General features: G+C 28.8%; 1 protein-coding gene across 4 annotated transcripts; it reads left to right on the top strand.

Moving 5' to 3' along the window:
* Positions 1-13,282: 13,282 nt before the first annotated feature.
* Positions 13,283-63,752, top strand: LOC132926206 (protein tweety). 4 transcript variants are annotated; one of them, XR_009661390.1, is made up of 4 exons: positions 16,058-16,234; positions 35,969-38,616; positions 47,582-47,686; positions 63,657-63,752. XR_009661390.1 is itself a non-coding variant. In XM_060990547.1 (3 exons), the coding sequence occupies exon 2, from the start codon at positions 36,908-36,910 to the stop codon at positions 38,573-38,575; it is 1,668 nt and encodes a 555-aa protein (XP_060846530.1). In that variant the 5' UTR covers positions 13,283-13,368; positions 35,969-36,907; the 3' UTR covers positions 38,576-38,616; positions 47,582-50,371. The 4 variants fall into 4 exon arrangements, 3 of the variants coding, with proteins under 3 accessions (XP_060846530.1, XP_060846529.1, XP_060846528.1); XM_060990547.1 differs by lacking the exons at positions 16,058-16,234; positions 63,657-63,752 and adding an exon at positions 13,283-13,368 and having other exon boundaries at positions 47,582-50,371; XM_060990546.1 differs by lacking the exons at positions 16,058-16,234; positions 63,657-63,752 and adding an exon at positions 13,383-13,509 and having other exon boundaries at positions 47,582-50,371.
* The last annotated feature ends 8,337 nt before the right edge of the window (positions 63,753-72,089 follow it).

Genomic DNA, 72,089 nt, shown 5'->3' with positions numbered 1-72,089 from the left:
TATAATAATAAAAATACACGAATATTGTTACCAGCGTCGTTCGTTTATGATGCGTACGATGTGCGATGGAAAATATATTATATATAGTCGTCATCGTGACTTCGTTACAAAATCGATGTAAATACTGAACATGTAATTTTGTTACCGGAAATCTGGACTATAATAATATGCCTAATATATTAACACCTATATATACTATCTGGTATGGACGACGAACGGTGTTTCGGGATAGAAAATACGCGTTCGTTTGCAATGGTTCCGGTGACGATAATAAATGACACGACAGCATAACTCGCGTTATTATAAAAACCGCATAATAAATAATAACACATTTACGCGAGCGCAAAAGTCGTAGTGTTGCTGTGCGTGCTATAGCGATATGCGTATATCTATTATTTTTTTATTTTTTACCTTTAAAGTTGTACTTATACTGAAAAATACCATTGAAATTTATTTTCCATTAACAATATGCGCTTACGATTGAGTGATATTTTATCATACGATAAAAGTAAGTAATCCGGTACTCATCGCACTGTGCCTTTGTGGTCTTATCTCTCTGCATCTGATCGTGCTATTGTTACTGACATTGTTCTATTATAAAACTAATAACAATTGCTGTACTGCTGTAAAATTCTGGCCACGCCTGTGCACAATGCAGAGTTATAACTAGGGCTCGAGGCTTGAAGCACTTATATATATTTTATTATAGAACTTGAAATTACAGCAGAGTAAAATTAATTGAATTATGATAAGATATAATTTTAGATAAATGTTTTTGGTTTCATATTTGGTCAAAATAGCTATGTTAAAAAATTCGGTCTAGCTTACATTTAATATGGAAATATTAAATACTTGGAATATTGTTAAAACGGGGTAAAATCACACGCGGGTGTTAAATTCGTCACGGGAAACGTCGCGCGAGATCAACTAGTACTATACATTATATTATATTAAAATAATAAAATTCTCGAACGGAGCGACGTGATTTCGTTTAAACGTAAGGGAACTCGTGATGTACGGTGTTGGTAAATCGTTTCGGTTCGACTGTCGAAGGTTTTCTAACATAATATTATAGTACTACAGAATATATGAACTTTAGCAGGTGTTACAGTACATCCATTGACAATAATTTATTACTGACACGACAGAAACTCACAAACGCCTAACTCGAATGATTGTACTGTATTATAATATCATTATAGTAATTACGTTCACACACGTGGATTTTGTACCGGAATAGACGACTCAATTATTCAAATCATTATGATACACTGATATCTAATTTATTTAAACGTTTATTGACTCAAACGGTTTGACTCATTAATCCTTATTTAATGTAAATTACAAGTAAGTAAGTTATAAAGCAGACTTTATCATAATATAGGAGAGATCGGTTGTTTTTCGGTCGAGTGTATATATATTTACGTACGTTAATAATAATAATAATAATAATAATATAAGAATACCTACACGAACACAGTAAACAATTAAGTATATTTTACATTTTTTCGAGATTCTATTTTTTTATAGATATAAAGTCTAAATGTTTTAGAACAATTTTCCACACGTGTTTATAAGTTAATAATACATAATATTTTATCTATATTATGTTAATGCTACTCGATATAAATAAAATGAAAACCAACTAGTGTTGATAGAGTATTATAATAATTTTTGATTTTTTTGTGTCATTTCTATATTATATTATTTTGTAATTATTGGTAAGTTTTATAACTTTATCTTATGGTATTTATTTATAGTCAATGAATCGATAAACTAAACGCTTTAAAAAAAAAAAAAATACCAAAATTAAATGGTTATTTAATCATCTGTATAATTGAAGCGAGTAATCCTTGCTTAGTAATAATAGTAACACTTTTTAGTATCACTGCTAGTTGAAATGATGCATTGTTTGGATAGATATAATTTCAAATATTTTAATAGTAGCTGCTTACACATGCAGAACTATTCTGAATTTAATTCCTTAGAAATTAGATTCTACTTAGTGTTGTTGTATTAATATTGTTAGAGCTCTTATCCACAGAACATCTATTGAACTTCCAAACTCAACCATATAGCAATCTAATTTAAACAATCATATAATCATTATATTATAATTTAATACAATATTAGCCTAAAATGAACTAACTTGTTATAAATTATAATGCGAGGCAAGTAATTATATGTAAAGTAGCTTATGAGCATAGTTGACGCGGCTACTTTCATAATACAAAAAAAAAATGATATTCATAAAATATGCTAAAATTTAAACTATAATATAATATAATTTAATATTACATTTAAATTTTTATAATACGTATTGAAATAGCTATTTATTTTAACATTATACAAACAATACAATAGACATGTCCAACTTCACAAATAAAAAAGTTTCAATTTTAAACAAATATATCAACATTTTGAATATTATAAAATAATTACAAATGTTGGCTAGTTATATAAAAAAATTTTCATTAAATCAGTAAACATTTTTGAAATATTCAATATTTAGGTTTTTTTTTTATTGATATAATAGAAGTTTTATACAATTATTTTATTTCGGTTTTCAAATTATATTTTGATATGTAACGATCATTGTTTCTGATTTGTTAAATGTAAAAATAAAACAACGTATATTCTGAAATATACGTAAAAAACTCAAAAGTCAATAAATATTATTACTAATATCATTATTACTACTATCTATTATAGTTAGGTTATGCTGTAATAGCGGCAACAACAATTCGTGCTCTTTAAACGACAAATTAGTATTTTTTTAACATTTCATTAATTACAGAATTTGTATGATTCATTTTTTACTTTAAATCAAAGTTAATAGTTATAAGTCAAACTTTATTTTTTTTATTAATATTATTTTTTCTAATAAGTAATTTTTTAATGTCTCTTGATTATTGAATTTTCTTATAACTAGTTTTTATTGTTATGTACATTAAATATTTTAATTAAGATTTCTAATTTATCACAACATTGATATTTCTCTAAAAATGGAAAAGTCTATAAAATTTAGATTATTTATAGATATGGAAATATACAACGACATTTATGCTCCAAATTATCTCTTTTTTGTAAAACGTATATTATATTCTATAACATAATAATATATTAGGTATTACTAATTTTTTATAAGAATAAAATTCACTAGTTTTATTGATTTAAAAACTTGTTTAATGAAAGAATACAAATTAAGGGTAATGTTGATTTTTTATTGAAAATGAAAAATAACGTAGTAAAAAATACCATTAATCAAAAATAAATCGTTTTGGTTTTAAGATAAGATAAAATAATATATTAAAAATTAATAAAAAAAAAAATTACTTCTATTAAATTTTCAAACTACCGAGATATTTACAACTAAATACTTAACAATATTTTCTCTGTCATTCGGTCATAGTTTTGAAATTTACAGCTGAATAATAGCTTGGCGAATCTTAGCCCAGATATATATGTAGTGTCAAACATGAATAATGAAGATGTATGAGCTTGAATAAACAACTCCGATAATCTTTTAATCTAGTGTTAACACTTTTTACGTGGGTAGTTAAATAAATTACCCATGCTGAAATATTATAGGTATATTAGTGTTTTAGAAGTAACAATTTTAATTGATTGACATTTGACAGATTTATATGGATTCCGGTTGTCTAAAATTTCAAAGGAGAAAAATCGAATAGTCCGTTAAATGTTTGCTCTTGTGTGTGTGTGTGTGTGTGTGTGTGTGTGTGTGTGTGTGTGTGTGTGTGTGTGTGAGTGTGTGTTTTATTATAATTTAAGTTACTATAGTAATCTATGTATATAGTATATCTACTGCATTCAATACGATGACACCGTGACCCATAAACGCTGTGAAGGACTTCGTGTTGAACGTGATGAAAAATTATCCGTACACTTATTCTCAAAAGGGGGGCATGAAGTAGCTCTTCACAACAATTTGGTATCTGCTGTAACTTTATATTGTATAGCACTTCCCCAACGATTTGTCGAATGTATTAAATCATTTTCAGTATTTTCCTTCATTGATTATGTTACGTGATTAAAAATAATAATACATTATGCGTTGCAATCGTGACATTACCTAAATGAAAATCAATAGTCTACTTGATGAAAATAATTCACTATATTATATAGAACTATTATTTACCTATGTGATAATATTATATTATTTTTCCAGTAATCTGCTCTGTCATTATTATTTCGAAAAATATTTTCTAATATTTCATCAGAAAAATTACGAAATTAAAACCATACAGTTTTAAACATTTGAAAATGTTAGAGGTTTCGTGCCATTTACAATAAAATATAAATTATTTAGTATTCGATATCTGTAGTAGGTTAAATAACTTAATTATAAGATACCTCAGAATATTGCAAAAATAAATATATATATTATAAAAATGTCAATTATCACTGTTTAAAATAAAGTATTAATTTGCAACATTTCAGAGTTTCAGAGTTATTTATTTTCGCAATTATTTTGTCTGAAAATTGAAAATAATCTCATTAAAAATCAATTGAATACAATATTTTAATATTTGATTTTTGGAAATGAGTACACACGCGTGTAACGATTGGATCAAGACGTATATTGGTCAAAGGAATTGACCACATATAATTAAAAAATTAACATCACAGTAAAACCATGCAGTATCTCTGTGGCTGTACCCAAAATCTAAAAGTAAAGAACAAAAATACTATTAAGGAACCTGCGGTAGGTACGTATATATTATTCCTTAAAGCCTAAAATTATTAAAACGTATTATTCATTAAAATGGACATTAACCCCGATTCCCCCAAATACAGATACATTTGTGTACATTTTTGAAATTAATTAAAACCTTTTTATAAACTTACCGTAAATCAATATTATAAGAATTTTAATTAAGATTTATTTGATAGACATTTTTATTATATTGAATAAATTCTAAGTTATCATAAATCTGTTGTAATATTAAATATTTGTACATATTTTAATTGAAAACACTAAGGGTCAACCAACTGGATCATATTTGATTATTATTTATCTTAATATTATCATTTGATCATTATATTTTGCAATGGGAACATTTATGAATATAAGTACCTAATTATAAAAAATAGGTTAATTATGATTGAAAAAGAAAACCAATATTAATTAATATGATATTTTTTCATTAGTTTTAAACAAATATTTTTACAATAATTTTCCGCGCAAAAATATCATAAATATTCTATTATTAAATTGTTTTTTTTTTTTTTATGTTTATATAATATTATAATTAGTAAAATTTCTTTTTGATTATGTTTGAGGTTTATTTTTATTCTAAGAAAATCGTATTGATAAATCTATTTACCTATATCATAACTATTAGGATTATGATAATGTATACCTAATAAAATTAATTTAAATATTTGCGATCAAATATAATATATAATATGTATTATAAATCGAAATTAAAGAATAATATATTTATTTTTTACTCCATATAATATTATACTATTATACTATATTATATAGTCATATGCTCATATGTTTTACTAATTGGAGAAACTTTGACGTTTATATTGAGCTAAACTTCTGCAATATTCTTGGTTAGTGATTAGTAATTGGTATGATATAAATTGTTTCCGCTCACTTAACTACAAAATATTATTATACTATGTATTTAGCAATAATGTATTCCTCTGTTTCTCATTAGCTATACAAAATATAAGCGATATTCATAATATAACAATGAAATATATATAAGACTGATTAAAAGTAACTGAAAAAAAAAATTGTGAAAAATAGGAAACAAGTGAGATTTTAACTAGATATTGACAATAATAGATTAAATCTTGCTGAGTTTCAAACGTAACAACTATATTTATCGTTAATTTTAAGTTATATATTTGTACTAAGATGTGAATGTATACAATTAATAGTGCCGATTATGAAATATGAAATTCTACAATAGTCGTTAAAGAAAAATATATATCACAATACATAGAATCACATAGAATAAAAAAATCCCTAAATCCTAATTTTGTTGTTTAAATTATTAAAAATAAATATATATAGTTTTCGATTATAATATCCTCTCCTCATTTATAACCTAAATGATGCCCATACCTTATTTACTAGCCCAATTAATATAAAACTAGGAACTTGAAAACATCATTTTACCAAATATTTAAAGAATTTAGAGATGTATAGTGTATACATAGGTGTTATTAGATAACTTTTTTATTTATTGTACCCAAATCAGTTGAAATTATTATATTATTGCTCATAAATATAATAAAGTATATGATATGAATTTCTCAAACAGAAAACAGATAGTGGCGTTTAATTTTACAATATTATATTTTTATCAGATTCCAACAGTATAGTATTTTATTTACGTAATATAAATAAATGTATTTAAATCGAGAATAACATTAAATAGGTAACCATTATAAATTGCAATACATAATTTATATTCATAGCTACTTATAATAAAAATAAAATAAAAATTATTATTATTCAATGATATTTATATTTTAAATTATTTTTTTTATTGCATCAATCTAATTCGTTTTAAATACTCAAATGTCTCAAATCGCATTATTATATACGTTTGATATACTAAACTAACTATGATTTCAAACTTAATTTATCAGTTATATAAAATCGAAAATTATTACGTCAGTAAATCTATCAAATCAAGTACATAATATTATAGATAAATATAACGCAAAAAAGTAGCGCGTGTGTTAAAAATTTAAAAGTAAATATGTTTTTATTATCAAATATGATTCACATTCGATATCAAAAGACGAATTTTGTAGTTAAATATAGAGTCATGGGATAATCCGGTACACATTATGTAAGAGGTATAGTCTTGGTAGTGCGATTATGCCGTGTGTACCTATATATATAGCATGCAGTAAGACAAAGAGAAACATTAAATGTGTACTTGGGTACATGTGTATGTATTGCGAAGGTTCCTTCATAAAAACAATTGATTAGAGAACCAATTCGCGAAAAAAAAAAATCGTAGTGCATAGTTTGTATTACGTACAATGTTCATATTCTATCGATATCTATTTAAAAAAAAAAAAATAATAAAAACTGTATAATTAGGTACTAGGAATTGTTTTCCAATGCATCTAATACTTTGTGTTTAGATTTAATTTGTATGGTATATTATAAGGTCATTCAATAAACGGTGCGCACACACACACACACACACACACACACACACACACGTGCGCGCACAACATAGGTACTCGCATAAGCTATACAATATATTATATAAAGACTACGATGCGATAACTGTAGAGGTAGGTTATAAAGATTATAGGTACTATTAAATTTTACACTTAAGATTGAATTTTATTTCAAACGCTATAATAAACAAATTATTATTCGAATTGACATGTGCGGACGACTATATTATGTATAATACGATGATTTTTGCGCAAGTGCACTTATTGAATTCAAACTTTAGTGGCGTTCTCGGGATTTGTCCACGGAGTGAGATAAAAAAAATTGATTGAAAAGTTATCAGTGATGTCGCAGCTCTCTCCCGGTATTACATTATAGAATGTACATTAGATTTCAATAAATATTATGTTTAATATAATATGTCCAATATCAAAAATAATTGTAATTGTCATTAAAAAATTGTGTCAATTTTTCTTGATTTTTGAGTCATGACGTTAAGAACTTCTTCGGGGTCAATAACCACCATTATCAAGTCTGTATGGAATATGGATAGCCAACAATGTTAATCTATTTGCAAGGTGCTTAAACATGACGTTTGAAAATTCATTACATTATTCTTCTTAGTATGTATTGTTAACACTAAAAAAAATTAAAAAAAAAGTTGAATACCTATATAATATTTTTTTATGGACATTTGAAATTATTTTTACGCAAACCAGATTTCGACGAAATTGATAATGATTTTTGATGAAACTCAGAAATTAATATAATTAAAGAAATTCGAAATTTTCACTGAATATTCATATTAATATTTACTAAATATTAAATGTGATATTTATAGGTATTTTAATTTTTTTTTTATTTATGTATGATACGTTTTTTTAAATGTAAAAAACATTGTTCATATACTTATTAACAAATACTGACAATACTGAATCACAATTTGTTATAAATTATTAAGTTGAAATTTTAATGAAATTCATAAAATTTATAAATGTAATATAAGATCTCATATAAGTTGTTCTTATACTAATTATTTAAAAGTTTATAAAATATATAGGAATGACACGGAACAACCGCGTTATGAAAAATATTTGTCCATATTAACCGATAAATTATTCTTAGATTCCTAAGCTTATCACTCTTAGTAAAAAACATTAGAAATACTAGAAATTTCAAATTATTTTAAGTATTATTTGGTAGAATAGTTGAATAAAAATAAAAACTTAAATGACGTTGTTTGAAATTTACGTGTTTAACTTTCCAAAATATTGATTTTGAGAGATTTTTTTTAATTTAAAAAAATTTATAAATTTTCGATTAATTGCTGCGTATAGTTAATAGCACAATAAAATAGCTTAAAAAAAAACACAGAAATAAGTTGAACAATTTTTGAAGATGTATTAACAAACTTGTGGTAAGTTCGATCTATTTAGAAAATAGTTAAATTTCCCATAACTAAACAAATAAAAGTTTTACACCCCTAGGGTTTTTTTTTATAACTTATTGTATCATCATATGATACCAACCAAAACACTTCGTATTTATTACTTTCTTAATTTTTAATCAAGTAATTATGGTAATTGAAATGAAAAAAGTCTACATTTTTAAAACTTCAAGAATTTGTATTAAATAGGAAAATGATAAAAATGTAACTCAGTTGTAATGAGTAGGTAGATAATTAAGCTAGCTTTAACATAAAATATTAATGAGAGAGATCCGATATCACACCCAAGCGGTATAACGATTTGAATCCATAAAAATGTCGGCGTGAACAGTCCCAAAATTTCTATTTATTAACTTTTCTCCAAAACTATTACAGCTAAAAAGTTGGTTGATAGCTCATTAAAATAGGATTATCAATTAGATACAAAATTTAAGATTAAACATTTTCAAAAAAAAAAATTTAATTTTTCTCAGTTAAAAAAATTGTTATTTTTTGCTAGATTTTCATTTAGCGTGGTAGATTACCGAAACTGGAGAACTGATTTTGTTATTTGAGGTCTTGTTAGATTCACATTGGCTAAGATAAGTGCAGTGAAGATTTTTAGAACTTTATCTTCAATCGTTAACTCATTACAAAGCTATAATGCTGAAAACAAACGCACATTAAAATATGTTTTAATTTTTTTTTAAAGCTCTGTAGTGAATTAACTATAAAAGATAAAGTTCTGAAAATCTTCACTACACTCCTCTTAGTCAATGATGTGAATCTAACAAGACCCCAAACAACAAAGTCCGCTCTCCGGTTTCGAAGATCTATCTCACAAAATGAAAATAAAATACATTATATTACATACAATATTGAATACAATTAATACACTTCTAAAAATTAAAAACCAAGAAAGTTTACATGCTGATTTCTGACTTGGCAAGCGTTTTTTTTTTTATTAAACATATATTAATCAAGCCGCTGGAAAAACTTCATTTGGTCCATTCTTCAAGGCATACAATTATATTGTGTTCTCTGCCTTAAATACAATAGTATATAATACCTCCCTATACAGACATCGGAGGCTGCAGTGTCGCGATTTCTGTGGGGTTTGTCTCTAAATATGTATCAATGTACCTACGCATTTAAAAACCGATTCGATCGGGAACAGAAACACCGACAGTTTTATTTTTATTTTTATTTTTTTATTCTCGATCATCGACAACGTCACATTGCCACACACACAGGTACTACAGCACAGATGATTGTTGCGAAAATCACGACTCACACGTGTAGATATAATATTTTTATACATATATTATATATTATGTTTATAAAAACAGTACGCTGTATGAGTGATGCGCGTGTGTGGGATTCTGAGACGGAATGAAATGATAATCGTTGTGATATGAAAATAATTGTGATGGGACATAAAATACAGTGTAAAGCCGCGGCCATTATTATCTACATATTATTATCTCGGCGGAGACGGTTCGATTACGAAAACTATAGGAGAAAAAAAATTGTACAAAACCACACACACACACACACACACACACACACATAGGTATATATTAATAATAATAATAATAATATAATATATAATATTATATACTTTAACGCTCGCGTAGGTATAATATATATACATTGTGCGTTTGAAGAAAAAAAAAATGCGTAATCGCACGTTCGCGGGCGGCGTCCACCGCCGCCGCGATGTCAATGATGATGACGACGATACGATAATGATAATAATATTATATACATAAAAACGTAATAACCATATAATATTGTATTTTATTTACAATACAATATATAATAATACATAAAATACGAGATAATATTATTATGTGTGTTCGTAAAACGGCGTCGGTCGTCGCGGGGTAACCGCTGACGAGGTATTTCACAGGGCCCGACGAACCGCGTCGGTCGCACGACGCCGACACGTTAGAATACGACGTATAACACTATACGAGAACACATTATTATTATTATTATAATATTATCGCGGGATGAAAAACAACACGCTACATAATTCGAATATTACATATATATATATGTGTGCGTGTAGAAAAATAATATCACATTATTAAATATACGCGAGAGAGAGTCTTGCTGATTTCACAGAACCGGGGCCCAGTGGGAAGGCGAGTCACTGGCCGGCCGTGGGTAGACGACGTTTTGTTTTTTTTTTCTCGAATTTTTTATTATTATTATTATTATTAAAATTAAAAAAAAATTTCCCCGTACACGCACGCACCGTTCCCCACACCTATTTGTCAATTATTATTATTATTGTACAGTTGTTCCGACACGGTTGTTCCACCCCACCACTCGGCCCCGGGTCTAATTTTGTGGTGAATTTTTTCTTCTCGTCCGTCCCATATCGCAAAGACGTGTGAAATAATAATTTTTAATCGAATTAAAAACGGTATCGTTCCAACCGCGTCGAAAACTCCGGTGCGGCGCCGGCCGAACGACGATTCGAAGAATTGATTAGCCGCGAGACGAGATAAAACTGTTTTAGAGGAGAGCAACAGAAGCGTTCTGTGCGACTATTTAATATTATAATATAGCTGTGCATAGTATTGTTATTACAGCCGTGGACCACTTCGGCATTTCTCGGTAATAGTGATTCCAGGGAGAAATGTTTCGAAATATGACGGAAACGAATAACAAGACTTTCCTCTGGATTTATATTATCTATTTTTTTGATTATGAGCGGAAGCGACGTTACTTAATTTTAAATGTGATTTCATTTTTTAGACCAACAAAAAAGCTTCAATCTTCAACATTAAGTAGTGACTTCTGGATGGCAAATCGGATCTAGTTGGCACTTCGATGTGTCTAACTCTAAGCAAATAATAATTATATGATATTTTTATCATAATGTGGTATTTATACAATGATATAGTGCGGCGATTTAATGTACCAATCTACGATTTTTGTAGGATTTCTATACAATTTATTATTTAATGTGAGATTTACCAAGCTTGATTAACCATCCCACCATTATTTTAATAATACAGTTGTATTTACAAAATCAGTTTTTCAGAATATTTAAACAGATCTTAATTTTTGTATCATTTAAGGAGTATCCTGCAGTAATACAGACTTTAGTAATTCAAACAAATATCATACTTTCATACTTTTAATTATTCAGTAGATATATTTATTTTGAACATTTCCATGTATCCAAATCACAATTTGGAAGAGTAGTTGCCGACGTATTAACTTCTAGCTCTGCAGGATAAATAACTCGTAGATAGTAGATGCTTTACGTTACGTGTTATGCGTGGTGTAAGAATATTACAAATTATTCTTAGTACAGGATAATGTTTAATAGCTCAACTACTTAATCAAATTTTGATTTATTTACATCAAAACTTTTCAAAAACATTTTTTTCGAATAATTTAAAGTTAAATCTGCAGCGGCTTTAATTTAAAAAACAAAAGTTTTTATCGTCATATTGAACACTTTTTGAAGAAACAGAAAACTTTAAATTTCAAAAATTATATTTTGAATAACTCCAAAAAAAGGGGGAAGTATATATTTGGTAAAACGACTTGTACAAACATCTCCAGCTAACCTCATCTCTTATTAACTTCAATAAATTGGCCTTTTATAAATTGTAGTTTAATATCAATACAAGAGTCAAGCGATTCAATATTGTTGTAACACTAAACCGCGGGACAGTAATATATTTTAAAAATTAAATTATATAATATATTATTATCAAATAATATCACACGTTATAAGATATTTTCTAATGCCACATGTAGTATTGTCGTATGTACAATTTATCATATTAATGTTTCGATATATTTTTATGAGAAATCATTGTCGATAGTTTAATTGCCAAATGAGATGGAATAAAAAAAAAAAAATTCACAACCAGCGATTATAATAAATAATTTTACTAATCATAATTGCAATCAAATGTATACCATACACATCCAACTATTTAACGATCAAACCACCGAGTATTCCTTTACAATTTTACAGTTTAATAAACAATACTCAAAGTTCACATTCGCCGTACATGTACCTATTATAATAAAAACTAAGATAAGATTCGATATGCGAATTTATTAAATACAATTTTAATTCGATAAAAAAAAAAAATAATAATAATATAATATTATAATATGTATATTCTACACATCAGTGAAATGTCGTTTATAGAAAAATTAATAATTAGTCAATAAGCAAAATAAATTCAAAAAAATGTACGTGGTGTAAAACGTACCACAGAGTTAGTTTATTAGACAATTTTGTGACAAATCTGTGTAAATTGAAAATGTTCTAGATAAATTAGTTGAAACGTATCTCGTGTGAATTTGATTAAACTGTTAATGATAATATACAAACGCCCCGCTTATGTAATAGTATTAAGCAATTGTATATATATTATACATAATATAGTGGTTATCGGGACAGGCGTGTTCATACACATTTCAACCGTAATATAATAGAGCTGTGCGAATTTACGCACAAAACATTATATAGGTCAATATAATTTATATACTTCTATAAAAGCGAGTAAATTTCAATTATAAATTGATTTGTGTACATCATTTATATATATATATATATATATGTGTGTGTTTACATGCAAGTATAGTATCAGTGTATTATAAATACTTAAACTAAATATACAAACGCAGTCGATCATTTTTGCCTAACTCAATTCAACGTCATAATAATATCATAGTTTATATTGTGTTAAAATGTCTTACTTTATACTTCAACCACGTGAGTGATAAACCACTGTTTTATTATTTTAAATTTTTAATATCATATCATATATTCGTATATATATAATAAAATATTATACAAAGTGATAGTTAAAATTATTTGAAGATCTGCTTATGTGAAGTACCTACAATGGTATAGGTATGCTATTTTAATTTACAACTATTAAATCATAATAATAATCTATATATGTATTTATATTATACTGAGTGATTCTTTTATCGCACTTGTTATTTTAAAATATATTTAAAGTTTAGTTGAGCGGAGTGGTATGGGGATACCCCACAAAATGTTAATCTATTTCTCTGCTCACTAAAACTTTGAGTACTTGTCTTGTAACTCATAAACTACTCGTCTGAATTTCGATTTTTACATATCGAAATACTCTAAAAAATATTCAGCTTCAGAAAATATAAAATCAGAAATGTATATTATTATTTAAAAAACTAAAAACGAAAAATATAATGATAAAATAAACAAACATAATTGTTTTTTTTATTTTGACTGTAAGTTATGTAAGAAAAATATTTTCAAAAATATTAATAGATCTTAAATAATGAGTATTGTTCAATAAAATAGTCATCCTGTATAGTAACTATTATGTACATATACCATCATATCTAATAATTATTTATCAAGATTCAAAAGCTTAAGTTATTAACAAAAAAGCAAATACTTATGAATTTCTATAAAGGTGCTTTTTTACACAAACAGAAATCCTACTAACAGAATTTAAATACAACTCATTACTATTAAATTTAAGTGATAATCATTTTAGAACTATGTATTAGGTTGTCTAAATAGAGAATCCATCGACCTATTAGATGAAAAAAAGTATTTTGCTGTACGATTTCTATAGATTACCGAATTCGGCATTAAATCTAAATATGATAAAATATAGATGAATAATATATACATTTTAGTATAAATATTTTGCTTTTTAAAATTTCTTAGACAGTATAGCCATATAGGTAGTATAATATATAGATATGTAAAAATTAAAATTAAAAAAAATTCTATTTAATATAATTTACACATAGGTACCATTGTATTTCCATAATAGAATTATATGCAAATGTATGGGTTTCAATAGAACCTGTTCATATTATTTTGTACATAAAGACTAAAGGATGATTCATCAAGCATACTCACCCTTCACTTTTTCCTTTAATAATGGCTAGTTAATAATTAACCGTTTCACAATTTAGAGTAAAAATGGTTCATTCTCATTTGAACAAAATGTAATCGTCTTTCGATACTCCTTTGAATGGTGTAATAAATCTAAATAATTGAAAAAATTAAGTGTACTTAAAAATTACAAAGATCATTATTTGAATAAATCCATTGTTAAAGGAAAAAATGTTAATCAGCATGCTTAGAAAATCACTCTGTACATACAAATATATTAAAATGTGTTAAGGGATATTTACAACTAGCATTTGACTTATCTCGGTTTTGACCTCGAGACCTTTTTGCTCTGGTTTTTATCTATAGTGAGCTTGGAAATGAGTCATTAACCTATTATATTTTTATGTGTACTTACCTAGCCTAGCACTTACTACCATAGATCACTCTCGACTAAATTTAGTTAAAACTTTAACTTAGCAGTAGTGTTGTCACTGGGCACCTTCTTATAACACGTCGTACAGTTGTTTGTAATATCCTACATCAAATTTACTTATTGTTTTTCATTTTACAGATTGTATATCCATTTTCGTATTGATTTCTAATACAAGATTTTATACTTATACCGATATACCGTTTTAGTTGCGTAGGACACTTCGTTATTATTACAATTTACGTGTATAACAAATCGTATAGATCGACAATAATAATATGTATAAATATAATTCGATGCGAAATATAATCTGTAACACTCTCTAATAGATGCTATCTGTCGGTACTTCAACCCGATAATTCAAGAGCGCTATTAATTTTAGTATAGGTTGTTCACCCAACCGTTATTAATTAATATCGAGCCTACGAACTTTAATTTTTTTTTTATTTTAACTTTGTGGTTATATAGCCGTCTCCGGTTATTAGGTAAACCCAATTTTATGGTTAAAATAATAACCATCATTTAAACACGTAAAATAACACTAATAGCTACTGCTGTGGCGTGATCTACAATCAGTAAACACTAAAAACAATAACCACATCACCGCCGATATAGGTACCTACTTAATGTTCAATAATTTCAAACGGCGGTACATATACAAATTGAAAGCACCGATAGGTGCTATATACAAGGTGATGATAAGCCAACATACACCGCTGCTGCGGTATGTAAGCTGTACGTTCGTACAGGCTAAATTCGTTTGCGGCCAATTTATGGCAAGTCGGATTGATAAGGTTAGGCAACCATGCCAATTATTATACACATATACATTTATTAAATAGGCTTATTATTTATGGCAAAGAAACAATTTTCAAAACGAACTTCACTTCCGAAAAAATAAAAATAAAAATTATCAAGAAAAATGTTATCAATTACGTCATTAAAATATGCACGTTGCACGTGCCCGACCTTTATTGCACTCCGCATAGTAATTAGATGTTACATAGTTATCACACTGTGCGTTAGGTACGCCTTATCTGCCAAAATATTCTATGCGCTTATTTATTATATTAGCGCATATCTGCCGATTAGAAAAAAAAAAAACAAGAAAGAAAGAAAAAAAAGCGAATTGAGTCACTGTTATGAAACACTTCTAATACATACATTCGCGGATTATTGTGTACAAAGTGTGTTAATTCTGTGTATATATAATTATAATAGTGTGCTCCTAGAACGTATTTTATTGCAATGTTATTTCAATGGCAACTTGAAATGGCGAATTAACTAAGAAACTCCATTGAACTTATAGTAAGTAACTATAATAATATTTAAATAGTTTATTGTTGGAATGTATGAAAAAAATCGTAGTTGCATTTTTTTTTTTTCGTAATATTATCAGACATTAGGTAATTAAGCGACAGGTCTCCAAAAAAATGTATATTAGTCATTAATGTGACGGGGTCATTATCACTACACTGCAGTGCACACGGGTGGTTACATAACGCGGGTCTGTTTATTTCTTGGAGAGGGGGTATTCCCCTTCTCTTTTAATAAAAAAAAAGCGGCAACAACCAACAGTCGCTAACGTCTTCTAAAAATAATAACACCATAATGTTTGGTAAAAACAAATTATTTTATATTTTTAAATATGAAAGGTAACAATTTTCATTAATTTCACTTTAATAATTATTACTTTATAAAGGTTTATCATAAATACTATAAATATATAATAATATATATGTTTTACATATAATCAGAATACTATAGATTGAAGATAAATTCATTTTCATTTTTGATTATTTAAATATTGCATTAATACGTATATAATATTTTATTTTATTAAATATTATTTTTATCTGTTGAAAAACAAATAAATTATATATACCATATAAATATTGCAGAAAAGGTTATTTTTATTTATTTAATTTAATTAAAAATGTGTTTTGGGTAATTTGAGTTGTTGCTTAATTATTCAATTAGTTTAGGGAACTTTTAAAAATAATTTACAGAAAATAGTTTTTATTAAATTATATTAAATAATAATATATAAAGATAATAAATACATTTACACCCATTTATTTCGTTTTTTAAAATTTTATTTAAAATAATAATTTTAGTGTACCTATTAATATTGCTACTTTATAAGGATAAATTTCAAAATAAAGTAAATTCTATAATTGTCGAATTGTCTACTTTTTATACTCTGAATGGAACGATAATATTATTGATTTTACAATGAAAAAATAGTGTTATTTTTTTGAATTGTATTTACAATAGGTCAGTAGAGAAAAAAATGCTTAATATTTTTATTTTGACTTTCGAGGGTAGTTATTAATTAATTTATAAGAATTTAAACTTGAAATATTTTTAAAAAGATTTCTATTAAATTCTATTTTTAATATTTATAGATTTCTAGGTAAGAAAAGGTAAACATTTTAATTACTAATAAAAACGCAACATACATAAATCGAATAAAAACTAAAAAAAGTTATACATTTTAAATGCTTATAAATACTCGCATTTCAAAAAATTCAAAATATTTTAAAATTTTTGTTATTTCTAAAAAAATCAAATAAAAATATTTGGCGTAAGTTTTAAGTCATTACAATTATTTATTTTTTAATTATAATAAAAAATAAAAATTGATATTCGGTATAAAATTTCCCTAATTATAATACTTACAAAACACTACGAAATTTTTACTTTTACTTCTCTCTTCCACCAAAAATAATCCATACTAGTCATACTGTTGATTAAATTAAAAATGTTATCAAATACAAATCGAAAACAATTCGCTTTTCAATAAATTATTACATTAACTAAGGTTTGTTTAAACAATAATATCATGTTTATATAATAATCAATATGCCTAGACAACTTTAGTTAAAATCGATTAAAGTTTTTTAGTATATTATGAATAAGCATGAAGTAACAAAAACTAACCCGATCCTTAATGTACAGTTTGTTTGACCCAAATTAATATTAAAACCAAAACATTTTTTCTTAATTACCTATTAATAAATGTGATTTTTAAAATGTATTCCTGTACTTAATTTTTATATTTTAAGTCATAATGAAATTAGAAACCTTGTGGAATATAATAATTCCATTTTTAATTTATTGAAATCATACAGAACGAACTATCTAGTTTTTTTAATTATTCAGTTTAATTAATTTACTTATTTATATCTATAATATTAAAATATAGGTTTAAAAAAAATATTTGAAAATGGTTATTAACTGGGCCAAACAGTATTGGATATGCTATAGTATACACCCATGAACAACCTACCCCATACCTACGTACATAATTTAAATGAATTATTGCCATAACGAACGACCCGAGACGACACTGTCCAACACAGAAACCACTGTTCCAGTACTTTTTAATTTATAAAATAATGGATTCTTATAGGAATATAACAGACTCGGTTACTTTTTACAATTTTTTGAAAAAATCAAAATGTAATGGGATAATAATTGTTTTAAATTCTTTAACTATAATGGTATTAAAAAATATTTAATTTGATTTTTTTTTAAAGATTAGGTCATACGATGTTATCATAATAATTTGATGTTACCTTAAATTACTTTTGCAGTAATTAAAACTATTTGCTAGTTTTTGGTTCATAATGAATTATTGATTTTTAAATATTAAAATGCTGATAATAATAAATTATAAAAAATATTTTTTTTTTAAATGCATGATTAATTATGTAGTAAATATACAAGGTAAAATTTTATCAGTTAACAATGTACCGTAAATTTAAATGTTATCACTCAAAATGTGACCCTTTAAATCTAATTTCAATTGATCATGAATCGTATTATCATTTTTCGGCAGCTGTCACTATATTGTTTTTAGCTATCACTAAACACTTAACCACATACCTAATATACCTATATACTAAAGTACTTGTAATATTATTACTTTATGTTTAAATGGACGAATGGGTCTAGGTCAAAATTATCATTATCATAAATACATATAAATATTAATATTAACTAAGAAATATTTCAATAACAGTTTTTATTTTTTCTGTTTTAAATCAACTAAGAAAATAGTATAGGTTATCTTCATAACAAGTAACAGCTATTTTATTGTTTTTACAATTAACCTGTTAATTTAATATGTATAATAATTTTTTTTACATAAATTCTTCTTCTCCAACTATAATATTACACAATAGTATAATACATATAAATATATACAATATACAAATTTCTAAATTATGAAGTCGATTTCATATATTATAAATTAAAAATGTTATATCACATCTTGGGATAAAACTAAGTACGTTCTTCTAAAGTGTTTTCAATCGCGACATTTTAACGAAATTGTAATATTTTTTTCGTGTAAACTGCTTTAGACATTTACAACAATGACCCGTCTAAAGTACCAACTGCAGTGTATCTTACTTCCTGATCGATATTGGGTCTTTCAGAGTTCTTTAAATCACTACCTCAAAACGATTTTGTAGACAAAAAAACACACCGTTGTAAAATCATTTTAGTTTCCACACTAACACGCACGGAACATAAAAACTAAGTAAAAAATTATACATATATATGTTATAACTGATTTTGTTGAAAATAATTTAATTTATATTTGGTTTCGTTTAGTGATTTCGTTAGAACTTTTAACATAATATGTGGCTAGTAATTAAGGCTATGATGTTTATTTGTTATGTCTTTATCCACCATTTAACCAGCATATACCTAATATAAATCACTATGTTTAGTTTGTTCAATTAAAAAAAATATCAGGTAATTGGCAATAATTTAACTATTAAATAAAATAGCAATGGTTTGAAGTATAGTACATATTATATATTATTATTATCTTCATTAGGTATATGTAATGAAAAAAAATAATTAAAAATAATATTATTATTATTTTAATTTAATTTAAATTAATTAAGAAGAGTATAAGTAATATATAAATATAATTAATGTGTGTTCGTAAACATTATTAAAAGCTCATGCTTATTAAATACCTTGTAACATTTATCGAAATGTTGACAAATAAACATTTTTGTTAGTTATAGAGTATAACTGTATAATAAACATGTTACGAGTAATATTTTTTTTGTGACAATATGAGATAAACAGGGCAAACATAGAGGTCTTGAGGTCAATAAAATATTTTTATAGACGGGGACGTGTTTAATAATAACCCTCTTTCGTTTTCTGACGTCACACCAACCACTAACCTATATTATAACTAACTGATAGAATTATATTTCATTACAATACTTAAACATACAATATCATCGATATAATAAATATTATGCATATATAGGGTGATTCGCTAAGCATACCCCCCCCCATTTCTTTAATAATGCAATTATTCAAAATTTGATTTTTTTGAATTTTTAAATAAAGTTAAAGGCCATATTTTTAAATTTTTTGTATTTTAAATAAAGACTACTTTTTTTCTTTAAATTGTTGAATGAAACATTTTGATTATCAGAATCAACATTTGAAAAAGTAGTTTTTGAGTTATTTATTATGTGCTAGTGTGCTACCAAAAATAATAGGTCCATGACAATTTATTTGAATATTTTACCAATTAATACGAATATTAACATTTTTTATTTGTAAAAATGTTTCGAATATTATACTAAATATACTAATTCAATATATAATATATATTTTAATGTTTGTATAAAATTATTTATAAGGACTAAATTTAACATTTTAATAACTGAAAAACTACTCATTTAAATTTTGAATATGTTCAACATTTTTAAAAAAATTATCTACAAACAATTTTTAATAACTAATAAAAGTTAGCTCTTATTTAAAAACACGAGTTCACTACAGGATCTCCGTCGATAGTACAAAAAATCCATCCCAAGAATTAGAAATTATGATCTTTAAGTATATTTAAAAATTCCAATAATTAATATTTGAGTAATTTTTTTACTAACAGAAAATAATAATGAACATTTTTAGTTAAGCGTTCTGCATATTGGATGATTTTTTAATCCGTAAGAATTGAATATTGTTAAGTTGTACATATTAGTTAAAAAAGGTTTTAAATTTTTTTTTTTTATAATTTGTTATTATTACTATATTAAAAATAAACATATACCTTATTATCAGTACTTTTAAAACATAATTGTATTTTTTAAAGGAACAATAAATTTGATATACCCACTCGATAAGATAACTTAAGTTCCTTATTTCTTCCGAGACTTCGTTGTTAATTGTCAAAAAAATACACATATATATATATCTATTTATATATGATTACATATTAGTTTTTACTAAATACTAAATACTAAATTGTATCATGAATATAACAATAAACTATTAAATCGACCTGGAAATAATTTTATTAATTACGCATCAAATTGAAACATATCACTAAATCAGGTTTTTACTCGGTCATATTTATATCCGTTCGCCCATATTATTTAGTCGATTTTTTATCTGAGCTGTTGTATTATAGACATAAGCTCTCCGCCATTACGGTGACATGATTGCATATTTGGACTTATCCCTTCTTATCATAAGAAAAACAACCAGACGGTATTTTTTTATTTTATTTTATATATATTATACGACTTTATCCCCTCGCTTTACCCTCGATGTGCGCAACGACGGGTATGGAGAGTTTTTTTTTTTTCGGAATGCCTTACAAGTAAAAGCCGATATAGTCTCACGCGACCGTTTTCCGGGTGTGCGTACTTGGACACATTGGCGAGGAATATTACGCCGTGTCCAGGCGTGTACGTCAGTGTGTGAAAAATTATACTAGAAAGTGTGTGCTTAACGCGATTTACGAACAAGGCTTCAGCACCTCGTCGTACGGCTTCGCGGGCCCACGCGCTCGACGACCCTTTTTCCCATCCCGATACATTTCCGCACTGTTTAATTATTAACAAACTAGTCAGACCGTATTGTATTGTACGAGTACGGGCAAAAATCAAATCGACCCCTTCGCAAATAAGAAGGACTTTCAAAAAATTTACGAAGAAAACACTAAACACTAATAAATACGTCTCGTAAATGACAGTTAAAATAATCCAACTGACATAATTAAATCAAACAGACATTGTTAAATGTTAATATACATTCATAATTATTAGAGTTAGATAATTACTGCTGAAATACTTTGTAGGCTTAAAGTTTTAATTTTAAATTAACGATTTACTTTAAATTTCTAGAATTATATTAAAAAATAATATACGAGTGTCGGGGGTTCCCTATAATTTGATATTTTGATATTTATATATTTACAGGCATATATTTAAACGTGTATACTCAAACTCGACAATTACAACACATAGGTGTACCTACTTATGCTCTCATAAAAAAGAATCGGGTTTCTTCGTGTAATACAAATCTACTTGAATGACAAAAATATAATTCAGTTTAAGCACTTTAATACTTGCAGATTATCTCTAAAAATAAACATTTGGTATAATTGCATTAAATATACAAAATATACGAATAGAATACTCAATTAATGCATTTTATATACCTCGGTATAGGTACCTATAATGAGTATACTCGACTGAGGGATACACGACAAGGCGAATTCAGTATTTTTTACCACACACGTTACTGCAGCAGCTAACGTGTTTACTCGTATATAACACGGACAATGAGTTGTTATATGATTTATTATACATACAAAAAAAAAAGTATAAAAAATAACCGGAACGATACAGTTCAAATAATCGAAAACGATCGAAAAAATGTGTGGTCGATATTGTAAATATTTAGTCAACGCAGACAACAGAAAATTCACATATACAATGTTGTAGACCATCGTCATTATCGTTATTTATGCATTCGCTCTGACGTCGTCGGGTAAAAGAACGCGTGCGAACAATTACGTTCCGTTGTCCGACACCATATAGTATTATTATCATAATATACTGTACTCGGGTTCGTATAATAGTGATAATTGTACGGGTAAAGACGACCTAATACACATAAATAAAGGGAAACGACCAATAAAAACGAATCGTACAATGGCACAGCCCGTCGCGTGCCGGTGTCAAAATATTATAATATGTAATAATACGCATTATACGTTTCGTGTATACATACAGTATCGTTACACAAGCGAAACAGCCATGGGGTCTAGCGCATCCGTCGTCGTCGTCACCGACGATGAATAATATTATAAAACCAGAACGTTATTATAGTTTTCTTTTATCGGCGCAGAAAGGGTCGTGGACTGTGTGGAGATCTGAGTGCAGCATAGACGCAAATGATACGCGACGGTGGTACGCGCGCGCGTTATTATAAAAGTATATGTACATAAGATGTATAATGTGCATGTAAATGATATGAGACGACGTCGCTCGTCGGGAAGAGCAGGAAATTCAATCGGTAATTTCAATTTGGAAATCGCGCCAGTTTAATAATTAATCATAATATACGCATAATAATGTTATGATATTGTCGAGTAAATGCGGTGTGTCGCCGCGTTAGTAGTTGCAGTTTTATTTTCCGAACAAAAACCGTTTTTCAATCAATCGGAATACTGCAGTTATAATATACGCTCACGTAATCTATCGGAAGTTATTGTACTTCTCGTCTGGCTAAACTTACATATTTATATAGAAGATCCGGTTACTCCGCTCAACGTTATATAAGCGCACGTGTAAGACCACGGGCAGAGATTTCGAAGAATAGAAATCGCAAAATCGAAAACCGTTTAGTTTAATAATAATAACAATAATAATAACTTTACACTGAAGTCAAATTATTATCTTCCGTAAATACAACAAAAAGCAAAAAACAAATGTACAAAAACCATTCGGTCCCCGCGAGGAGCCATATTATCTAAATTTATCTCGTACAGTCGTATACATATAGTTTATATCATGTTAATCTCAAATAGTCGAATGGGTGTCGATAGAACTGTAGAAGCCATATAATATATAAATACCTATAGTGTTAATGTATACGCACGTAATATAAACGATATAGTGGTGTGGTGTGGTATAACACTTTATAACACGTGTAATCCCTCCTTTTACAAAAAAACAACATGTTTTTTACATCAATTATTTGCTTCAGTTATTCACTAAATATGCATAAATATAATGTGTTTTTTAAAGGATTTAAACCAATAATTTTCCGAGAGATTAAAAAATAAACAAAATACACGTGTTGTTGAATTTATCGTAGTACATCGCATACCTGTATAATATAATTTATCGTTAAACTGTTTTTTTTTTTTAACATTGAGTTATGAACTTTGAAAAAACTGACGTTATATGTTTTAATGAGGCCATTATAGCACTTAATTATTGGCCCACTAATCCTCAAAAATAAATCGGTTTTCAGTCATAATAAATCTATTCGGCTATCTACAAATTTGTTTCACAGTTGGTATATAATGATTTATAATATCCACCTAATTTTTATTTAGTTTTTATTACCTACATTTTTGTATTATTGACACTTCACGTTGTAGTCAACTTTTGTAAAAAAAAAATGTATGATTAAATTTTTATAGATTTTTTTCGTTATTTTCTTTTAAGTATTAGCTATTTATATTGTTTTAATAGTTCTATAAATGTGCCTATTGAATTGTTTCTTCTTCAAAAATGATTACTTGTAGTTTGTACAACGGGTATTAATTTGTATTTCCAATAATTAAATACAGTTTAAATATTGTTTATTTTTAAAATCAATAGCTCATTTCTATCTAGTTTCTCAAAAAAAAATATTATTAAAAATCTATAGTTGTAAAAATAATTCAATTTTTAGATAATGTTTAAACTTTATTTTCATAATTATAAATTGTCGGCCATATGATGGATTATTTAATATATATCATATTAAAACTGTAAGTAATTGTAGAAAGATTTAATTGTAGTATAATTATGTTTTGCAAAATGTTAAAAAAAAAATGTTTATTTTAATTGGCAGATTACATAACCAACAATACAGTACTACCCGGTATGTAATACCTGTACATGAATATGATACTTACGAGTTACGATCTACCTTTATTTTGGTATTGATATATAGAAATTCTGTTAGACATGATTTAATAATTGTGTTCATCTATTATATAACACGAATTGGCTTTTAAAGATTTAAGTGTTAACCATAAAGTTAAGTCACTTAAAAAAAATTAATGTAAATGGAAATATTTTACTTGTATATAATTTGAAGTCTTTATAAAATAAAGTTTTTGAAACATTTTTGGTCGTTATAAGTTTCTTACTTTTTGAATAATTGTGTACATTTTTAATTTCCTATTTTAAGTAGGATATTTTTCTGAGAATTTTTATCTGACATTATCACATTTTACAAATTTTAATAAAACGAGTAATACCAAGTTAATAAGTTTTTTATCAGTTTGTGGAGCAACACAGGGGGTAACTAACTCACTGCTTTGCTCATATAAACGTTTAATAGATACCTATAACTGATTAATAACATACTTATTTATAATTCAATTTTTATACATCGATATTTTTAGTATAATATTTTGCTTTGTAATAGGAAATTTAAAATGTTTACTTTTATTAAAAAAAAAGTATTAAGCTTTAAAAATTATTACGATACAAATATAAAAACCATAGATTTTTTTACAAAATGCTGTTTTATAATGACTTCCAATGATGCAAAACAATATATTCTTTAAAAACATTAATGATTTTAAATATAATGAGTGCTAATTGTTATAAAAGAATCGCCCTGCAATGTATGACCTGTATCTATATCTATGGATTTATTACATGATAATAATGTGTATAGTATTGGTATACATTTCATCGCGTGTGTATCATATTATCGTATATAATTGAATATTTAGTATTTTAATTTTGAACAGTATCAAATTGCGATGAAATAATCACGGTTAATAGCAGGATATAGTAATATTACAAGAATTATAACCTAAATCTGCAAATGTAAAATGTTATAATAATAATATACCTGTAGTACACTCCGATTATGATATTGCCATATAACAAATTGTAACAACTATTCATATTATATATTATTATTTGACGTTTGCTTATTTGTTATGACTATATACACGAAAAATATTCCCATAAAAAAACGTAGGCGATAAAATCGTTTAGAAAATCGACCGGTAATTATTACAAGAAAAAAATATAATTTTTTATTGAAAAAAATATTTTTTTCCGGTCTCTCTTTTCATGCCTTTTCCGCCGTATACTGGGCACATTGTAGTGTGAGTATCTTTCTCTCTTTATCTCTCTCTCTCTCTCTCTCTCGATATATATCGATGTATATATATATATATATTTATATTATGCTAATAATGTCTGTATATTATATACACACACTTAATATTACAGACGTCCGACTGTACATCTATATAATAATATACAATATGTATGCGGACGTTCACATTAACAGTCAGCAAAATACGATTTTCGAGACGTTCGTTTATTGGACACGCATCGATGTTGTCATTTCCTGTAGTGTTGCGGCCGACCATTGTACAATAGGCCCGTCGAACGGACAGCGCCAAGAAAATGAGTTCTTTATTTTTATTATAATAATAATGCATAACATGTAACGTTAAACCCGCCGTGCAGAACGCCCATAATGCAACTTTGACTACTCGACAAACGATTCGTCAGCGAATTTACAATGTCTGGGGTTTGTTTTTTTGTTGTTTTTTTTCTCCTTTACGAAATCAATGATTAAAAAATAATAAAAAAATTGTTTTCCCTCAGACACACCGCGCGTAATTCCTCGGGCGGTGAAAATAACTGCCGCTTTACATTATAATAATATTATATACGTGTGTTATTCTTTGAACTACTCGGCGAGACAATATTATATACATACACACACACACACACACACACACACACACACACACACACACACACACGTACATAATTCACACATTATTGTACATACAATAATAAACAATATAATAATAATAATATATATATTTATAATATAATATACTCATAATACTCATCACAGCCGAGTGATGTACATTGTGATAATGATATTCGCACACATCTCTGCACCGTATGTATACGATTGAAATTAATAATTTCGTACGTCTAAATATATATGTAATATATTTACACATATCATTATAATTGCGCACTATATCGTTATTTACGCACGTATACCTATACATTTATGTTATTATAAATTACATTTAATGTCATTTTTCTATCGCTTCGTCCGATTACACGCGATATTATTACGGATTCGAAACGAGCTAGTTATATTATATTATAGGTAATATATACGTAAGTGCGCTATAGCTTTCATCACATAAACAAGCCCCGCGAAGTTCGGCCGGTTCGGGTAATAAATATCCATTTAATTTACAAAAGTCATTAATAAATTACGGTTAATTAAAAACTGATATCAAAGAACATTAATATTTTATCAATTTATAAAGCGTAATAATAATAACCAACTAGCTGCAAAATAATAATTGAGAAATAATATAATAATATGATTAATTGGAAATTGTATTCGTATACGCGAAATTACTATTTTAAAGTTTAATTTTAATATAGTATTTTACTTTTTTAAATTAATATTTAAAGTAAAATAAGTCAATTTTTTTATTTTGGTCTTTGGATAAGAGAGCTTTGGAAGTTAAGATCAGGTACTTTTATTTATATACAGTTGGACAACCAGTTTTATGATATATGAGCGAACAAGACAATTGTCAGTACACTTTTTGAAAAAAATATAAAACTACTACGCCGATAATTATACAATGCATTCTCGAATCAATTGTAAAATTATTTTAGGATTTATATTTTTGGTAATTCAACAAAATAATAACCTCCTAGTGAGTAAACTGTGGAGTAAAGTAATTTTGAGTTTATTTTTTAATAACAAAAAGACTGGATTGATATTATTTATATAATATACATTTTTTTTTTATAAGTAATTTAACTTATAAATTTATAACTATTATACTATAATATGTACATTTTGTATTTTTACAGATTTTTTTTTTACTAGATAAATCATAAATATAGACTCTGTTACATTAAACTGTAATTTTATATCAAAATGTTATCAGATTTAATATATAATTAAAAAAAAAATTAATTATTAAAATTAAAATTTCTAAACAAATAATCGGCGTTATTCATGTATCATTAAATTATTCTTAAATCTAAAATCATTACACAATTATTATATAATTTAAACTAGACCCCATAAGGCCGCATTCCATTGTATGAAATCGAAGCGTTAGAAATTGCTAATGAGGATGATTTATTATGGTTCTAGAAAAAATTAAATTAAAAAACTAACACAAAAAATTAAATAATTATTATTTAAATTACTTTTTAATCAGTAAAAAAAAATAAACTTAATCTAATTTGACCTAAACTCTAACATCTACAACATTCTAATTTTACGTTATTATCAAAAAATATTGATTTGTTTAGTCATATGTATTGAGATTTAAAATTGTTCAATAAAACTGCGTTGCTTAATAATTTATCAATTTGTTTACTTAAACTATAAAAAATGTCAAAATATTTGTATTTTATTAAAATGTTCTAATTTTGTACAGTTTACACTTCCCATATAATAAATATAGGTATATAATAAATAATATATAATAAATATAATAAATCAAAACACGTTTATGCGTTTATCAATGATAAATTACTGTAGTTAAAATTGATATCAAGATCGAAAATAAAATAATAAGGAAGAAAATTAAATAGATTTTTTATTTACCCCGACCGTAATAATATCCGTCTATTTAGTTATATTAATATATTTTTATTTTTACCAAATAGTTAATTTTTATATTATACCTATTAGGTATAAGGTATATGAGTACCTATACTGTATACCTCAGCTAGAATTATGTCTATGAAAAATAAAGAATACAAAATATGTATATTGGGTTTTGTCAAACATGTTTTATGAATACCAATATATATGTTATTTTATAATAATCTAGACCTTTTTTTGTTAAAATTTATCCATTTCTTTTTTATTGTACGTTCCTTTAATTTATATTTATTGTATCTATTATTGTTTTATAACCTCAAAGTTGTGTATATTGTGTTTAAATTTAAACTTCTTTGAAATCAACAAAATAAAAATTGTTATAACCATTTTCAACTTCTTTAGATGATAATAAAAATAAGTCAAAAGTTACTTTAACATTTGTCATATTTTGAAATCTGTATTTAAAATTTATTTTAAAGTTCCATTTTTATTTTTATCGTACTTGAAAAAATGAAAACTTCATCCCTCTAGTTGATCTTAGAGATCGACATACTTCTGTTTCTTGCACATGGTACGTTCAAAGTCCATGTAAATTTATCTCACTTCAAATCGTAGTATGTGAATTGATTCCCAAGACCTACTTTATGTATTAAGTTGATTCCCGGGTCATTAAAAGATATGTACGAGTTGATTCCCGGACCATTAAGAGGTATATACTATATGTGAGTTGATTTCCTATTGTTATATACCAATAGATTGAACTGTTAAAGTGCAGTCGAAAACATATATTAAATGTAGGAGCAATGATACTAGAAAATCCATAAAAAACCGAGAAAAGCAAAGTATTTTGAGAGAAGTGATGTCACGGTATATTGGTTATCTTATTACTAGATACCAGTTTTTAAAAACAATGTGTTTTACATTTTTATTTTTTACCTAAGTATTAATTTTTTTTGACTAATAATTTTTTTAATAAACAATAAATTATATAATAATACAATAAATAATTGATAAATAAAAATTGAATGATTTTCAAAATATGAAAAAACTAAAAAGAACAAAATTTTTGAGAAACTTGTCAGCCAATCTCCTCGTGGTGTCTCTTGGATTACACTAATAGGCTGAATATTTGATTAAATATTGAAAAAATATATAATGACCCGGGGATCAAATCAACGGTATCGATGTAGGTAAATAGGTACCCGGGAATCAATTCGTACGCAGCCCTTAGGATTTAGCTACTTTTGATTAAAATAAATGAATGCGTTTATATCAGTATCGATAGTATACTAGAAAGTTAAAAAATAAACTAGGAGGAAATACGTATTCATATTGTTATTAATTGTACACTATCTATTGCAAATAGCTGACAAAATAATTTTGGAAAACTTTTGGATTTATTATTTATAAAAAAAATTTTTCTTGACTCAATACTTCTAAATATTACTGTTACAATAAAAAACTATATAATGTTTATTTGAAATTCACACAATGAATATTATGAATATCAGATTTAGCCAATATATTATGAATTATTTTCGTCAGGACTTGGATAAGATCTCCTGAGCTTTAATTTTAAAGCTATTGATCAATATTTGTCTATTTAGTATTTAAATTTAGTTTTTTCATGATTATCTACCTACAATTGCTATGTCGATTATAAAATTAAAGTTATTTAATTTTAAGCATGACTTATAATAATCACTTTTAACAAATTTAAGCCCTTCAAACACTATATTAATTTTTGTTTTATTCGCTATTTATAAATTATATTCCTACTAGAACTTGAACACTAGTATTTTAAAAACGTAAAAGCCTGTTTGTGTCTAGTATACCTAGTATATGGCTATACTAGCATACAATATATATCTTTTTAAAACTCGTGTTGTATTCGACACGTCATTATAACCTCGCTTTTGATAAAATAAGTATTATAATTATATGTAACAGACAATAGTGGTTATTACATTTTATATTTGGAGTTTGGACACTTGAATAGTTTTATTGTTAAAGGATCAGTCACAAGAATTTTACATGAAAACGTAGTGATTATAGTGATTACTAACCAAAGTTGTACAAGCATCACGTGAATTATTGCAATTTTATCAAAAACTTTTTATGTTTTTACTTAATTTAGCTCAACTTATATGTTTGTATCATCAATCATCAAATACATGGGCGGGGCTCTTTTCACCTACGTCTCTGTTCACTTAAATATTTTAAAATTACTTTACCTTTCCACCCAAGAATATTATAACACTTTTTGACCAAATTTTTATAATACACACTGGGAATCACTTTATTATTTATTTGTGTAAATTAGTTTTATAAAGTCATACATTTTAATAGTTCAACCGTGGTTATAATGATTATCATATTCTATATTTAAATTTGTATAGATTATATATGTACCAATATAATTATTTTAATTGATGATTTTCTAACAAAAGCGTAATAGTATTCTAAAAAGTTTTTCAAATATAAAATAGTAATATATATATATTACTATATGTAAGTAATATGAATAATATCATTTTATAATCAGATGTTTATTATATGAAGCCCTCGTAATCATTACATTGCATTTACAATGGAATTAATAAGCAATGGCTTCACTAAAAACTACATGTGTATTTAAATGTATATAATATATTATAAAGGTACAATAAAAAAAAAATAAAAATAATAATAAACACTATAGCCCACAGATAACCAAAGTGCATTATATTTATATGTTATTACTTATTTACAACTATCACAACCGTATACATATATATATATTTAGGCGTTTTATAAACTACCTATTTATTTTAATAATTCGTGAATGTTGTTTTCTCAATAAAATAACACACGATTGTATATTTACGATAAAATTGAAAAACTGCAACTTTCAGTAAAAATAATTTAATTAATAATGTTAATATTTGGATATATACGACCACATCTATACAATATAATATAATATTTTGTGATTGCAAATACCTAAATACCTACCTATAATAGTTACAACACATCACAGTTGAGACTTAATTTTTGAGAATATTTATTATTTAGTTAGCAAACTATAGCATTTAAATTATTATAATTTATAAGTAATTTTTATTGAAAACAACGTTAAACTACACAGGTTTTTTACCGACAAGGCTGGGCAAGTAAACTAATTATTTTAACTCATTCAGTTAAGTTAATACGGAAAAATAAAAGTTAAATTTAAAGTTAAAAGTTACTTTTTTTAATTTATTTAACTCGTTAAAAGTTAATTTGAAAAATAAGTGACTTACCTTAGTTAAAAATAAGTTTTCTTTTTTTGTGTAAAATTAATTACATGAAAGATCACAAGAAACAATACGAACAAAATGTTATGAACAAAATATAATAATTATTGACGACACAACGAATTTATTAAAAATATTCTGGGTTTTCTTGTTAAGTTAGAAGTTACTTATGAAAATAAAAGTAATTCGTTAAGTGACTTAATTAAAAGTAACTTAACTTAAACTTTTTAACTCGTTAATGCCCAGCCTTGCCTACCGATATGTTTCCTACGTATTATTTTATTTAAGATTAAAACCTTATTGGTACAATTAATAATAAATATATAATAATTCAGTTAAATACGAATAATATATATTCGGAATTATATGTGTATTGTACATACAACTACTATAAATCGTATCTATATTGTTCTATTAAATAATAAACATATATTATATGTATACGTTGAGTTCGAATATTATCGCTCGATTGTGTGTAGGTTTATTTAAGTGCAGTAATACCGTAGGATGCAGTGCATCGGGAGTTTATATAGTTATATAAAGAGGGCGCAGAGTATATGACTGATATTATAACAATGAATACCACAAGACACAAACGAGGCCTTATTTTAAAGTGCATTCGGTGACAATCTACGTAGTCATGAAATCTGTATATAAATGCGTACGTGAAAATCAAATTATGTGCATTTAACATTTTGTTCGTGATTATTTCGCGGATAAAATAGGTATAATAGCGCGGTAAAGGCTATAACTTAGTCTTATTATTAATTTATATATTTTGTTTTTAGTACAACATTATTCTAAAATGTGATTATATAGTTGAACAGTGAAACCAGAACACCACTATATATTATATTAATACAATTGTATACTTACCTCTATAATATGCACACTATTTTATGGTCAAAATATATTGTTTATAAAATACTACTACTATTTGTTTTTAAAAAATTCTTAAAAGTTAAAGGTCATTTCCTAATAAAAAAAAATGAATAAATATTCTTATAAAGTAGAGTGTGTAATATACACATATATTATAAAATTATATATCTCTCTAAGTCTGTTTCATTTTATAAATTGGTTTTCCTCAGACCAAGTCACTAACAAACAATTTGTACATAATACGTATTATACACGCATAACAATAAAAATATAAGATATAATACCTATAATATACAATATATAATTTAGATAGGTACGTTTAGATGTATCTATTCAATCGACTAAAAATATTTTAACTTAGTATTTATGCAGCTATCCATTAGACAGAGTAGCTATACTTACCTATTTGTGTTTTATTTTATGATGATCATTACTTTTATATTATGTACCTATATGGCTATATTACACCTATATAAATAGATACTCTTTGTCGTACGTGGTATGTTATATATTATGTGTTAAGTGTTAACCATCATTTTAGTAAGTGTTTTTTAGTTGTCACAGTCAATTCAAAAGCGATTAAATTAAAAAAAAAAAAGAAATAATTGTATGAGATCACTTATCAGTTGCTTAACTTTGAAAATTCGACATTTTTAAATATTTGATTTAAATTAGTCACATAATCGATCACATAAATTGTCAATCAATTGCATTAATTGTGTATATTATATAAGATATAACAAGTAATAATGCAAGCTTTATGTTTGATCAATATCTAATTAACATTAAAACATTTAACATTTATATAGTAGGTACCTTTATGCAGTGTGTTTACTTAATCTCACCCTATCTTTATGTAGATTAAGAAGCGTCGGTATTATATGATAATTTATATCATACTCATCTTAAAAATCGCATCTATACTATAATAATAGAAAATGTTTTTCTAAAAAATAAAATGCACAGTTCAACGCCATTCCACGAAATATGCATGTATAAGTAATAAGTATATATATAGGTATAAAAATATAATATAAAATAACGACATTTTATTTAAACTATATATACATCACACATAAACATATTATTATTATGAGTTTATCGACTGCCGAATTCGACAAAACTGCACGTTATACGATTTCTTATATGTCATTTCTATAGGTCAGTGTATCATTGCGTCTACTGACTACATAGTATTATATATAGTGGGCGACGTATAACATAATATAATATATGTATTATAGGTACGCGTATCGTATATCGTTTTAGATAATTTCATCGTTCCAGTACACATGCAGGCGAGAAGTTTTATAAGTCATCGATATGCGCGTCATCCCTTGCACAATTATATTAATATATATATATATATATATATTATGGGTGTATATCGGTATAATATACTATTATGTACTGCATATATACATACCAAGGGCGTCAAAACGGTCGATCTCGTGGACGATTCAAAGTCCACCCCCTTTGTTAGAGCTTATTACCATACATTTAGTAGATATTATACAGTTACACGCCTACGCATACTACGGATTAATCTGCATGTGTGAAATTACATGAAAATTATAAAACCTGTATACTGATCTACAGTTTCTGATAATCATCTAGAACAGTGTCTTTGTAGATCAATAATTATTAGAGGTTATTTATTTCCCAAAATCAGTGGGGGAGGGGGGAATTAAGGAGATATATCTCCCCATTCACACTTCTTTTTTAAAGCTATTTTTGTATAATTATAGTTGTATTTTTTATATTTATCACTTTATTAGTAATTAATAAAATCCTAAGACTTTTGTATCGAAAATTTCAGTCATAATATCTCCTCCCTTAAACAAATCCTAAACACGCCACTACCCGAGATCATGTAATCGACAGGTCAACGATATATGCAGTGATGACACTATACGTTACTGCGCCAACGCCCAACAGCATAATATGTTAATACGTTTTGAAATTTGATTTGATATGCTTATTTTTGTATGACACTATTATTTGCATCTTAATTGTATTATTTATTTTAGTATTTTTTTTTTTTACGCGAGTTGGTTAGTTCTCAAAGGAAAAATAAATTCTTAGTAAAAAAAAGATTTGCTACTCGTAGTATATAACCACTGTCTGAAATCTTCTATTATAATATATTATTTATATTATATATTTTATACATCACATCATGATCTATAGTCATTATTATATTAAGAAAAATATTGAACTGTACACATCAATTATCTAAATTTATATGTAGTGCGATGTGTGTATCCATGTGTGTTATTACTCGTGTATTGTTATATTTTGTAATTCAAAATGGCACGAATAAATGAATAAATCACTTTTTTTATACATTTAATAACGGTTTAGAGAAAAAAAATATTAATATTGTAAGTAAACTAAAGGTGATATTATTGTGACATATCAAAAATAAATAACTATCTAAAAATAACATATTTATAGCTTGTATTTCAAATAAAATATATTTTTTTTAAACAAATAATGTTTACTTATTAGATACATATATACATACGTATAACCTATATATAATTTAACCGCAGTTAGATACCTATATATATATTATAGGTTATATATAGCGGAGTATCTGTATGTGGAATAATAGAGTAGACAACGAGTTGATGCACATTGGTCGACAATTAAATCACTAATCGTTAATGAACCACTATTTTCTGTCCAGAGCACACAATCAGTCATCGTCAGACAAATAATATATAACATAATGATGATCGAAAAATTATCTTATATAATAGGTTTTGATAAATTAATGATTGATTATGACATAAATTTAGACATCATATTATGTATAATTTAAAATAAAATATATTGGTAACATATCGGCGCGTAGTTAATTGCTTTGAGACACTACGAGACTCAATAAGACTTAGTGAGGTGGATGAAGTTAAAACAATTACTATACCTTCAAAAAGTGCAATATTAATTATTTATATATATAATTTACGCCTCCGCGTCTGCACTGACGGGCGCATATATCCTTAATAGTTAATATACCGCAGTTTTGTCCACTCTCCTGAAGTCTCCTGCTATGTATACGTAATATTATACTCTGCAAATGATTATTATTATTATTATTGGCTATCTACCGCGTCGTACCTATGCGGCTGCGATGACCTAATAAGGACGTAATATTGACGTGGGAATTATTTTTATTTTTCAGTTAATCGTACACGCGGCGGTGGCGCCGCATCGCCAGCACCGCCACCAACGCCGCCGCCGATCGCCTATACATTACACTCAGCATCGCCAACGTCGTGACCGCCGCCGAAAAGCGATAAGAGCGACCACGCGAGACGAGACTAGATCGACCTTGAGCCGGGAAAACGAAAAAGTGGAACAGAAAAACAACCAGCACGACCGCCGAGCCGCCGATCTAATTATTATTATTATCATCATCATCAACATCATCGTCGTCGCCGTCGTCACCGTCATCGTTGCGCCGTGACGGCGGCGGTGGCCGAGAGGTGTCTGTCGCGGCCCGTACCCCGCCGCCGGAGGGCGGGAACGCACTGCGCGCGGGCCAATGAGCGTGCGACGTCCCACCCACCGACCGGCGGCACCCGGCGCGGCGTCGAGTCGGTGATCGCGAGCGCGCGCCGAACCTGAGGCCACCGTCGGCATTGCAGAAACTGCACCGGTCGCACCCTGACGCCGCGCGTCTCACATCGAACACGTCGCGCGTGTCGTATACGCCTCACGCGGTACACCGATTATATTATTTTATCACATACGTTTTACATACCGTCGTACACCGTTTATTAATAAAATATAATATTAAATTATATTTTATACGGAGTCATTCGGATCGATCGCATTTTATATCACCGTAATCGCAAACTTTATATCATTTCGTTCGATCGTCGTCGTCGTCATAACGTCTGCGATGTGAATTATTGTATTATCGTCGTCATTGTAACCACACACGAATACGTTGGTGCTCGCGATGCGGTATTTCTCGTGATTTTTTAAATACGACGTCCCGACAGCGAAGTGATTTTACGTCGACTACAATCTCAATTATTTATCGTTTTTGATATTTGTTTGCTGCTCCCCCCGCTGTCCCCTCGGACACCACTGCTTTCCTTCTATATACGCCGAAATGGAAGCTGACGATCCACGTCTGGCCGACGAGTACGTCAACGAGTTCGTGCTCGACCACCTGGACGTGTCGACGGTGAAACGCGAAATCCAATCTTCCGACTATCACCACCATCACCACCAACAGCCGCACCAAGACCACGGCGGCCATCACCACCACCATCAGCACCACCAACAGCAGCAGCAACAACAGCACCCAACCTGCAATGGCGGCCGGGGGACCGCCGGCGTCAATTCTCGTCTGCCGCCGATGCCCATCACGGGAGCCGACAACGGGTCCACGGCCACGGCCGCTGTGGCCGCCGCAGCGGCCACCGCGACGATGGTGCAGTCGTCACCACCGCCGCATTACCTGCTCACACCACCGGGTTGTGAACAAGAATACCCACACCATCACCCGCTCATCAGACACCAGCACGCTCTCAACCAGGTAATTGACGGTGTGAGTGGCCCGGGCGCTGGTATGGTGATACACGGACACGTGGCGGCCACGGCCGTGGCGGCTGCCAGCGTGCTGATAACAGGAAGCGAGGCCGCGGTCAAGGTGTCGAGAGCCGACCCCGCGACCGTCGGTTCCATGATGTATCCGAGCACGCCGGGCACGCCGCCCGACACGCCGCCGGTGAGCTCTTCGCCACCGCCGTCCACGCCTGTCCGACAACCAGTATTCATGGACGAAATGATATGGTTAACGCAGCAGTTGCGCCAGGGACAGGAACCGCTCGACTTGCGACCAAACTACGCGGGTTCCGACGAAATGCAGCAGCACCAGCACCAGCAGCACCAGCAGCACCCGCACCACCATCACCATCACCACCACCATCAACAACATCAGCAGCAGCAACAGCAACAACAAGAACAACAAGAAGACGAAGAACAACAACAGCAGCAGCAGCCGGACTCGGCGGTCGCGGAGTGGAACATGGTGCAACACCAACACTCGACCGTGATACAGCCGAGCAACAGCAATAACAACAGTTGCTCTGCAGTCAACGGCAATAAGGTACCGTCGTTTGGTCGCCAGTCCCTCCAAGCGCTATTGAGCCCGGGCTCGTCCAACGGCGTCGTATACAATTACGGGAACAGCTGTTCGATTTACCAGCCGCTGTTCTCGTCCCAGCGAGCCATGCCCCCGCACCAGAACCGGCCGCTGAGCGTGTCAAGCGGTAGCATCATGTCGCCCGTGAGTTCCCGCGGCGGCGGCGGTAGTAGCGCGTACACCCGCGGCGGCGGTTCGTCTGATGACCTGATCAACGACGCGCTGCTGCTGCAGCTGCCGGTGCGCGACCTCAACAAGCGGCTGCAGGGCATCTCCAAGGAGGAGATCGCCCGGCTCAAACAGAAGCGGCGGACGCTCAAAAACCGCGGGTACGCGCAGAGCTGCCGGACCAAGCGGATGAACCAGCGCATCGAGCTGGAGAACGCCAACGAGATATTGGCGACCGAACTGCACAAGATTAAATCGGAGTTGTCGCGGATCACGCAAGAACGCGACATGTACAAGCAGCGGTTTTCCGCGCTGGCCGCGGCCAGGGAATCGATGAGCGCCGCGGCAGCAGCAGCTGCGGCCGCTGCGGCCACTTCGACGGCGTCGTCTACCACGTCCGTGGCCGGGGCCGCCACACAGCGCGTGGACAGTAGCTCAAACTCGCCCGAGCTCTACCTGTGACAGACGAGGAGGTCGTACGCGTCTGCGCTTTGGATATCCAAGTGAGTAATGACGTTTATTATTATGATTGTTATATAAGATGTATAGGTGGCGTAAAGGGTGTATAGGTACTCGGGTCTCGTATATAACCAATAAACCAGGGCTCACAGGTCATCGTGTCGTGTCCATAAGTTGAGCACAGTCCAATTGCAAATATTCTGTTAGATCATTAACGACATAAATTCAAAAACCGTATGATAAGGTTTTCTGAACATTGAGCTAATTGATAGATGTTTATTTATGTTAGTTAAACATGAAAATCTTTCTAACAGTACCTAAAATATCTTATACCCCCTCCCCACTATGTGAGAATGCCCATGATGCTTGCAAATAATATAGGTAAATGAAAGTCATAATTTATTATTTTATAAGACATAAATTTACTAACAATATTGTATTTCTAATATTTTAGATCATATAGCTATCATACGGTCTTGTCCCAAGACTAATGCGATTTTACTCCACCTATGGAACAAAATCGTATTTTTAAGTACTTTCTAAATTTAGATTTTTTTTTTTAAATCTTGGATTTAAAATTTCTTAAATATTATTGAAGCTAATAATATTTGTAATATAGTTATTGCGCAATCCAATTTCAAATCCGTAAAATTTTGTAAGTTAGTGTTTAGAAATTAGTAGTACGGTTCTGCCCGCCTTCCCTTATCATTATTATTATTACGCTAATAGTCAATCGAATAAAAAAAGCACACCACTGATGACGTAGCTGCGAGCCAAACTTAAACGATACATAGTATAATCAGTTTTGTAGTTTTGTTGTATACATACACGTACACGTGAATAATAATAATATAATGATAAATAATTATAATTTATAATGTGGGTTATTCGTCTCATTATTCTCTCATCGTCGCCCCAATGACAGTTGACCGCACCAAACATAAGTTTAAATGCAGTGACATTACCACGCATACCACAGTCGTAATGGTATAAATGTGTGATGTATATAATGATTAAATTTGTAAGTGATTTCAATATAGTGGCGCCGATGTCATCTGAAATATTTATGACAATTTTCTATGTAATAGTATATACCTACATCACCCCAACCCACTATAGAGGTTCATTAACTCCTTTTTAATAACTACATAATTATAAGCAAATTTTCGAATCTCTCTTGATGATATATGTGGTAGGTCAGAGTCTAGTTTTACTAATTTTAAGTATCTAGACTCACCCTCCCACTTAAATTTCCTATGACATTTTGTTACACTTGAACCATAAGATCGGCGCATCCCTGGATTTAAGTAAGAAAACATTATGTAACGTAATATGTAGGTACACGATGCTATTCATTATACATTGTAATACCTATGGGTGGTCTTAGGATTCGATTTTTCTAGTGTGTTTTAGCGCAAAATAGCTTAAATTGGTCGGCATACTTTTATGTTCCGATTATGCGATATTAATAAATTAAAAAAAAACTATGTTAATTTTGATATTTGAAATAATAAGAGAATACATTTGCAAAAAAAACCTATTACATAATATGCAAGTTCCGCTATAGCAACCTGGGACGATAAGCTTTAGTGTCATATATAGTATACATATACAGCTTTCAAATATATTATACATGGTATAATGTTATTTTTTAATAATACGTATACTTAGTATGAAATTCTTCTATTGTTATAATAATGTTAACTTTTCAATAATCAATTTATTTATTCTTCATTTTCGAATGCGGAAAACCTACGGAGACTATATTAAAAAAATATATATTATCGAAGCGGTTATATTGATGTTTAGCTAAAAATAAATCTTTAAACGAAATCCGGGAAATCAAGAGTGTATTTACCGCCCCGACCCTGTGACATACATCTATGTATTAAGTTCCCGCAGTGTTCCTCATTCTGAGAACGTGTTAAATTTTCATTTTTTTACCGGAAAAACGAGTAAAAAAACATGTACTTTGCTCTCATATATACTCATTATTATTTCTCTCAAATCTATTTCTCTAATATAATACAATACTAGCCGATCCTGCACGCTGTTTCCCATGACAAATTAAATATAATACCAGTATGGATTTTCCCTGTCTTAAACTCCGTTAAATGTCAATTATACTATTATACATGTTATTGTAACACGTCTTAATAACTATTTTATTTTCTATAACCTACACTATTACACAGAAAAAAAATATTCGTTTATCGCGAACCAACAAATCCCTGCGCCGGCCCCTGTTCATCATAACGAACACTTTTAAGCAAATCGGTTCCCATCTGCAGGAGCATATCGTACGTAGAATTGCCTACGCGTCAAATACCAGAACCGTATGCAAGTGCAGTAGACTTGGTCGAGGCCCGAGGACGCTTACACCACGCACAAACATCGTCTCTTATTAATATAGATAATATATATATATATAATATATATCATTGTTATTATTATATTATGATGTTCGCCCCGTGCGCGCGTCTTTCGTATAATATATATGTATACGGTCGTCCGGAATCGTTTAAATCGCCTCGACAAGTGGTGTGCGCAATCCTCCTCCTCCTCCCCGGCTGCGCTGTTGTCAGTTTCACTCCCGCCCGGCGGCACCGCGACGGCGACGTCTGCAATAAACGGCTAATGCGTACTTGCCGCGCGGCAGGTCCGGCGCGCGATGACAAACGAGCCTGCCGAAGACGTCCGGTCATTATCTATATCTATCTAAACGTATATATATATATATATATATAACTATATAGGTACGACCGGCAATTGATTCGATATCATTTTTTTTTCCGGTTTCCCCGAAAACGACGACGTGCGAGCAAAAAAAAATATTAAAAAAAATCGTACACGCGCTCGCCTACATAATATATTATTATACAGCAGGTATATTGTAATGACGATATATATTATGTAGACCTGTCCGTTAAATATAATATATATATAAATATAATTTATCGTGTGCGATCTCACACGCGCGCGCGCAAACGTAGACACCGTTATCAGTCACACGCCGCGCCGCTAGTACAGCTATTATTGTGTATAATATATATATATATATATATAACATACATGTATTATTATGCATCGCGTGCTTGCTATGATATTGTTATCTCATATTGTGTACAGTAGAGAGGTACAGACTGATTACGCGTCGTATACTATTATGACGTCCACTCGCGGACGAGCTTACCGCCCCTACCCCGTCGTGTCGAAGGCGTTCGTGTTTTTTTTTTTGTATTATAAGTATACGCGTACGGGAAAATGTCTAAATCACAATTTTTTTTTTTTTTACATATTATGCACATAATGATGATGATATGGTATTGTGATAATATACTCGTAATCTCGAGACGCGAACATTGTAAATAACCTATATATATATATTATATGCACCTGCATAACAATATATTATACGCGTGTAACATACAGATATATTACACGCGGTATTTTATGTGGTGCAGCGTGTACAGTGTGATTTCATCAAGCATGCTCATCCCTTCTCTACTTCAGTGATGTCGCAATCATTCGAAATTCGACTTTTAGATTTTTAAACATATGTACACTCGAAAACCACCACATCTTAAAATCATTGAGATTTTTTATGCTGCTATATATTAAGATCTAAGGAATATCCTATGGTGATACCAACTTCAGTTTTTCAAAATAAGCGAAAACTCCCCTTTTCTATAGCAAATTATTTAGCGGATAATTGTTCTGAACATTTTGACGTATCGAAATCAAAATTAAAACTTTGTGTACCGTAGGATAATAGATTCATGATGATGGGTTTGGAAGATATGGAGGCTATAGTGATTGAAAAGCTTGATAATTAATATTAAATTAATATTAATCTATCAAACTCTTTGAGTATACCAACTATTGATTTTTAAAAGGCAATAACCTTAAATGTATAATACTATTTTGTATGCATTTTAGCGTTTAAGTTTTTTTAGTTTTTTATTTACAATAATCCGCTCACGAAATATAACCGTTTCTAAATTCGATTATAGGAGATGCTTATCCCCTATCATAAGTTATATATGATTGATTAAAGACTTTCTCAACGAAAATATTACCTGTATAGTGTATATCTTATATATTTTCCAAGTTTAATTGTCGTAACTAATCGCGAAAACATTTTGCCCTAAACAAACGTAAAATGTATTAGCACCTCACAATAAAACCTAACATCGAAGAGCTATATCTAGTATATCTCATAAACGGATTAACAAAAAATCAAAATGTTATCGTAAAAATTCAAAAAAATGTTTTATTAATTTATTATTTTCATAGCAGGTAGAGGTCACTATTTTAAAATCAAAGATTGATAGTGACCTGAACGATAAAAATAAAGGGTAAACAAATTTGAATTAATTAAAGTAAAAAAAAAATATTGAAATAATAATTATATTCGATAAAATATTCACTCTGTATATATAATATATATATATATATATCTTGTATACTCTATTATTATTTCATGTATAGAAATACAGACTGATTGTATATTATGACGAGCCTGCAGTCAGTCCTCCCCCGTTATCGTCCTAGTTTGCTTCTTATAATATTATGCGCATAGGAAAATTTCTATAGATTGCATTTTTTTTTAACACATTATGCATATATAATGATAGTATTGTGATAATATAATCTCGAGACATGAACACGCGTACAATACGTATAACACGCGCAAATATATGCAAAGTATTACAATACGTCATAAACCGTAGTATTATTGAAATGCCCATCATAACCACAAGAGATTTTTGTGTTTCGTTAGAAAAAAAACCAGTTTCTCGTCTGCAAACGAATAATAAGCCTTTCTCAATTAAACTCCAGTGAAATAAGAAAAAAATTAACTCGGTGTTTTGTGCCGGTCGATAGAGCAATATCGCTTTTCAAAAATATAGGCTGCACAACATAGGTGCAACTATAGGGGTGGGGGGCTTGGGTAGGCTTAGCCCACCCAGTTTTGTCTGTAGCCCACCCAGATTTTTATGTTAGTGTTAATCATCAATATTAGTGGTGTAGGGGCAAAGCCCTCACGGGTCACTGATATCAATTTAGCTTACACAGAAATAGAGCTCTAGTTGCGCTTATATGCTGCACAACTCTCAAAAACAAGTAATAGGAATTAGAAACTGTGTATGGATAATATACAACTAATTAAAATAAGTATGACTTATTTTATATTGCGCCGAAGTGTTGAAATTTTCGTTGAACATGTCGCATGTAGGTACTTTACTTAATAAATGTGATGTGCACGACGGCATAATATCACTCTCCTATATATACATATGGTATAGGTTACAAAAGCTTTTTGTTTGTTTTGTAAAACAAAAATAATATATCATGCGTAGCCCAACCTGTGAACCGGCTGCAATATTCGGTGTGTAGTTTTCAGATTTTTTTAGTCAAAACAAATTCATGAGAAGTAGTTTAAAAACGTTTATTGGATATATTAGAATGTGTAGGTATACTAATAAGTAATAATATAATAACACTCTACCGCAGACACGAGCTGGTCTCGTTCGAAATAATAATGATTACCGATTTGTTTATTGTTTTTGCAGAATACACGCGCGAAACTGTATTAAACTGCAACATCACAATATATAATATCGCGTGTTAAAAATAATATTACCGACACAGACAATAATTTAGTTATAAATAGGCGAATAGTTTTTTTTTTAACAGACTTATTGAAATGATGATAAACCGTCCGACTAGACTTAATTATAGTCTATACAGACTATGAGATATGAAAAATATGTATTTGCAATTATCGAATATTATGCTATTATTATTATTTCTAGGTATTACATAATATTTTGTATTTCATACAAATTACAGTAAATATATTTAATTGCACTGAAAATTCCACGAAACATATACCTATTATAAAAAAAAATCTAATCTCTAAGAATACTATTTAAAACAAAATGTAAGCACCTATATTATATAATATTATATATTTTAATAAATTAATATTTATTAGTGTATGAACACGTTACAACAATACGACTAGGTATCTCAGAAATATTTTTTTTTTTATCTTAATAACAACTCGGTAGTAAAGGCCATTAGTTACAATCAGTGGCGGATGCACTTACAATTACTTAATATTTAGTTAAACACTTGGACATTATTAATGTAGGTAGTTATACAATTGTATAAATATAATTATCCTTAAATTATATTTTGTCGATTAAAGTTCAGAATCACCTTGCTCTGTTTAGGGCTGGATCCAAGGTCGAGTAATTTACGCATAAGTTTTTTGTTATGTTGAAATATCAACGATCCTGTTCATATTGCTTATATTCCATTAATAAGTACTTTAATGTGAGCGTTATGCCACACACCTCACAGGGGGTTCTTATTTTACCTCGAGAAATCCGTGGTTAAATCTTGTGTGCCCGATTCATAGTCGATTGATAAGTGAATAAGTTATTTGTCTAAAATACTCATTATTGGTAATTTTTCCACTTTTGACAACTATAACTTAATTTTGATAATTAAATTATTATTTTATTAGTAAAACATTAAGTATTAATAGTGTAGTATAGTAAATAAAAGAAACTTAAATTCATCGTGTAATGAGCAACAGAAATTTTAGTACAGTGGTAATTTCAGTTTTAAATGAATAATAACAATTTATCTTGTTTAACAAGTATAATATACATTTGGTCTGTGTAAAATGTTTCATCTCTGAGGATAGCACTTTGGTCTTTGTATAGGTATCGTACAACAATAGTAGGTACAATAGTATCATTAGTGTCAATAAATTACATTTAAACATTTTGTCATTTATTATTGTTCACAGCTAAATAATGGCGTCCTATAGTACCTATATACTCTTAATGTAGTGATTAAAATAAGTGGGGTAGGTAATGAAACAGTAGATCTTCTAAAATACATTTAAAAAATATCGTTATAATCAGCTGAATTTTTAAAATTAGGTTTAATAGCAACGTTAAAATGTGCCCTTAAAATAATACGTATTATTATATTATAATAATATGTATTTATGATTACTATTAAAATAACCAGTTTGCTCCACAACTGCATACATACAAGTAAATATACAACTATTTCATAACGAACATATTTTTAAACTTTTCACATTAAGAATGCACAATTCTAGGTATTGTTTTTTCTATGGTCATAATGAATTTATTCAGATTCTTTTTTTTTTCGAATTTTGAAGTATACTTAAAAATAATATCGTCAAATACTCAAATTTGCCGTACCAATTAAAGAGTGATATGTCCTTGGTTCCTTGGTTTGTAAGGCTGTAAGTTGTTAATCAGATAATTTTGTTGATGTATCTAAATCAAAATTTAAACAAGTAGTTTTTGAGGTATTCCATTCGGTGTACCTACTGAGTCACTGATGATATTGTCATTAATATGTCCAAGATAATGGATTTTAAAGATGTGTGGGCAACAGTGATTCGAAAACTTAAATTATTAACATTTTATAAATCGTAAAAATGCCCAAGCATAATAAATACTAAATGTAATATTCCTTGTGTTTTATATTTTTAATTACTATTATCCTTGATATACACATTTCAAATGTTAATAAATCGAGAACTACTCGTTCGAATTTAGATTTGGATACATTAAAACTTTTAAAAAAAACATCTGATTTACAAATTACTTCAAAAAAAGTTGGTACTCAATTGAAAAAAATTAAATTTGAATCGTCATAAGACTCCTTATATAGTGTAAAATTTAATTTCTCAAAACTTCACACATCAGAATTTGAAAAAATTCACTATCAAAAAAAAAAAAGAATGGGGTGTAGGGTGCTTGATGAATCGTTCTGTACACATATTATACATAACGTACACCTATATATACACAAACAGCAATACGGTATATAACACGCGGTGCGTCTGTTAAACCATCGATTTCTATCTCGTTGCGGCGTTTAACACTGCAAATGACGGGGTGGTGCAACTTACCACCGTGCAAGTATTTCATTTATATATATGTGTGTGTGTGTGTGTGTGTGTGTGTGTGTGTGTGTACAAGGGCCACGCGCGGGAAACAGTTATATCGTTCGATTGATGTGGGTGAAGTGTACACGCACACAAGGCACTGTCTTCGGCAATGTAGTTTAGTGTGGTTAACTGACCGCCCGAGAATTGGCCATCGGTAACGACTCGCCATTCAGACCGCGCGCGTTTTTCAAGACTCGCGCGCATGCAGGCGCTATTATGCGCTAATTGTGATTTGCGGGAGTCAGAATCGAAAGAAAAGCCTTTTTTTCAGCGCGAAAAGAAAATTTTCAAAAATAAGACTCAATATTATATAACATTATTTACACCGCTCAAAAACATATTATATATACAATATATTAGCGTAAAAGTATAAAATAGTATTATTCCATGAAATATCTATAGGTATATTAGACATTACATAACTAAGTCAAGGCAATAAACCATAAAATGTATAAATTTACTAGATATTTTTTAAATTTCCTCGGATTTCCAAGTCATACTATGTATTGAGTATAATAAAATTGTTTTAAAACTACAGCATGTTTTTAAAGCGAGTATTATATATATATATGACGTATTATTTTTCCATTTTTTAATCATCTTGCAATAATACATAATATAGTACCTTGTATTCCACGTTTCAATTAAGTATATAGTCAGTTAATAAATTGACTTGTAGTTATTTTTTTTATAGGTACTATATATTGTAATTTTATGTGTTTACACTTAAATTGACAATATTTTAATTTTAGTTTAGATTATAATTTTATTATTATATTTAAACTATTTTCAATTGGGGGTTGTATTGAATAGCAGCTACTTTATACTTTATTGGAGCAATTATTTCCATAGATATACCTAATATTAAGTTAATTTTAATGTAATAGGTCAATTAAAACAATACGTCAAATTATAAATGACAGATTTAATACTTTTAACTAATATATATATATATCATACAATATAAAATACAATAAGAGTAATTTTTCTTTTCTCAGGTGTCTACCAACGTCCGCCAACAATAATTACGGTTCGCGAGCATCGCGGCGAACTTGAAATCGTACACAGATTAACTTCAATAACAAAAGGATAAGACTAATAAAGTAATTTGTTTTGTTTTGTTTTTTTTTCAGTAGTTATATATTTATATTTTAATAGTGCATATGCGATTTTTATTTTTTTTTTTTTATTTTGTTATTGTACAGTAATAATATTTCTGTTTTCCTTCTTAACGCCAAAGGACTTTTCCCCATAAGTATACAAACGTATACAATAATATTATACTATGTTAAATCGGCGTACGCTTAATAATAATAATTATAATAATATACCAACTCGTGTATACATGTTATGTTATTACATTTAATGTTTAAAAAATGTATGTAGATAAATTAATCGTACCCACCGAGAAAGACGTGTTGACTTTTCCGCTCACACCGCGAGGGCCGCGCGGTGCGTACAGTTATAATTGTTTTATTTTTGACATTATAACATTAAAAAAATGTATGGGCTTATAACCTATACGAGTTTGAATTTCGCGAGAATATAGTTGTTTGTACATAACCAAATTTTGAAAATTTTATAGTTACCCAGAAAACCGAAATTGTTTCACATATAAATTATACCATCGGTTTATATCACATTATCGTGCTATAAACAGTAAACGCATAGGCTAATATGTATTATTTTTTTTTCCATTACGACGTCAATTTAATTGCCATGATTTAGCCAAACAGCATTTCCGTCATTCCGTGACCAAAAAAACCACACCCATTAACCGCCCGTGTAAATATTCTAAACGCTTCCGAACAGCGACACTAGAACAGCGTAATGTTTTTTTTTCTTCCGATCGTGCATAATATTATTATTAAATAGGTACGAGTGGTACACGAACTACGTCAAAAATATTTTTCACTCCAAACACCAACGCGGTTGGCGCGTTTCCAAACATATTTCTTTTACGGCCTATTGACCGTTTCGAGTACAGTCACTTTCCAACCATATAATGCTACGTTATAGTAGGTATACCGACTATATTATACTACCCTTAAATGCGCCGGTCGAGATTTTTCAGTATATATTACCCGTAAATTATGTATAGAACCGACTTATGTGTTCCTCTGCTACGTAACGCATACAAAATAATAACAATATTATTAAAAAGATTTTTTTTCCACTATCGCTCCGATTTAAAACGTACAATTCACTAAATTACTGACATTATATTTTCATACCCGATTTCGCCTAGTAAAATGCATTTCCTACATTTGATGAGCATAAAATATGTTGTACATTATTATTTAGTTGTATATGTTTAGGTGATTATGTACTAAATGTCTAAATATCAAAACTCGAACACCCGTTTGTGTACAGATGTTTTTTTCCATATATATATAAATATAAATATATATTATATTATTTGTTTTTTATTATTATGATTATTATTAATACGCCGTTATTAAAGTAACATAAAAAAGATTAAAATTAAATAATTGTAAGACGCGACTTAAACTGGGCGCAGAAACGTACAAAGTGCTGTTTCGCATACATATGTATTGGCCGACGCCACAGTAATGTACACGCACAAACATCTGTTAAGTAAATATAGTGCTAAAATGTTTATTTTATTATTATTATTATTATTATTATTACTATTATTACTATTTATTTAAGTAGAAGACAGTTAGAAACGTCGAAAATTAAAATTCATAAAAATATATTTAACCGTCCCGTTTGATATTAACATAATATGTATATTCATCTAGGACGGGTTTAAATCTAAAAGGGTATAGATATTATATAATATAATATATTAAATTTATTCCATCCGAATCGTGAATCATCTGTACATCTAGCTACGTATCGCACACTTTGTCATTGAACCGCCCTTAAATTAATTTAACTTTTACCGAATTATCCGGGAATAAAACGTCAGTGGCATTTCTCATTTTATAATAATTTGATACACAAACCTACTCTAATGCGTAAATTTGACTGTACGTGAAGTTAAAATTATTTACATAATTATTTTCAATGTTTCAATGGCGTGGATAGTTTGCGTGAATGATATTTGTCAGACATTTGGCTCATGCAATTATCTGTACACAGAAAATATGTTAGCTGATACTTATAAAGAAAATTTTTTAAAAAAATGTTTGTGATCGAGGGTACACGATAAATATAATTCAGCCGGATGGCATTAGGCAACGATCGAATAAAACTACTTTTCGTTGTTTCTCAGATTTCGGTATCGTCGTTCAACAAAGTATATTATATTATCCTAAACTTCGTGTTTGATAAAGTTAAGGTGCTTACGCGTGTCACCGACTATTGTCGGCTTACAGTTTTTTGACTCTCCGTAAAATCCTTTACTATCCGATATAATATATATGTCACGTTTATATACCCATCATCAGCTAAAAGTTTCTAATTCGTCTTCTGTTTATATGTTTCAACAACGGGCTTTGAATTTCGAAATTGTTTGTATAATTTCTCTCAGCCTTTTTTTATTTAGAATTAAGTAATAATTAATGATTTTTTTATTATTATTATTATTATTAATGAGATTTGTTTATTTCGTTTTATTTTATTTTATTATTATTATTCTTTTTTTTTTTTTTTTTGTTTATATGTAATTGTTGTATAGTTGTTAAATATTGTTTTACACGATTGTACTACCTAAACTTTTGTAGGTTTGTCGTCTGCAATTGATGGTAATAATTATTATTGATATGTGAATTATGCTGATAAGTTGATGTTAATAAAGTATGAAAAAATGGGCTACACGACGTGAACGGGTATTGTGTATACAAAACGATTCCCTATACGTATAAATGTATAATATTGTATTGCTGCAATCTATAATAACTGTGTACCTGATATTATTTTGTGTCGCGTGTTTTCTCTCCTGCGTCACATACTGTGCACATAATAATATGTATACAGCCTATCCTGCGGCAGAATAACCGCAGACGCTGCAGGAAAACGTATAGGTATATGAGAATCATAACACAATAATAATATAATATAATCACGTCGCCGGAAAGTCGGAGTGTCACATAATGTGATATTATATTATTATAATATTGTGTTTGGTTTTCAAAAATCGGACGTGCTTATTTGTTAATCGTTATCGCATAATATTTAGTACAGTACACACTGTACCTACCTATACGTTTATTGTATTAAAACGCCAATAATTATATATACTAATAAGTAATTGTACGCCTAACACATTATGTTATACGAGTATACATGTATATATATATATATATGTATATGAATATTGGTATTATTTCGTTGTCGATATCGCACTATACAGATCGTATATCGACCAACCACAATAATATTTCTATACGCATGGTACGAACAAAAAACACACACAAAAAAAAAAATCCCGTTCGACGATATTTACAATAATAAATTATAAATACTACGTACCTAATACAATAATAATATATATATGTTTGTGAATATATGTACACCGTACGATAACATGGCTCACATTCATAACTGTATCAATCTATATATGTTTGTATATAATATTTATAACGTCATATTAAAATATGACACGACAGAAATCGACTAAAACGCTCGTAAAACAATATTCCTATTCACGGTTAGAAATTAATGATTTTTAATAAGATCGTAATTAAAAAATTTCAGTCGATTTATTTCTGTTATTTTTTTATCATTTTTAACTGTACTTATTGTTTACAAACTTACAACCAAAAACCAAATAAAACCATTATTTTCCAAAACCTAATTACCTATTATATGTTTGTGATTAGTAAAACGTATAAGTCACCTATTATGTATTGTCATGATATAATGCCATCACATCATATAAATACATAATTACTATACAGTAAAATACGTGACAACGACGCTCAATGTAAAGTATATACAAATGTGCACCATTGATGGGGATAGGGGTTGTGCAGGGTATGCGGCGGCAATGATGGCACCCCTAAACAAAAAAAAGTTCTTTACATATGACGCTTTTAGATTCTGAGCGGAGTTAGTCATTGTGACACAGGTAACTGAGGTAACCTGAACATTTTGTAGCTTTTTAATGATTTTTTCTGTAATCTACCCCACTAAATGTAATACACGGTATATATATTAATCAGAAATATTTGCACCCGCTAAACATGAAAGATGGCTCCGCCTATAATACGAATGCACGAGCCCAACAGTCTGGTAATAAAAGGATAACCTTGTTTTGTGGTAATTATTATATCGAGTTATATATAATTTATAACATTATTATTATTCCATCTGAAGTGTTTCAAAATATGTGAAAAAATACGGCATTTATCAAATTCGATTCATATACTAATTGACCGTTTGATCGAAGTCGTTCCGCGCCGTCAATATATTGTCACTATATTATAATAAAACTCCTGTGCGCGCGAATGTCTGTCGATTCGAATGACAAACAAATTTTGTTTTTTCTTTTGCCACTATATTACCACAAACTCCTCCAATCTGTACGGCACAGTATATAGAATGACACACATACATACTCATACGTATATATGTATATTATAGGTCACTCGATATACTCGCGATTTTACGTGGTGGCCACGGTGCTCCTATATAATAGCTGTCGGTAATAATATATTATATTAGGTACTTACGATACGCGCAATGTGTGTTTGTGTGTGTGTGTGAACACTGTGAACGTACTTATATTATTTATATATATATATATATAATATGTTAGGCTCACCGGACTTACTATTAACCTTGGACCCGATCGTATAGCATACATAACCAATATATTATGTGTATATAATAATATATTATATCGCTGCACTGCGTCGTTATCGGCAATAGAAGCTAGTTGTTTACTCTCTACAACACGACTTATTGTTTTAAGTGTACGTATACTTATACAATATGTAATATATATCGAGTATTTTTATTTTTAACAGAATAATTATATATGTAATTAAAAAAAACATTTTTTTTTTTCTTTTTTATGACTATTATTTAGTTTGTCACCGAAACCACATTTCGTGTACACGATTTTCACATGTTATGTATAGGTTCAAACGAAGTATGACTTCACGCAATTCGGTACTGTTGCACGTGCACATTTTATGATCAAACGTTTAAAAAATTAAAAACGTTAGCCAGTGTTATTTAACAGTACCGTTGAACGTTTTAGACGATTGAATGAATACGCGAGTATATTGTTTTCATATTTAGACGACTATCACAAACTATCAATTATTATTCAATTGAGACATAAATAAACAATATTAAATTATAATAAATATCACTTATGATGAATGATGATTTAGCTCTGTAAATTATTTTCAATACATTTCAATATTGACTTTCAATAATATAAATGGAAATTTTTTTCTGCTTTCATTTACTTCGATACTTTATATATTATATAATAGGTACTTACACTAAACAGATATTAATTTAGTCGTTTGACATCATTATCGGTCCAAATAAAAGCTGAACATGAATCAAAAGTCTGTGAGGATTAGGTTTATGGAATCATTAACACATTCATCAGGTTACTATAAATCAGATTATAGTCTATAAATAACCGTGTGTTCACATATACTTTGATAGTTTGATGTAAATATAGGTATATACAGGTGGTATAAATATAAGTATAAGCTTATACCAACGTTTAACCGCAGAATGTTCTGATGTACCGACTATATAACGTAAAAGAAACCGAATACAACTTGACTTTAATCATATCCAAGTATAATATATTATTATAATAAGATATACAAAAATACTATCATCTTTATAAGTTGGTTATTTTAACTCAAGATATTTAACTTACTGGTTATTTCAAGTAAACTTATATATTTTGTGTTTGATCATAATAAATAAAATTAAAAAATGTCTTTGCTAACATACAATATATTATTTTGTCTTCACAATTATCAAAATTACAATTATTTATTTGTTTAAATTAATATAATATTGTTTTGATTATAATTAGTATTACATTTTTTACAATCACTTCAAAAAAACGGAATACTCAATAGAATTATTTGTATTAAAATGTTTATTATATGGTTACAGTATTAATTTAATTATCTATAGACCTTATACAATATACATACAGTCAGTCACAAAACAAAAATTGTAAACAATGAAAACTACGCCGATGCAACAGTGTGAGTTATATTTATATAAAATTATAAAGCTTATTACTGTCATAATATAATATTATTACCGAATTGCATGCCCCTTAAATATGATTTAGTATAGCTTATTAAATTTTATTGAACCATTGAATTCCCTAATCAATTTTTCATACAACTCAACATTATATTATGTATTTTTTATTCTTTTGAAACTCAAAGAATAATCATTACAATAATTATAGGTAACATTACATTATTACAACAAATTAACTACAATGCTCTACATCATATTTTTGGGACCTTTATCGGTCAAAACAATACAATTTTTTTTTCATTATTTTGTAGATATGATAAATATGAAAATAATAATATTAATAATATTTAAATTTTAAATGTAAGAAACATAAGTTTAATTTATTTTTTTTTTTTACTATTATCCTAAAGGTTTTTTTGTTGTGTAAATATTAAAAGATAAGTGTGTCTTCCATTCTATCTATTAAACCTCGTTTGTTTTGTCTTTCTAAATTTTCGAAGCGATTTTTGTTTTAATAGGCTGATTTAATATGTTTTTCATACAATAATTTTTACCCAGTTCGTTTCTGGTCGTATTTTCTACGATTATTCGTACACGATAATATAATATTACCATAGATATTTATATATTTAACGAAGACTATACATTTTCAGAAGTCGTATTATCCAATTTTAGACTTCACCGCGTAATATGATTTTAACACCTGCAATCTTATTGTTGCTGCTATAGTATATATATTTATTACTATTATAATCTTACAGAGTTGTGAGGGAGAGTCACGCAGGGGGGACCTATAATTAAAGCACCACGATCAGATTTCTGTTGAAAGATTTATTTCTAGTCACCAATCAGTAAAACGTTCACGAGTCACGTCCATAAATGTCTACTAAAAAAAAAAAAAAAAAATTACAAGTTCAAAAGACCGAAACGGTCTCCTGTACGAGCCATATCATACTACTTTTGAACTATAGTGTTTAAAAACCATATGGAGCCACTAATATAGCTTAGGCCCGGATTTAAATGAATTTGCATTGTATTAGTATACGAGTAGGTACAATGCATTCCATTTAAATAATTCGTTTTGTTTACTTACTTAACTGATTCTTCAAAAGTGACACTTAGTTTGAATATTTTAGCATTTTCCAGTGATTTTATTAGCTATGTAATGTATAGAAGAAATACCTTGTACACGCTATAATAGTGTAATAATTCAGAAATACAAAATATTATATCAAAAAATATTGTTTTCATAATATTTGCTTTAAATATTTTCTATACGTACCAAAAAAATATATCGATCGTTCTATTTATGAATATAATAACGTCTTTATCTATTTAAAGAATTTATCAAATGCGATGTCTTACCGGGTCCTAGTCCAACAAATAACAACAAATTTTATTGGTCAGTTGAAGTTACATCACAATTGCGTTTATTTCTAGTATACCGTTTATTCATTGTGCGTTGGGCGCAAATTTGGTATTTTATTTTTGTATTATTCATAGTTTGGCTGAGATAAATAAATAATAAAAATACCGAAAGTTAAATCACCGTATTCTTTCCGCTTACGTGCATATATAAAAAAAAAAAATTAGGTAATTTTAAAGGACATTATATTATTGCGTTGAAAAGGCATTTCCGGTTATTTTTAGAACATTTTTCAAACGTGTTAAGGGTAAATCCGGACACTATTTTTAACATGAACTTACGTCCAATAAAGTTTTTTTCCAAAAACGATATCCCGAGCCAATGTCAACGGTTGCGGTTGTGCGCACTACAATAATAATTATCACGATAACGACTGCGCATCGCTCGTCGTATAATATATAGGTACTATTGTCTATTACCAGCGGTACCGCCTCGGGGACAATCTGCGCGTGAATATCTTTACGCGTTGTACAGTGTCTGTCTGTCAAGTGCGTTGCGGCGCGGCCCCGCGACTTCGTACACCCTTCCCGCCCGCCAGAGAACCCTCCCGCGACGCGCTCACCCCCTAATCCGACACTACCCTTCATATAATACGTACGCCGCGTACACGACGACGTGCACCGCCGCCCCCCGCCCCCGCAAAGAGGGTATATAAATCGTACAATGTATAGTGTGGGTATACGGATGAAACGCGTCGTGACGTCACAACGAGCTGAAATTTTTCCGATTTTACATCACTGATACATCACGTTTGCGCCGAAGGGTCCTCCACGGTCGGTCGCGTTCTCCTACAGTATCTCCACCGCGGCTATACAGAGACGCACGCGAGTCCGTGACATTTTATTAGTTTGCCGCCGTATTGTTATATAATAATAATAATAATAATAGTGTGTTGTACGCCGCGGGGTCGTCGTACACACACCGTAGAAGACGACAACGACGACGACGACGATGACGTATAATAATAATAATAACAATAATATGTAATACATCGAACTGTGACCACAGCGTTTTCCTGGAGATTTCTCAGGCGAATTCACGACGTGGCGGGGCACACGCGGTCGTATATAATATCATATTGTCGGCTACGAACCGCGCCTCGTCAACTCCAAGATTCGAACAGGGGCGTGTGCGGAATGTCCGCGAAAATATCGGAAAGCCGTTGTGGTCGCGGTTCGGTAATTTTTTCGTACGGAGAAACCACCCACATTGTTGGAATTTTGTTCTTTTGCGCACTGCTATATTTTCATGTGTAACAATTTGCTACTATACATATAGTGATTCACCAATTATGGTCACTTTCTCGTTATTCCCTTAACAATAATATACCATGTTGTTCAAATTCTGATATTTAATATTTTTTAAACAAATATACTAAAAGAACATAATTTTAAATAGGTATGTACTTGGATTTGTTTACTGTTTAAAGAGTGAACTGTGGCGATGTCAACTTATTTTTTCGTATGAATTTTCCCTTTCTCCTGCAGTAAAATTATGAAGCAGATGTTTTTTATGAAAACGTTGATGGTTCTAACTTTCCAATTCAAAATTTGAACAAGTAGTTTTGAGTTGTTTAATTTTTTTTACTATGGAAAATTGTAATAACTGGAAGACGATATGGGGAACTTTGATGATTTTAAAAATGTAATAATTTACATCAATTACATTATTATGATTTGTGAAAATAATTATAAAAATTGACCGAGTATAATAAAATAAATACTATACTATAGTATTTAATAGAGGTTCCCAAACTTTTTATTGTACGACCCATTTTTAGAATTTTTTTAAATTTGGCGACCAGCACAATAGTAATATAACATAAAATATTATATTTTGTATTTTTCTAAAAACATTTCAAAGTTATATTAATCTCATTAGTGTATCCATTTCAAAAACTCGAAACTACTTGTTTGAATTTTAATCTATATTCATCATAATAAGACGTAACATAAGGTTGGTTCTCATTTGAAAAAAGTATACTCAGAAACTCTCTTTAAATAGTATAAAAAACTAAATCTTTAAGATTATTGTTACTATTTAGAAATTCCAAAAGTAAATTTCGGTTCATTATTAAAGGAAAATAACTAGTGTTAGCAACCATGGAAAATCGTCCAAATGATTTGCTGAAGAATAAAAATGAGTGAGCAAAAATAAATTTAATATTTTTCAACGAAAATAAGTTCTCAATTATACCTTATACATATTTTATCGTTTACATACCTTATTATTTCAATGAAATACAAACCTCTTTATATCTGTACCTAGTACCCACGACCCACCTAAATTCAATACACCCTGTATATATAAATCAAACACAGATCGAATGAATAATTTTTGCCAAGTTTTGCATACAATTATATACAAATGCAAAAACATAAAAATAGCTAGGTATCTTACGATATATTATCTAATAGTATTTTGAATAATATATTGGAATATTTGTTCGTTTTATATGCTACATATAAACTTAAGCTATTATCATTTATCACCATTGTATGTATTAAGAGAGTTTTTTTTTTCATCACCATTCATACGTTCAGAAAGAGATTATTGCAGTTCATTGTGTTACCTATCAACTATTATTATTATAGCCATTATAGGTACTTAGTTTATACGTTGACTGTAGATAGTGTGTATTTGTATGTATTATATGTTCTCATTCGTTCTCAGAAAAATAATATAAAATGCTTATCAAACAGTGGATCAGTGATCTTTTATTTTGGTAGAAAACTATATAGTATTTATAATATATATGATTTTAGATAAACGGATATTTCAAGATAAGAATTTCAAAAGTATTTTTTATATTATTTAAGCTATAATTTGATCAAAACAAAATTTCAAACTCATCCAATGATAACGTGTTATTCGTTTTAAAATACAGATTATATCTGTTCATTATATATATATATATATTATCTATTTGTTCTGTATACCTTCTTTATATATATATATATATATATATATGTTTGTGCGTGTAAATACAATATTCTCATTCGAACTATAATTTTTTGAAATACCTATTCTAAATTCATTATTTCTATTATAAATTACATTAGTATATTACCACAGCTATCGCTTATTAATAAAATATTTTATTAAATTTCTATCATTGAGATTATTATTTTTTAATCGTATTATGTATTTTGTTTATAATATCTTCGATTGTATATAGTGCGTGTTATATAAAAACATAAAAAAGGTTTCTTAAGTGATATTCATATCACGGGGCAATATAATAATATATATTCCAAGTAAAACATACAGCGAGCAATCACTTTATTTTTTATGGTAAATAATAATTATTATTATTTATGTTTAAAGTCTATAAATTATATTTTAATAGTGATAACTAAGTAAACAAAATGTTCTCTTATCAAACCATATCAGTTGATTTATTCTGACTTATTTCTAACAAATTTAATGTCACTCAGTCACTGTAAGGCTAAAATAAACACTTGAATTATTTGAATACTTACTATTTCTAATATATATTTCAGTAAGATAACACCTTCTATGCCTCAAGCTGGAAAACAATATAAATCTTATTTGTATATCACATAAATATATTATTATGCTGATTTCGGATATACGTCAATTGATAGCGCGTAAATTGATCGCGAGCGACTATTCATAATAGGACAATTTGTAGCGCCGTATAGAATTAAAGAAATTATAGAAATATTACAAGTCACAATTAAAGTTTTGCTAATAAAAGTTATATAAACAATTTGACAATATTAATGGATATTATAATACAATATTTATGTTAAAAATAATAATAAAATAAATAAATTAAAAAATATATTATGTTAATAAATATTATAAGTCACAGTTAAAATTTAGCTACCTAATAAAAGTATAATATACATTATGACGATATTAATGGATATACGATATTTATTTTCTGAGATAATCTTCAATTGTTTTATTGTCATAATCTAAACATTTTTTTTTTTAATTTTAGCACTCCGATCTTTATACTTTTTTTGTTTTATGGTGGTTCCATCCCTACAACATATTGCTCTATTTTCATTCTATTTAATTCTATCTAATTTGGTCGAGTAGATTGGCGGCATAGATGAAGTTTATGATGGTAGAGATGTAGTCGGGGTCCTGATTGAGCGATTCGACCAGTGATTCCAGAAGTTTAAGTTTAGAATTTTATTTTTTCCCGGTATATTTTATATGTTTGGAATTCAATGAAAATATGTTTTATATTGACGTGAACCCCACGTAGGAAGTGCATCATATTAGGGTGTTCAATTTTACCATTAAGAAGCTGTATGATATTTTGGTGTGGCCAATTCTGAGTCTTTTGATAATGACCTACTTCAAACTTTCTAGATAACTCGGAGAGAAAAGATCAATGTAATTATTTTCTTGTTTGATTTCATGAAATTTAGTAGAATAAGACAACCATTTTTGATGCAATTTAATTGCATATAATTATTTTTTTATTGAGCTTAATAACTATATATATATATAAATATATCTCCGAGTATGACGATTCGATATAAAAAGATGACTATATGTATTGAACTGAATTTGCTGATCTAATAGTTAAATAGTTTCAATTTAATATGTTAAAGTAGCCTGAAATCTTGAAAAATTTAATTTTGAATTTATTATTTTGGAGATTATAAATTTAATTTTGGATAACTAATGTCTGAAAAGTTGTAGACATTTTTATGATTATTAATTGTACTTTTAAGAAAGTTAATGAACATTATTGTGTCTTAAAGATTATGATTTATAACAAGATTGAAATCTTTGAAAAATAGGTACCTATGGACTGCGCTGTAAATACTGAAAAGGATCTTAGAAGCTTATACTTACATAACATCTAATTGTATATATTTTAATTCATAAATTAAAAAAAAATAGTGTTCTACAAAAAGTGTGATTAGAATAAAATGAATGGAGAAAAATAATAAAATAAAACATATTTGTCGACCTGATTGGTAATTATTAATAAATACAAACGTTAAAATATGTATTAATACGAGTACTTTAATACCTATCTTAATATATTATATACTTTAATTGTTATCAAAACATATGGTGCGTGACAAACCTCATACACTATAAATTTATATTGTTTATTTTATTTTATCCAATTTATAATTATAAATTACATAATATATAATAGAATCTTCACTTCTCAATCTACATCAATGTGCACAATTGTATTATGTTGAACTTGAATATGAGTTTCAAACCATTGGTAGGTGTACACGTTATACGATATATAATATTATTAATTTATAAATATGTTCCACGAAATCTAATATCGTTATTATTACGATGTATGGCGTCAAGAATGAAATAAATTATCTAATTTCGTGTATTAAGACACGTCGAACGGGTAATGCGCACAACTACGGTGTACATACAATTTGGTTTTCGATGTAAAATAAACAGACTAAACAAATGAATCAATACGGCGAACTCGTAGTATTATACGAGTATGTGTAGACACGCATACATAATATTATTATATCGTATGTATAATATCAATTATTGTCGTATGGAGTACAAGAATATAGTGATTTTAATGTCCAACACTATATTAGAAATAAATTATGACTCATAATAGTTCAAAAAAAAAATAATAATAATAATAATAAATAAAAAAATCGAATGACCACCACCAACTTCTTTTTGTAACGCGTCTTACGAATTTTAATTCGTCACATACATAATGTATAAATGTATAATAATATATACACTATACACATTATTGTGTATGTGCGTTGTGCTTAACATAAAATATAATTACATTACAATATCACAGATTTTATCGTTTTTAGTCGTCTTATACACACGGATTGTACACAGACATTTCCAGTAAATCATATTAAATGGTCAGTGTTTTGACTATGAACCGTAAATATATTTTAGGGATTTATAAACTTGAACGCGGCGGCAAACAGATCTTTTGTTTTGTGTTTGATTCGACTCCAAAAAACCAAGATGGTCCAGAAATCATTTCACCGTTCTAAACAAAAATAATAATATGAAAAAAAAAAAACCCTAATACACATTTGTTATTTTTATATACACATTTTTATTTTATCGGCCACACAAATTCAATCGTATAGTACGTGCGGTTAAAACATCGGCTGACCACTTTATTGACAGTGTTTTGTCTAAAAGGACATTGTAAGGGATTAGTTATGGCCGACACACGCATATATTATAGTCCAATAGTATCTATTATTATTATTATTATTATTATTATTCGTTCCCGTTTGGGTATACAAACGCGCGACATTATAATATGCCGGTCATAAGTCTCGCATCATTACACGCGTACCCATAATTCACCCAATCTTTCAAACAAAAATATTCTACAGCGTTTTCTTTACAGTTTATTTTGTTTTAATAATAGTCTCCGCGAGTATAAGAACCAAACAAGTTTGGAACTCGCGTCGCGATTTATTTGCGATCATAAAATACTGCAAACATTATAATATTACATGTATTACTTTACTACTATACGCATATACATTGAAATCTCCTTATAAATCTGAGTCACTCTAATATACTAAAAATGTATTATTTTTTTTTCTATAAATTTTAGGTGATTAAAATAAATTGTATTTTAATGTAAGACGATAAAAAATACTCATCTCTCAAATTCAATGTATATATAATGTCTTATACAATTATACATATTTATTTATTATTATAATTATATTAATATTTTTATGATCTCCAGTTCTGTACCAACTGTATAATAGTGCGAATAGAAATTTTTTTTAATATAGACAGTACCTATTTATATTTATAGTATGTATATTATTAACTATAAAGTATAAATAAAATTGGTTTAATATGTTTTATTCAATAGTTTTAAGTTTCTATAAAAAAAAAAAAAGAAACCTGCTTAAATTTTCAAAATGATATTTATATTAATGAAAATAATTTGCAAACATTATAAAAAAAATTACCTATACATTTTTAATATTTTTAAATCATTATAAGAATAAATTTTTAAGAACTTTATATTAAATTATTAAGCTCTTTGGCCAAGAAATAAATAATGTATCAAATTATATATTATATCGAAAAAAAACTATATTGAAAATGTTGAAAATAGCTAAAATTATTATTCTAAATCTTTGAAAATTTTCTATTAGCATTTTTTAAACAAATTTATTTATTTATTTTGTCAAAAAATTGAACACATTAATTTTAGATATTTTTTTTATGTAATAAAAAAAAAATAACCAAGCAAAATAACAAAATCCTACTAACATAGTTGATGCTCTAATTTTACAGACATATATATATATAAGAATAATATATAATTATAATAAATTACTATACTTTAAGAGATATAATGCTTATAAAATATTTTTAACTCAAATACACATAATATGTGAAATGTATTACTGACACGTTTTTCACACCACTACTCACTGACAAAAATAACATAATATTAGATGTTAAATTATGGCAAACAACCTTCAGTAAGATGAAGTTAATAAGGCATCAAACTTTATTACTATGCCGAGTTTGAAACATTTAGGTATCTATTTTCAATTTATAAGTACTTACGCAGAATTATTATTCACCTACATTCTATACTGAACATTTTAAACTTATTTATAGTTATTTATATTCATTAGACTTCATATAAATGTAATATTATGTAAACGGCGTGGTTTTATATAATACGAGTACCTAGGTCGAAAAGCGTTGGATTTAATTATTAATAAAAAAATTAGAGTACCACTAGGTATTTTATATAGTTTCGTTTAGTTTTCATGATTTCTCAATTCGTATGCTATTTAAGTTTAGTAGTTAATTATTGTTTATTAATATGGAATTTATAAATATTTTTATACATGAATATCTGATAGATATAAATATATAGGTATATAGGTACGACATAACAAATATTTTACTATAACCATTTTGAGTTAAGAAAAACAGTGTAGAGGTTAAAACGTGTACACTGATAAAACGATACCTAGTTGTCTTCTATAGATTTAGTCATTAATATTTATTGCTGATAATCTATTTGTTCAATATAGGATATCTACTCGAAATCCATGCAATTATTTTTTTGTTTAAAATTTAAAATAAAATTAGAACTCCTTAGTTAAAATTAAATTTTAAATTATTATACATTTTAAGTACAATGGTCTTCAGTCATTATTTGTAGATAGATATGTCGTATATGCACATGTTTACATCACAATCATAAATACAACTAAGCTTTCTAGACACAGAAATATATTTATGTTTTTTATTTTTACGTTAAAATTAGTATTTGTGTTTTTCAATGTTAAATAATCTCAGAATAATAACTAATCAATTATCAGTCTTATAACTACTTAATTACACATAAAAGTTATCTATTTCTGTCAAAGTTCTATATTAACGATGTTATATACTTATATCCGATAATTATTATATACCTGTGGTTATAAATTTAAATTAATTTAATTATATATATTATGTTACAGGTTATGGATAATTTATGTAATATATGGTTAATGAACATATGAATATATGATAGCAACAGTTTTAATTTATTTTTGGATATTCGCAACTATAAATTAAGTAAGTCATGTATATATAGTATATACATTATGGTAGATAATTAAAAGAAATGTAATTCGAACCATAAGTATTGTTTTTTAATATTTTATTATACAATTTCAAGATTATAAACGTTCTTCTTGTTAATCTGTTATTATTATTGTAAGTATATTTAGCATAAATATTTGTATATATTGTATAATATGTCTTATAAAATTATTGTATAACTTAAACATTTTAAATTTTAAAGCTTATTGTTGAAATAACTGTCATTGGATAACTAAATAGCAAATATTATATTTGTGTATTTTATTTATTTGTTTTGAACTTTGTAGCCATTTAAAATTGTCACTTAACTTATAACTGTACATGTTGTCCTTGATCAACTCTGCATCTGATATACGAAATAAATAATAATTTATACGAAAACTTTTCAACTATTATAATTTATAATACGTATACTAATAGTAATTAAGTCTAATATATTAAATATTGCAGGCGTCTTGACTACTTATTTGCAAATGGTTCATGACGAACACGACCGTTCCTGAACATTATTAGTTGTATGTGGTAACTCGATTGAAATTCAGTGTCGATCATTTTTAATGTGGTCATACAGTTATTGTTTTGGAAATAGGATTTTGATGCAAAAGTCGAATCAAGTGGACATCGTTGATACGTAATATCATGCAATACGCGTACTAGACTTTGTATACTAGGTGATCCTTTTGACGTTCAACTCATTATTTCAAAAACTATTAAAGTTTTTAAAAATATATCTTTAACACGATTTTTAATTATTAAAACAAAATTAAAATATATATAATTAGATACTATTTTTCGTCGTATTAATATAATCATTTTTAATTTTTAACTTTTCTTTATGACAATATTCGCATTATTAATTCCTTATTAGAAAGCAGTATATTTTTTAAAATGCTTCAATATACGAAAATCGAATTTTGAACGAAGATTTTATTAGTATATTTTTAAAGTTTTGATGATCTATAAATGGGGTGGTAGAGGGATACCCGTGGCTCAACAATTTCTTTAAGTACCAATAACTATACTAGTGTGAAATTTGATTTTTGTAGATCGAAACATTCTCCGAATAATATTCAACCTAGAAATTATAAATACATGTGACCATTTAAAAGAGCAAACGACTTTAAAAAAAAAAATAGTAAAAATGATAATTTTTTTCTAAAACCGTTGTTTAATACAATTAATACTACTCAATATTATTTTAAAGATACATTTTTTCCAAGACTTTTGCGTTTTTTTTTTGAAATACTACAGAGTGTCTTACGTTAAATCGATCACTTCGTATATAATATTGTAATATAATATGCGTATAATAAATGGTATAATGCGTGCGTTATAATTTGTCGCCGGGCGGCGGGCGACGTCTGTTGTGTTTAATAAGGCGCGCACAAAGTACGATGAAAGTGAATAAAAAGAACAAAAAGAAGGGAAGAAAAAAACAGTAAACGGATCTGGGGAGCGCAAGTCGGCCGGAGGAACGCCCAGTAATCAACTAATCGCGTTCCGTCGCGCGTAGCTGCGCACGAAACCTCGGCGGCCGCCCGGCCCGGAATGCCGCCGCCGCCGCCGCGGATGCCCGCGGTATAACGAGCGCGGCGGATGATTCGATATAATATTATTTCCGTCGTACAATAAAATATATATAATATAATATTATATTGTATTATTTATAATATTGTGGTTGTGCATCTGTCGCCCCTGCACGAGATGATGCATATAATATATATATATATATATGCAGATAAACGTGTGACGTACAGCAGTCGTCGCGCCTCGTTTGTCCCGACGGGATCGATAATTTTTTAGGTACATCTCAATCGATGTTATCGTTTTTTAACGCGATATCGGAAAAATCGTCCTACATCGGAACACTACGTAATCACGGCAAAACAAACTCGAAACGAAAAAGACAATAATATTATATTATTAAAATTGAATATAATATTTATTATCGTTTCTCGAAAATTTCGGACTGCGTGCGCGATTTATCATTATTACCGTGATGCCGTCAATTTGTTTTAGCCGAACGGTGCAAAAAAACCGTTGATTTTCGTCGTGTTTATTGTAGTGTACCTACCTATCTCTGCGGGTTTGAGTCGTAAAGTTTATGGGAAGAAAGTGGATTTCAAGTTTTGTTCGTGGCAAACGCGGCCGCTAAGACACTACAAGCTATAGTTACTGATGCAAGTGTGTAAACGCGTGTATAATAATAACCGATGTGAATAGTCGCGGTTCGCGCGAAATACTGCAAGACGATACCGAACAGACTCCGATGACGTAGTTAAAGCCGCCTTTCACTGTTATTATTATACCTACATTAATATAATAATATTATATAATACAGTGGCCATACCTACGAATGTATGTAAATTATAATGTCTGTTATACACGGGTTATCATCGTAATATATTATTTTTCCGTTTATATATTTTATTATCATCCAAATACATTGTTCATAATAAAAGCGGTCATTGTTAAAAATGGAAAATATAAATTTTTAATTAGTATTTATCGGTATTTATTTATGCGTGTAGCTGAAAAATGGCGTATATTTTTATTATTAGACACAACCCGTGTATAGTTATGAACAATTAAAATATACGAATATCTCTCTATTCGAAGACGATTAAAATCGTAAAAACAATTGCGAACATCTCTTGATAATTATTATTCTTCTTACCTCCATCATTATTGTTGCACATAATAAATATCTATATATAAATTATTTATTCCCAGTCCAGTTATTTATTTTATTAAAGTGTTGGAAGGTTTTATTTAAGTTAACCAATAACCAGTAAACAATCTTATTATTGCTATAAAAAAAAATAAATATATATATATATATAAAGTTTTACAACTATTTTTATTTCTTTAAGACATAAATGATATAAGAGAAAAAGTTTACAAGACACTTGTGTTTATCAATAAATAATAACAAAATGTAAATCGCATTCAAATGTTAAAGGTAAAAAGTTTTACAATTGTTTTATTGTCGTAATATTTAAAATTATATAGAAAACTTTAGCGAAAATAATATGTATATTTATAGTAGTGTAGTCTAATATTAAATAATATCTTTCAACTTTCAAGTCAATTATTGAATTTTGAAGACCTAAAAATGAAACGAAATTCCTTAAAAATATATATGTTGTATAGTCTCTAAAATATAATATGATGCACTAATAAAACTCCCAAAAAAATGTACACTCAGATCGTAAAAATATACACATCAAATTTTTTTTATGTATTATATGCTATCAATATTTTAAGAATTAATTACGACTATATGTCCAAGTATATTATTGCTATTACAATAGTATTACCATCATCAATCATGATTTTTTATTATAATAAATAATAATAACTCTTTATAACTTTATCTTCATTTCCCGTATATTTTATACGTTTAAACTGTTTAAAGTGTATTTTTAAAATTCGTTCCTACCCTAACGACTATTATTATAACTTGCAATTTTAATTTTATCCCAGCAAAAATAGTTTTCTATACTGTATAGGTACTTACAGGAGCTTTTATGATTTCAATTACAAATTTATAATATTATATATATACCTACCTAAAATACGGTATACCAACAAGTCCTACACAACGTATATACAAAATTCAAATCAAAAATATCATTTCTATTTTAAAAAAAAAATTGATGTTAATCAAAGAAACCTTATTTGTTATAGTCTATATCAGTATTATAATATTTATTCATTTGAGCGTTTAAAATGCACCAGAGGTGTCCTGGCTGCAACGTGTGGTGGAGAGTCAATACACTACAATATTATACAGAACTCTATTACTGTCATCGGATAGGCACGTATGAGTTCACTCATTATTTCAATTCGTATAGGGTGAAACAAAAAGATTTTAGATGGACCTATGGGGTAAAGTGGTTGACAACTTCATTGATATGAATCACTGTACTCGACGATTTGAAGTTGTATTATAACAATACAACTACTTCTAAGAACTTTTTTTCTTGAATAATCAAGAACTATTCTATACTAATTATTCTATGGTAGGTATACATGTATACATTCATACATACATTATATATTTTACCAAAGTATGTGCGAAACTACAAGTATTCAAATCTTCAAAAATAATAAATACCAACCGATTTTGTTTGCATGGACATACGGTAAAGGTTTTCGTCAATATTTTATAAGATAATGATATACCTAAACATATTAATATAATTGTTGATTCATTAATACCGTTATGAATACAATGACACAGGTATTATGAGTATAAATAGTATGAAATGTGAGGGATTTAACAATTTCACTGGCATTATTGATATAAAATATTATTAATTTATTTTCAAAACTTTCATCATAGATAAATGTTATAACTTACAACACAAAAATAACACTTTTTTTCCATGCGATAAAGTAAATACAGCGTGTTTACGATGAATTAACAAATAAGGCACATTGTCGCTTTGAGTACCTAATACCTATATAATGGTTGAGTTATACCTAATATTTTAATTTTAAATCGATATTTAACATGTCTACATCGTAGTAAAAAATAAAGAAAGAAAAAGGGCGGTGATATTAAAACTTAAAACAACAAGTCATACTGACACTACTGCAGCAGGGACAGCTGGACATAAATCAAACGGTCCGCTAGCGCAATAAAATATTAATAAAATCGGACAACGAAACGCCATAAGTCTCCGGCCAGGACAAAAATGTATAATAAAATACAAAACAAAAAAACCAAATCTCCTTTTCTGTTATCCTGCCGATATCCTTCGTCTATACATAGGATTTCGAACAGGGGGCTACAACAGTTAAATGCAAGTGTTACAACGGTCAGTGCGTGTACATATTTTATTATATAAGGTCGTGCGCTTTTGTCTTTGATGCATTACAATATTGCATTATTATTATTATTATTATTCACGTTAAAGACTAGTCAGCAAATATCATTCGTTTGGGTATATTTAATATATTATATCGTACTCGCGTATATTCGTATTTAGATCACAGTCAAAAAGGTGGTTTTATTCGTCAAGACCAATTGTCACGTGTGGTTTCCCCCAGTTATTTCCACAAAAGAAAGGGAGTGGACTGAAGGATAATCAAACAACAAGCGCGCGGTCAAAAAAAAAAAAATAAGCAAGGAAAAAAGAGATCCCCTACAAAAATTAAGAACCCCCAGTGGAGTTGAGTGTAAAAAATGAAATGATTGCACGTCGCTGGTTTTTAGTACTACTTGAAAGCACCCAGTGACATTTCCATAATTTAACAAATAAAAGAACAAGAACCCATCGATATCTATGAAATTTATTACCTAAACGTTTTAGACAAGCATTTTCACATATACACTGTATTTCACAATATAATCCCATTAGCTCGTTATAATATACGTATTAGATATGTTTAGTATATATAAGATATAAATAAAATATTATTTGGTCCTTGGTTCATTCTTAGAATTTGTTTTTTATTCCAGTATTCTATTAAACTATTTTAAATGAAATTTGATGATTTCGAATTATATGTAAATTTATCTATTTTATTATTCGGTAAAATATAAGAATACAGCTAAGACTATGAATTATTTCATTTATTCGTTCACACTATCAAATTATTGGTACATATTTAATCTTCATTATATGGAATATTCAAAAACCTATATATATCTTCATTTATAATATGATATACTTTTGTTTTGGTGTAAATTATATAGATTGACTATTTAATATAAAATGATATAATAATACTGCATTTCTTTGTTTTTTATGAAATGAACCATGTGAACATTTTCATTGTTGTCAATGAAAAATTTACAAACATACTCCATAACTTCATACTATAAAACATTTCATGAGTCGCCCTCATATATTATATACATCATATTCAAGTCCAGAGGTTAACAGCATCAAAAATGCACATGAGCTTATATTTGGCATTTGGTATTCTGAGCAAATATTTTTACCCTAAGGCCTGACGAAATAATTACGTTACTGGACACCAAAGGAAAAACGGAAATATTGACATGGCCATTTGCCACGTTTCAAAAATCGAATGGTCTACTGCGGTGCATACATCAAGATGTTACTGACCAAAGGAGGGTTCAAAAGCCAATTGATGAACTAGAATGAATAATATTATTTTAGTTACTGCAGAATGTCATAGAGGTATAGTAGTTTTTGTAAATATACAAATGCTATTTTCTTAACCTTGCAGTTTTTGTTGTTAGTAATATTGGTACCTTTACGAGTTCCAAAATAATATCAACATATTAATATGTATTTATAGTTATTTTAGATGAATAATTCAATTTACAATAATGTATTGTTTTGTGTGTGTTTTCGGAGATGTTTTATAATAAAAAAAAGCTTAAATTTTCTACTCTCATACATTCTTTTCTGAAACCTAAGAAAGTGATCTTTTGGTACTTTGAAACATATACCTATCATTAAATATTCTGAGTAAGCAGAATCGCCTAGGCTAAATATGCCTGGTCTCCGCTCAGAATCGTTTAATTTATTAATCATTGAATTCAAAATATTAAACACATACTCGTACATACACCTACTTTACTGCGCAGAGCGAATACTTACTTGTTCCCTTTTATTTTATTTTCGTTTTCGTTTTAAAATTATTAATAGTAATATTTTTACTTTAAAATTTATACAATGGATTGTTCGCAAAGGCAAAGTATTCACTCGTTTAATACTACGATTTAAGCACTGAAACAAACATAATTATAATTTCATGGTTTGGCATACTAACAAGCTTTCGATAGTAAAAATAAAATAAAAAATCGGTATTCAAATATTTGAAAAAAAAATATACTACACAAATAAATTTATAAATGTATTGGACACTCAATCGTATTTTTACTGCAACTGATACATAATATAATAATTATATAAAGGTAGTATAATAATAATGATAAAAGCGTTTGCGTAATACCTCACCGTTGTCTTATTTTAATTCGTGTACTAAATTATGTACAATGTAAACATAAGCAAATATTGTTTCGTTATGGGTTTTGATTAAACGGAATCAATGCCATAGGTATTCCGTTATTTAATCCTCTATAATACCGTGGCCCCTACACAAAGCTGCGTATATCTGGTAAAAAATAATGTGCCGAAGAAGGGTCCCGCCACCACCGCCGTCACCGCCGCCAATACCGTCGTCGAGGGCTCGATCGTCTGGTCAATATAGCTATATTATAGCTATGCGGTTATAGCTATACCGCATCGGAGGAAACGCGTAGTGGAGCGAGTAAAACAAAACAAACAACCAAAAAACAAAAAAAAGGGCAAAAACAGACGTGCGAGAAAAAAAAAACAAAAAACATAATACGTAAGTAACAAAAACGGAGGAAGAATAAGAGAGGAGTATACGCGGAGACTGCGGTGCGGGCAGTGACAATTGGCGTGGACGAGCAGTGCGTATATACGAGCGTGTACGTACGGGGACGTCCCATCGCAATTGCACGACGGGCTATAAACGTGCATCGCCCGGAATTGGTTGAATAACCGAATCACTAAACGATTTGTGTATGTGACGCATAGGAAGCCCCGAACGGTCCCCAGACGGTCCTATTCACTCGGTCAAAGGTCCATTACTCGCGCCCGCTCCCGCGTGTGCTGCAACGTTTTCGCGTCCGAGGGCGTTGCCGGACGCAAACCCCAAAAGGCCATCGGACTTCGGTTACTTTTGCCAGCAGCGCGCGCGACAACCCGATAGTCATTTAGAGATCCCGTGGACGGCGCGAACGGTTGTTTTTGTATTTATTTTTATTTGTTTTTTTTTTCTGGTCTTTCTTTCTTTCGTTACTAACGTGTCTCTCCGTATACTTACACACATATATATACACACACACACATATATGTACACCGACTCCGGTAGCGTATATACCCTTCTTTTAACGATCGTACACCGTCACGTTTATATATATATATATATATATATAATTTTCACGAATTTTTACCGCAGTAGAATGTTGTCTATATATTTTATACACACCGTGGATCACCAAACGGTTCACTTCGATGATGTTTTTCTTTAAATGACGAATTCTTTCAAATTAAAATGTTTGGAATTTTCGAGTATACTTGCAATATATTTTCATATACCTATCCATAGACAACTTCCTTTTTTTAAATGGTTATAGGTTAGATCAAACAAATATTTTTTAATGAAAATTGTTTAAAAAAAAATAATTTTTGCTTTGTACAATATATTGATGTATCTAAATCAAAAGTCAAATGATCAGTTTCAGAGTTATTAAAATGCATGATAAATTAAAGATAATAGTCTTTAAAAAAATT

The sequence above is a fragment of the Rhopalosiphum padi genome, chromosome 3 (genome assembly GCF_020882245.1).
Source record: "Rhopalosiphum padi isolate XX-2018 chromosome 3, ASM2088224v1, whole genome shotgun sequence".
NCBI classification, from domain to species: Eukaryota; Metazoa; Arthropoda; class Insecta; order Hemiptera; family Aphididae; genus Rhopalosiphum; species Rhopalosiphum padi.
The sequence above is the reverse complement of the archived record's forward strand: the minus strand, read 5'-3'. Positions and strand labels throughout refer to the sequence as shown.

Coding starts and splice junctions, on each gene's coding strand:
- LOC132926206 (XM_060990547.1), top strand. CDS start 36,908: ATGGAAGCTGACGATCCACGTCTGGCCGACGAGTACGTCAACGAGTTC.